Source organism: Raphanus sativus, chromosome 6 (genome assembly GCF_000801105.2).
Source record: "Raphanus sativus cultivar WK10039 chromosome 6, ASM80110v3, whole genome shotgun sequence".
Lineage (NCBI taxonomy): Eukaryota > Viridiplantae > Streptophyta > Magnoliopsida > Brassicales > Brassicaceae > Raphanus > Raphanus sativus.
Window position 1 is genome coordinate 22,942,791 of NC_079516.1, and position 72,089 is coordinate 23,014,879.

The following is a 72,089-nucleotide window of genomic DNA, read 5'->3' on the forward strand; positions in this document are numbered from 1 at the left end:
AAACGCCTATAAATTACTAAAAGGGTAAAAATCTCACATTGATAATTTTGTGATCAATGATTTTTTTTAAACAAGATACAAATAATCATAAATCATATGAATGTGAAATCTCATTAATTGATATTTATTATATATATCATTTAAATTAAATTATCTAATATATAAAAATATAAATATCTTAATTTAAAATTTTTCATTGAAAACTATTGAGATCTTAAATGATATAAGTTAAATTAAACTATATACAACATAATAATACATAAATATATTAACCCTCTTTTTATTATATAAACATTAAGCATATAATAAAAACATTGAATAATTTTACAATGTCGACTGACAATTTGAAATGGTATTGCTTTCTTTAATTTATCCCATTGTTTTTCTTAAATGGGCCTAGAACCATTTTTAATGATTAACTAAATATGACACGTACATAGAAGAATGTGTTTCGGTTTAAAAATGGTTCTAGGCCCATTTAACAATCAAACGTATAGGCTTGGGCAAAAATCCGAATAAAAAAAGGAACCAAATCTAATCTGAATAAATATTACATAACTTCAACCAAAATTGGTTAGATATCTGAACGGGTTCAAAAATTTTGTATCTAGAGAACCAGAACGGAACCCTATCCGAAACAAAATATTTCGAGCATACGAATATATTCAAACCAAATATATATTTTTAAATATATTAATTATTTTCATTTTAATCTATACAAAAATATACAAAATATATAAAATGTTTTTAAGTTGTCCAAATTACTTGGAAATATATACAAATAGTTAAAAGAATACATGTTTAAAATAGTTAACCAATACTTAAAATACCAATGCTAAAAATATTTATTGATTTTTTATCCAGATATTTAAGATATGTTAAGTTTAAGTAATTTAGCTTACATTATACATATTTATATGTTATATATAATTTTTTTAGATTTTAAGAAATATACAATATATATATATGAATTTTATTTTATTTTTACAAAATTAAATGTGATATCTGAATCCAAACCCAAACCCGTAGATCCAAACCGGATCGAACCCGCAAAAATTGAAACATAATTAAACTAAACCAAACTGAATAAATGGTACCCGAGTGTCCACCCCTAATCAAATGTAAAAAAATAGTTATTGATAACAAAATATGTACTTTTATTATATTTAAATATAACATATTTTTAAAACTCACTCCGTGAACGGGGAGGGTTATTATCTAGTAAACAAGTATAAAAACCCATTAGCTGTAAACTGTTAGGACAGTACAAAAACCTTATATTGGTAACCAGGTAAAGCAAAAGAGGGGGGGGGGGGGGAGGGTGTTTTGCAGGAGAGGCAAAAATCAGCGGCGGAGCCACATTGTATGAGAGGGGGGCATCTGCTCTGAACAACTTTTCAAAATTTCATGTAAAAAACACTGAATAAGTTCGATATACCCCCCATTGTTTTTAGAAAATGTATTCCTAATTCATTGGAAATTTTACTTGCCCCCAATAAAATGATTCTTTGCATCTGCCACTGGCTAGAACTAGATGAGGATAACATGATCGGAGTGGAAGCTTATATGACCGAGGATTCACTTGAGAGACTTAAGGGTCTCTGTACACGTCATGCCATGAAGACAAATATCTTATTTCTGACATCCCACGAAGACAGATACATAAACTGGATAACTAGGCCTAGATATTCATGTCTTTGGATCGGGTTAGAATCGATTTCTTCTGAGTTTTGTGTCTTTCAGATACTAGACATTAGGATTTAATTAAGTATTTCGAATTTTTGATGTGGGTTCAGGTAATTCGCATCTGGATAGGTTCGAAGTTCATAATTAACACTCGTAAAATATTTATAAATTTTGGATCCATAACGGATCCAAGTTGGGTTCGTATATTTAAGACCAAAAAACATAAAATACTTAAATTTCATCAAATTTTAGCTGAAATTCATCATATTTCTCTAAAATTTTTCAAAATAACCAATATAAATGATTAATAATTAAAATTTAACCTTTTTAAACTCTATGTTTGACATTTAAAATTTTATATTACTTGAAAATATTACAAAATAATAAATAATATTGCAAACAAAAATAATTACAACAAAATCATAAATTAAAATATATAAAATAGAACACAAAGAGTTAGTCTTAGATATCATGTCTTATGGTCGGTATAAATCAAGTCTATTCGGATCGGAATAATCCGGATCGATTCTTTTTGGGTCCGGTTATATCCGGGTCTTTTTGCGGTTCTGTTCTTTCGGGTAAAGGAATTGTGAATCTAACTAAGTGCATATAAATTTTCTGTTTAGTTTTGTATTGATTGCAGTTCAAGTTTTCGGGTAAAATGTCGGGCCTATGACTAACTGAGCAATGATAATAATGTTGGATATAGACATCTATACCGTGTTACAAAAAAAATATAGACATCTATACCACTAAAATATAAACACGTTGAAAATAATCTTAATCATACGTGATATATCATTAAAAAACGCAACAAAATTTATAAAATATGCATAGAATCTCATTAAGGTTATTTCCATTATTTTAAATTTGGTCACAAAATAACTAAAAGATGCTCTTATTTTATTTCTAAAGTTGCATTTCAATAACAGCTTATATCCTTTTAAATTTTTTTTTTTTACACGATAAGATACTAAGATAAATCCTAGTACGAGTCAGCGAAAGCCGAATTGCGAGTATCAATCCAATGTGGCACCCTATGTTAACATAAGAGAAAACACGCTTCCTTGTTCGAGCTTGTCTTGCCAGGAAGTCGGCTTGGGTGTTACTGGATCTTTCTTTGTAGACTAATTGCCCGTCTTGGTAGGACGTCCATAGAGTTTTAAACTCGTTGAGTTCAGCTGCAAAGGCTGGCCAATCTTCAGGTGTGTCGATCATTTTGACCAACTCCTGAGAGTCGGTAACAAAATAGTTGCAGTACCGATGATGGCGAGACAAACATTTCAAGGCCCATATCAAACTTTTAAGTTCGGTATGTAAAGGCGAGAGTTGCTTGTGACAGCCTTGGAGCCCAAGTAGGTCTATTGATCCATCTTGTAGTTGAAGGATCCATCCTACTCCCCTCGTAGTGTCCTCTTTTTTCCACGATCCATCCACCCTACATATGAATGTAGGTTTTTCTGGAGGTCCCGTAGGTATGTTCTCAAAAGTATCTTCACTTGTTTCGGTCTCTTCATTGGCCAGAAACCATGCATTGCATTCTCGTGTCGCCAAATCGATAGTGTCTCTAGGTGAGAATTCACGTCCATTAAACAACTTTTCATTTCGGGCTTTCCAGATATACCAAATAATCCAGGGGAAAGCCCTGGTTAACTCCTCTGTATTTCCACCAGCGTTGGATCTTTAGAGGAAGTAATCTATGTTGGTATAGAGGTTTTCTGAAGGGAAAACTCCTGGAGCCGAGGGAATCGTTGAAAGAGCCCAGCATTGGAGTGCTGAAGGGCATGTAAAGATCATATAGTTGATCGTTTCTTCTTCATAGCCGCATCTGGGACAACTGGGGTCGTTCTCAATGTATCTTTTGAAAAATCTTTCATTAACTGAAATAGCTCCGGAGAGACTTTGCCACAAAAAATGGCAGATTTTTTCCCAGTTTTGACTTTCCATATTTTTTCCTTCAGTGAATTGAGTGAGGGTAGCTGGTTTCTGAATTCAGTTTCCTCATCTGGTTTTGATTTTGCAAGCATATAGCTTGACTTGACTGATATCCTTTTAAATTTGAATTTTTATGGAATTGATATTAAATATTAATATGAATAAGTATAAATATAAATATATTTTTATTTAGATAATATATATATATATATATATATCATTGTTAATTAAAGTACTACATCAAATAATAAATTTATCAAGTGTAAAACAGATTAAAAGAACTGATTAATTAGAGAAACATGTTTGAAATAAACTAAGTTAGATTCCATTTCTCAAAAACACATACAATAAAAAATATTTTAATATTTAGATTTACCGTTTACTGATTATTATTTAAGTTTATTATTTAGGGACAAATTAAGTTTATAAACTTATATAAATATTTTAAAATATTAATAAATGATTTAGAAAGGTTAGTTTTGTCTTTTTCATAAAGATATTTATGAAAATATATCATTTAAAATTGGTATCAAATTTGAAGTAAAGTAATTCCTCCTGATTAAGTTATTTATATTATAATAATAATACAAAATAAAAGTTATTTAATACGAAATAGGATCAATTTATTTCAACTACATCATAAAAATTAATTATCACAATTCTTTCAGAAAACTTCCTTTGTCATTCCTTATCGCTCTTTCTTTTTGCAAACGTCCACATATGAAACTCCATATGAATTTCTATTTGTGCAAACAACCATATATAAGTTTAGAATCTATTGCGTGAAACAACAATACATAAATTTAAGAGTGTAGATGAAAGGAATAGAAAGATTTGTACCGTTGGAAACTATGAGAAGGGGGTCCTCCTGGACCATGAGAAGGATTTGGACCACCACATTTGATTTTACAACATTCAAAACAGTTACCATCGTGATCTTCACAAGGTACAGAACAACTGCGGAAACAACGCATCCAATTAGTTGCTTTGTTTGATTCTACGGTGACCACCATAACAGTCACCACCATCATTATCACTACTAACACCGCACTCAATTTTGCCATTTTAGAAACTAAAAAAAAAACTTTGGCCTATTTTTTTCTCTCGTATTTTTATCTTATGATTGTTATTAAAATTTTCAAGAGATCATCCTCTATTTATGTATTAAAATTCTGTATGCATCATTCTAAGTTTGACTAGATTTTGTCAAAATGGTGTTTGGTCCACAACATTATATGATTTTTCTTTATTCATTTCCTTCTATGTCAATCTTTGATTTGCTTTTACAGTATTAAATCTTTAACAAATAAAATGATTTAAATCCTTTAATCAATATATATATATATATATATATCTATTTATTTCCTTGGTTTTATGAAACACCATATCAAAATATTAGTTGATGTCCACCAGAGATTACAAATATTTGATATTCTTTTACAGCATAAAATTTTAGTGTTAATATATTTTAAAACCTTTGGTGACTTATAACAAATGTATAAACAGATATTAGAAATATTTGTTTTATCAGTATTTTAATTTAATTTTGAAATAAGCAGATATTACTTTTTCAAGCAAAGGGTTGTAGCTTAGTCACACTTGGCTCTATCACTCCATTTTCATCCTTTTTCTTAAGAAGGTTCTATGCAACCCAATATCCGGATTTGACCGTATATTGGCCATTCTTTGTGTAACTCCAGCAGAATGTGTCTCGTCGATATGTCGTACTTATAGCCAAGCTCCTTATGAGAGCTATATCATCAGGATTGACATATTGTTCCAGCAGGCCATCATCCCATGTTTTAGATTCCTGGTTAATAAGATCACTAACCCTCATATTTGGATTCATAATTGGTGCTACAGGTGTAGCTGGCCTAGCGGGTGTCATTGGGATCCATGGATCCTCCCACACTTTAACTTCATACCATACCCAGAATGTATCTTCTGTCTTATCTCCAGTAACAAAAGCTCCTTTGCCACAGAAATGCTACTCCACACATAGGAAGGACTGCTTACAGTATTTACTCGCAAAGGCGAGCACATTCTGTAGTATCTTCCTTTCAGAACTCTGGCCACCAGCGAATCAGGGTATTGTACTAGTCTCCATAATTGTTTTGCCAGTAATGCCAGATTAAACTCGTGTATCATGCGAAATCCAATTCTACCATTTTCTCTTGGTAAACAGACTTTTTCCCATTTCGACCAATGTATTCCTCTTTTAGGAGGATTTGAGCTCCACCATAATTGGGCAATAGCGCTAGCAAGATTTTCACAAATCTCCAACGGGAGAAGGAAAGTAGACATCACATATGTCGGAAGAGCAAGTAAAATGGATTTAATCAGCACCTCTTTTCTCCCTTTCGAAAGCCATCTTCCTGTCCAACCATTCACTCGACGCATCAGCTTGTCTTTAAGGAAAGCAAAAAGTTTGCACTTAGAGCCGCTAATATCTTCTGGGATACCCAAGTAAGTCTCCATCCCTCCTTCGTTTTGTATCCCAAGTGCATCTTTAATTTCCTGCCCGGTGGTTGCATTGATCCTCTTACCAAAGAGTAAAGAAGATTTATCAAAGTGGATGCATTGGCCTGATGCTTTGCCATATTTCCTGACTACTTTCATTACTTCTTCACATTCACGGGGCTCCGCCTTACAGAAGAAAAGGCTATCATCAGCAGAGAGAAGGTGGGATACCGATGGACACGCGCGTGTGACGCGCATCTCCGTTATATATCTTTCCTTGGTTCTCTGCGTGATTGAGAAGGCTAACGAGCGCTTCCGTGTATAGAATACAAATGAAAGGAGACAAAGGATCTCCTTGGCGTAGACCTCTCCCTGGAATAATATTTCCTCTCGGTTGGCCATTCATGAGGACTCTATATTGTACTGATGTAATGCATCTCATTATCCAGGTAATCCATGTTTCCGAAAATCTCATCTTTCTCATAACAGCTTCAATAAACGACCATTCCATCATGTCGTATGCTTTACTCATATCCGTCTTGATTGCCATTCTTTTATTGCGTCCACTTGGCTTAGTCCTAAGTGCATGAAACATCTCCTGCGCAATCATTATATTGTCCGAAATCTGTCTCCCCGCAACAAAGGCTGACTGGGTTTCAGAAATTAGACCTGGTAGCACTTTTTTTAGTCTCTGGCATAAGACCTTCGAGATAATCTTGTAACTTACGTTACATAAGCTGATGGGCCGAAATTATGCCATTTCATTAAGCTTCGTTGTCTTTGGGATGAGACAAATATTTGTTTCATTCAGTCCAGCTGGCATTGTCACCTCAGTAAGAAATTTATTAACCATAAGAGTTAAGTCTTCCTTTACTATGTCCCAGAACTTCTGGTAAAATAGCGCAGCCATCCCATCTGGTCCAGGTGCTTTTTCCGGATGCATTGCAAAGAGTGCTAACTTAACCTCCCATTCAGTAATCGGAGCTGTTAAGCTTTCATTCATTGGCTCCGTGATTGTTGTAGGTACATCAGATAGTGCCTCTTCAATATCTTCTGGGTTAGAAGACTCAAAAATCTGTCTAAAATAGCTAGTAGCAATGGCTACTAGTCCTTCTTCATCTTGCACTATATTTCCATTTTCATCTAGGAGCTGCGTGATCTTGTTCCTTGCTCGTCTTTGCTTTGTTAAGGCATAGAAAAATTTTGTATTTCGATCACCTTCTCTTAGCCAAAACACTCGACTCTTCTGTTTCCAGAACATTTCTTTTGCCTTAAGAGCATCTGAAAGTTCTTTCAAAGCGGCTGCTATCTCTTCAGTTGTAGCATCATCATCTGCATACAATGCCTCCACCTTTTCTTTAAGCTCCTCAACCAGTTTTGCCGAATTAATATTATGTTCTCTCCTCCACTCACTCAAGGCTTTTCTACAACTGGCAATATGTTCCATTATGGTCGCATTGGGGGGAAGATCAGGTGATTTCCACCCCTCTAAAATGACCTGCCGCAGTTCCTCATTATCTAACCATCTTTTATCGAACTTGAATTTTCTTGATCTTCTCGCTGGTTTTGTGAGTATGTCTGCAAGAATCGGACGATGATCTGATCCCCATAATCTCATATACTTGACCATAGAGTGGGGAAATTTCTCATGCCAGTCCGCATTTCCCACTGCTCTGTCAAGACGACATCGAACAGTTACTCTTCCTGCTCTCTTTCCCACCCATGATAGCATATTTCCAGTATATGGAAAGTCTAATATTCCACAATCACTTAGCATTTGTTTGAAAGGTAGAAAAGAGCTACCAGTGCGCTGCCTGCCCCCTTCTTTTTCATTGTGGGCAGTGATTTCATTAAAATCACCTATCATAAACCAAGGTCCAGTTCTTGTTGTTGAGAAACGCGTAAGACGTTCCCAAACTTGATCTCTTCTTTCTAGTACATGATCTCCATAAAAAAACGTCATATAGACTTTTATTCCATCAATGATTGCCTCAATGTCAATCATTCTGTTATTTGAAAATAAAACATTAACTTGAAACTCATCCATAAAAAACAAAGTTAAACCTCCGCTGAGACCAAGTGGCTCAACGGTAAACAAATGATCAAATCCTAAGTCGGCCTGAATGTTTTGCAACAGCAGCCTCCTATTCTTCGTTTCAGAAAGGAACACGAGTCCTGGGCGATGCTTCTGACACATCTTCGTAAGGCGTCGAACTGTGAGGTCGCTCCCTATCCCTCGACAGTTCTAACTGATTGTCTTCATGGATGATTTGTGGAGGTGTTAGTGGACCCCTCCAAACCATCACCTTTGCGAGTTGTACTCCTCTTGTTACCACCCGTGTACTGTTTCCCCGAGTGTCCTACCTCCCTGGATGAGGTCTTATGTATTTTAGGAGAACCTCTACGGAGAAACTGAGCTTTCTTGTTCAGACTCAAAGGGATCCGAGACTTTCCTCCACTCCTATGAGACAATGCTTTCGCCTTCCCGGAATCCTTTCTCGCGATCTGGACTGATGTTGTGGCACCTTTAGTTGTGTTTTCCTCCATCTCCATTAAGTCCTCACCAAGCAAATCATCCTCATGTTCCACCATCATCATCTCATCGTCATGTATATCCCCATCATTATTAAACCTACAAAGAGTTTACATAATCATTTTTCATATAATTTATACTATTATACGGAAGGCGAAGAATGAGAGGAGACACCAGAATAGGTTTTGCACGGTGGAAATAGAACAAATAGTTTGGATCATTGACAAGACGGTGCACAACAGAATCACTTCTCTTTGATACAACTCATAAATTGGCGGGCATGTTGCAAAGTTGGTTCGAAGTTACGGCTTTATTCATAGGAGAAAAAAAATCATTCTTTACAGCCTTGTAAATCTTCTTCTTTATGCATTTTTTAATCATATGTAATTTTCTTCGTATGATCAGTAAATTTCAGATTTCATTAAAAAAAATCAATACTATTAAAACAGAAACATGACCTATTGATACAGGTGTGATCCAACTATTTTAATATAATTATTAAAATCTCTTATTAATCATTTTTTAAAAAATATATACAAACAAAAACACAAATATAACTAAAAATACAATATAAAAATTAAATTTTTTAAAAATGTAAAACAAAAAAATAAATCTTCCCTTTTAAGGATAGATTAAAATCTAGTCAATACTATTAAAGTTGAAATATGCCCTATTAATAAAAGTTGTGTCCACTTTTTAAATTTCTAACTATACATACTTAATCTAACTGCTCTTATCTAACCGTCCGCTCCTACTATAACACTTAATCTAACCGTCCACTCTTATCTAATAATATAACACTAATTGACTTTCGTGTACATATATTTTGGTTAGTGGACATATTTTTCGTTTGATTTACTACAATCGCTCTTTTTTTTAACAGCTATGATTATGAGTTTGTGTCCAACTATTATTTTATAGGTTCAGAGATGTGAGAAAAAAAAATATTCATAGATATAATTGGTTAAAGCATGGATTTTATAAAAATTATATTTTTTTTAAAAATATAAAAAATATTATATCCATCCTTTTAAGGACGGATCATAAATTTGGTTTAACCATTTGAAAAAAAAATCGATTTACGATTGCGGGTTATGAGTATTTTATTTGGGGTGGGTGCGGGTTAGTAGATTTTGGATTACGAGTACCCGCCGACCTGAAAAGTATTTAAAATAAAAAATAAAAAAATGTAAACACTTTTCTAAAACTATGGTAAATTAAAAAACAATTTAAATTTTTAAAAATATATAAATTTTATTATAAATATATTTTTATAATTTTATAATAATTAAGTAAATAATTATTTTTAAAAAATTTATAACCCGCGGATAACCGCAAAATTAAATGGGACAGTTGTCGGTACAAATTATTTGTTTGCGGGTTGTGCGGATCATATTTTTTGACCAAAAAAAAAACCTGCGGGTTGGCGGGTCGACCGACAATATACTGAATCTACTTTTAAATTGCTATTATTTAATAGAATATATTTTGATTAAGATTTATACACAAATATAATTACAAAGAAAAATACAAATATATCATAAAAACACAAATATGAGAATTAAATTAAAACAAAAGATATACATGTCCTTTAAAGAGCGGGTCAGAATCTAGTTATACTATTAAAGCACAAGCACAATTTGAACATAATATTAACTTATTATGTGATATTATATTTTAAATTTTTGGATAACTTTCAATATAATATTTTTGTATAAAATCAACATCAAACTTTTTTTTTGTTCGAGTTTTAACAGTTCAGTTTAAATGTCTATAATTTATTTTGCTTGTATTGTACTACAAAAATAGATTTTAATCAGAAGTGTGTGATTTATTCTTTTGGTATAATTTAATACAAAATATATTTAAATTTTATATGCATATTTTATTAGTGTTGATATTCTAAATCAGATAACATATGCTTTCATTAGTGAAATGTAATCACACTATTGTCGGTATAATTAGGGGTGGAACGGACCGGATATCCGGAGTATTTTAGGATATTCGGATTAGGATCCGCCGGATCCGTAAAATTGCTATGTGGATCCAGATTCAGACATATCGGATATCCTGACTAAAGTCTGAATACTCGCGGATACCCGGATCCAAACGTTTTTGTTTAAATAAAAAATTAAAATTAAATTAAAAACTAGCTAACTAAGGGTGTTCAATCCGGATATCGGTTCGGTTTCGGTTTGGTTTTTTCGGTTTCTCGGTATTTTGGTTAGTAAAATATAACTACCATTTTAAATCCATATTTACTTCGGTTTGATCGGTTTATGTACCGTCGGTTCTCGGTTTATTCGGTTTTATACCAAAAACATAATTATTTAGTTTGAGATCATATTATATGATTTTAGGAGTCATGTTGTCAACACAGTCATTTGTTAAAAAAATATTATATATTCAAATAAATATACAAAAAAATGCTTCTACCATCAAATAAAACAATCAAATCTAGAATTAAATCAAAAATCCAAATTTCAAAAGAAAAAAAAAACAGAAGCATGACACAAAAGTTTATCCATTATTCCATATTTAGTGTTCATCCAAATCATAGTCATGTTTCTTCGACTAAACATGAAATTTTTTTAGCTAATAGATAAGAAACAAATTATGAAGACTTTCCACTAATTGGTGTCCATCAAATTTATAAACTTCACTTCAATTTAGTCAATGCTAAAATAAAGCAAAAAGATTCAAAAACAGACTAAAAAAATAAGAAGCCTCGGTTGCGATGAATTGTTATTTAAATTGTAGTTCAAGTGTTTTATAAATTAGAGCTTCTTTATTACTATAAAGAAATATGGTAATAGTTATTAACAAAAAAAATGACTTATATAACAAACATATTTTCATGTGTCTTTATAAAATAGATACATATTCACATGTTTATACTTTTATCGGTTTTGTTCGGTTTAATCGGTTATAAACCAAACAATATCCAAATCATACGGTTTTTTACAAAATAATATCCATTCGGTTTATATGGTATATACCAAAACCAAACTATATTGTCTATTTCTGTTTGGTTTGGTTTGGTTCGTTGCGGTTCAGTTTTACCATATTGAACAGTCCTATAATTAACCATTTATTTAGTCTATTTAAAATTAATTTTAAAAATAAAATTAAAAATTATTGAAATTTAATAAAACTAAAATTTTGCCAAAGAGCAGGTACTTGAAACGCTTCTGCACCTGCTCTTCCCATGCTCCTTTGCAATTGAAGTATGGAGCCTCGTCCCTTGGAAAGCGCCTTTTGCCTCGAGCACATGTCTTTCTTTCAAGGAAGAACTTACAGTGTCTCAAACTCGCATTGCTCTTCCTCCGGTATGAACCACTTCTAACCTCTTCCCCTGGGTCGCTTGGTTCATCTGGATCTGCAGAAATCAGCTCATATTTGAGAAGAGATCCTCAATGCCGGACGATGTAGTACTCAAGGCGGTTAAGGCATGCAGAGAATGGGAATGTGTGCATCAGTTTCTTCCCCTTCCAGCCAAAATAAAATCACTGGAGCTTCCCCCACCGCTTCTTACGATCGTGTGCTACACAGATGCCGCCTGGAAATCCGATCTACAGTCAGCGGGACTGGCTTGGATCTTTGTGGACCACAACGGTGTTGAGATAAACAAAGGATCCATCTACCAAGAAAACGTCTCCTCTGCTCTGATGGCTGAAGCCCTTGCACTTTGTGGTGATCTCCTCCAAGCTTCTGCCCTCGAGTACACCAAAATCTAGCTTCACTCAGACTCACAAGTGCTGGTTACAGCAATCAACTTGAATTGACATCGATAGAACTCTTCGGAGTGCTAGCGGATATCGACTCGCTTATCTCTTCAGTTTTTTCTTTTGCTTCCGTCTCTTTCGTTTTTCGTCGGTTTAATGAGCCTGCTGACTCTTTGGCAAAAACCTCTCTTTGTATGAACTGTAACTTGGGCCTCTAGCCCATTTGAATTTCCTAACTTAAAATTTCAGTTGATAAAAAAAAGAGTTATTTTATGTATAAACTATATATAGTATACATATATAAATATAATTATATTTTGAATATTTTAAATATATAATAGGTTTGGTTCTTCAAACTCAGTATATTGATCATCCATTCGATTGTATGACACACTAATATGCTCGTGTGACACACCTTTCGTAAACTTAGGATACAGATCCTTCTTAGCTATCCAAACATGTCCATATCTTCTAGGTTCCACATAACAAAAGTTCATCCTCCAAGCTCGCTCAGTCTGGTTTCTCCTAGAATAACAGAAAGCAACAGTATGTCCGGTCTTACCACAAAAGAGACAGCCATTCATTCGCTTAGCAACAACTTTTCTGTCTTGTATCTTTGTAACCACAGTCTTTGCTTGAGTTTCATCCTTTCGTTCAGCTGAAACAACTGGGATTGAGCGTTTTACAAACTTGATTCCTTCATTCTTGTCAACCTCTTGTGAAGTCGTCCCTTTATAACCCAAACCCCAACTGATTTTTGGAGACTGCCCAATTGACAAGATATGATCCAGGCTTGCTGATCCAGTGTTCAACATTCTCACTTTCTTGTAGTTCTCAGCAAGTTGTCTTTCCAGAAGCTGACTCTTCTCAAGTTCTTAATTCAACAGTTGTTTCATCTGATGAAACTTTATTTCAGACTCCTGTTGAACTTGATTCTGCTTTGCAATAACTCTCTCAAGAGACTAAAGCTCGTCTTCATTATCATCCTCTCTCACCCTACACTTTGATTCACCCTTCGCATCAGTCCGTTCCATCTCTAGGGTGTTGACTTGATCTTTTAAGACAGCTTTATCCTTGATGAGCTGTAGGTTTTCGTGACTGAGTTCTGCAAATTTACCAAAGAGAACCTTATACTCGGCTAGAAAATCTGTATCTATATCACTTTCTGTATCACTGTGTGACGCATCTGAATTGGTGTGTGACACACCCGACATACGAATTTCACCCTTAGTGATGTCTTTTTCAGATCCTATATCTCCATGAAGAGACACGAAATTGAGAGCATCTTCTTTTCTCTCTGGTACTTTATCATTGCAACTTCTCTTCATCTTCATCTTTTTGGTGTTCACACAATCTGATTTTATGTGCCCATAACCATTACATCCATTACACTTGATTTCTTTTCTCTTGAATGATGGACACTCTGTTTTGACATGCCCAATACCATGACAATTAAAACACACCACTGCCTGCCATTTATGTCTTTCTTCTTCTCTAGGCAGTCTGTCGCTGGACATCTTATTCAAAAGATTCATGGTTTCTTCAAGTTTCTGAATCACCAAGTGAATAGATTCTTCAAGCTTCTTAGCTTTCTGGATGTCTTCATTAACTGTAATTTGAGAGTCTTGAGCAGGCTTTGAACACTTAGATTCCAATTCCATCTCCTCAGCCTTTAATATCCCTACTACCTCAGCAAACTTCAGTTCATCAGTGTTCATCCGTCAATGTTATCGCTGCTTTATGTGCTGCAAACTTAGTAGGCAAACATCGCAAAAACTTCTTCACCAATTTTGCATCTTCATATTTTTTACCTAAAACTTGTGCTTCATTGGCTATGGAGCTGAGCTTCGCACTGAAATCTCCGATCTTCTTATCATCCCTCATCCTTATGTCTTCAAACTGTGATGCAAGCAAGTCCAATCTTATCCTCCTAACATTCGCAGTACCCTCGAAAGCATTTTGTAGTATATCCCAAGCCTCTTTAGCTGATTCACATCCCTGAATAAGCTCAAATTGCTTTGCATCTACAGAACTGAAGATTGTATCCAGTGCTTTTGCATTAAACCTTGAAAGTTTTTTCTCTGTTGCTGTCCACTTTGTCTTCAGTTTAGGTCTCTTCAAACCATCTTCTTGCATCACAAACGGTTCTTCCCATCCAGTTTGAACAACTGTCCATATATCTTCATCAGCTCCACGTAAGTTTGCTCTCATTTTTACTTTCCAATACCCATAGTTCATATCATTCAGCAGCAACATATTTTGTGCCAAAATCGCCATATTCTCTTCTCAGGATCTCACCTTGGTTCGAAGATGTCTTCTTCGTTTAGGTGTCTTGCTCTGATACCAATTGTAAGTTCGAGATACAGCGAGAACAGACAGCACAAAATAATTCCAAGAACAATTATCTCTTTATTAAGAATCACTGAAACAATCTTTTACAAAGACTTGTCAAATCCGAATTACTCAACGCCACACACGACTTGACACGGATCAATTCTTAATCTACCCTTATGAGGAACCAACCCCTGTTGATTACCTCTACAAATCACTCACTGTCTGAAACCCCAAAACTGCTGCTATGTTTCTGTGAGAATTACAACGTCAAAAGCTCTAACCCTAATTCTAGAAAAAACCACAATATATATTAAATAAATTTTTCTATTATCTAATATAATATTTCCTATATTTTAGCATCATCAAATCTTCCAATTTGTGATCTAATCACGCTCCTTTAATGCATATTTCGTCAACCAAGTATATAGAAATATTCCATATCATCACATCTTGATGTTTCCTTTTTATTCTTCGAAGCGTGTGTCACACACCATTCTGTGTATGTAACACAAGTACACGAACCAAAACTCCACAACTGCAACAGCTTTTCAAGTTCCAAATTCTTGAGCTTACATTAGCTTGGTAGATTAAGAAGACCGACGACGGCAATGTAAATATGTGGGAAAAAGATAACAGTGAAGCTCTAATTAAGTTTAACACAAAATGCAGTGTTTCAGTTATTTATCTAACCAAACATGGAAAACACAATTCAGACCAAACTCCAAGGCCCAAGCCAATGCGACCAAACCAAACCAGAAATCACGCGGGACCCACATGCATTAAACAAAGGGTGAATTTGTGTAATAGCCAAATTAAAAAAAAAATTAAGAATATGGCTATGATGTTGACATTATTAGATCTCCTAGTTTTTTCACCATTTTCTTCCGGTTTTGTCCATTTGTGAAGCAAGTTGATGGTAAGATTATTGTTATGGCGTTTATGATATCAACGTGTTGACTATAATGTCATTTTATAAATAGAATAGAACATGCTATAAATGACATAGTTCACATTAATAAAAATTATTTAAATATATTATACTATGTATGTTTACAATTAACAAATAGCATAAACGTAACTTTTTTGACAGATAATTCAGCAATATATTACATGATTACTAACCTCTAAAAGAAAATATAAATCCTTAACCCAAATATCAACATATGCAAATAGAATAGTAACAAACGAAAGTATGTCAAAATGTAAACGTTCTATTACATAACACCAAAATAGTATAGAACACCAACTTCATCTCAACCTCTAAAATCTAGATACTAAACCTTATCTCAATTCCATCCAAACTCTTAAACCCTAAACCTTAGATCCTAACCATATCCCTTCACCTTATAAATATTAAACCCTAAATTCTAATCACTAAACCCTAGTCCAAATCTAAACCCTAATCCAAATGTAAATATTAATCTAAATGTAAATCCTAAATTCAAATATCAAAATATATTTCTAAATAATATAGAACACTAAACCCTAAATTCTAACTAGTAAACCCTAAACATAAATATAAACATTAACTCAAATATAAACTTTAGACCCAAATATAATGGAACAATAATAAATAACATATTACAAATGGTGAAACTTTGAAATGTTTATTCCTCACCTTATAAATACTAAACCCTAAATTTTAATCACTAAACCCTAATTCAAATGTAAACCCTAAACTCAAATATTAAAATATATTTTTAAATAAAGTAGAACACTTTTTATTAACATACAAATAGAATAGAACAAAATAAAATAGTATAGGAACATGTGGTGAGAATGGAAGAAAATGAGTGGTAACCGGTAATCGAAAAGAAGAAGGTCACTTAAATTTTTATTAACTGGATGATAGGGGTAATATAGTATATATTATAAGAATAATGGATGTACTTTTTTTTTTGGTTAGATGCTAAATTATGATTTATTTTGTAGCCATCTCACCTAATTTCCCTTAAACAAAATCCGACGTATATGATGATTGTAGCTGTTTATTTTCTGTAGAAAAAATAGAACAGCATTTAAAGCATTTTATTAGTTGCTTTAATAAAAAAAATAAAGCATGAACAAACAACAAATAAGGTTGCTGACGTAGTTAGGCTTTAACTTAAAAAATGAAACCATTTCCTAATTGGTTAAAATTAGTGATTAAAATAAATAAAAAATCCCCTTATTATTAATCCAGAAGTATTTTATAAATTTAACATTTAAAAAGTAAACTAATTTCGATGTTGCCATTATGCCTATGTGTCACCCTCACAATCCTCCTCAGCCATCATTTAAAATTATCCTTAATTTACTAGAGTAATTACATATAATGCAATTGATCATATTATGTTTGTTATATTCTCATTCCCAACATATTATTTGGCTCCTTCTTTATATTATTTGACACATATGCATTGCAAACATGTTATATAAAATGAGTTGTCGAGTCCAAGGACACATATGCATTTCGAGTTTTTTATTACATTTTTCCTTTGCATCTGTACGGATCATATTTTTTTGTATGCTAATTATCACTTGCTTTGCTGATTTTGCTATCATATATGTGTACATAACTTATACATTCTTTTATATATTCTTGAACTTATACATTCTTTTATATATATTTTTATTCTTACTGACATTCTTTATATATTCTTGAGCTTATACATTCTTTATATATTCTTGAACTTATACATTCTTTTATATATATTTTTTTATCCTTACTAACATTCTTTTATATATTTTTGAACTTATACATTCTTTATATATTCTTGAACTTATATATTCTTTTATATATTTTTTATCCTTACTGATATTCTCTTATATATTCTTGAACTTATACATTAATTCTTTTATATATTCTTGAACTTATACATTTTTTTATATATTCTTGAACTTATACATTCTTTGTATAATATATATATATATATATATATATATATATATGTATGCTTACTTGCAATATGAAATATGTAAAAAATGCATATATGTATACATATACTTATACATTCTTTTATATATTCTTTTAATTATACATTCTTTATATATGTGTGCTCTTTTTTTTAACATTTCGAATTTCGAAAATAGGAACCACATATTCTTGGAATATGGGAAGCATATAAAATTAGGAACCCAAATTTATAGTGATTTGGGGTGATTGATATTATTTGAGCAAAATATCTATAATTTCGAGGATAATTTTATCAATCTTGACCATGATATTTATTCATTTCCTAAATTATGAAAAGATGATCTACAATAAATATAAACTTGCTAAAATTTTGGTCAAGATATGAAATATGAAATATCTAAAAAATGCATATATGTATACATCTACTTATACATTCTTTTATATATTCTTTTAATTATACATTTTTTATATATGTGTGCTCTTTTTCAACATTTCGAATTTCGAAAATAGGAACCACATACAACATTATTGCATGTTTTGGAATATGGGAAGCATATAAAATTAGGAACCAAATTTATAGTGATTTGGGGGTGATTGATATTATTTGAGCAAAATATCTATAATTTTGAGGATAATTTTATCAATCTGACCATGATATTTATGCATTTCCTAAATTATGAAAAGATGATCTACAATAAATATAAACTTGCTAAAATTTTGGTCGTTAATAATGGAAATTGGACAAAGATATTAATTAGAATTTGTTGGATAACTGTGTTGCTCACCAAAATTATGACTGTGTATGACACGTGTATCTAAACTATTAATGCCGAAGTATAAATAGTATTTACCCCTTAGAGTTGCACAAAAATTACATAATCATGCCACTATCATCAAAACGACGTAGTTTTATTTATTTCTTTTAAACTTTTGTTGCTCTAAATTGGGCTTACGAATTGTTAATGGCCCAGATTATTAATGTTAAATTTTGAATTTTACCAAACCCAACACAGAAAATCAAAACGTGTTGTTTCAAAATCTACTGACCCCTTTGCAAACCAATCCATTCAAATACAATTACAAAATGTTCTTCGTATCAAAAAGTTTCTACACCATTATACACGTTTTGTATTACATATGCATGATATAAACAGAGTATAATATTCTTTATGACTATGTTGACCAACATTTTGTATAATAATTTTATAAATGTACAGTTTGATATTTTTATGGTTTAGATTTTGGTTCGCAATATCAAATATTTATTATTGTTTGTCAATTTGTTATATTTTTGTATGCGTATAATATGCTCCTTAAATATCGTATTATTTTAGATTTTGCATATAAAATTGTACCTAATTAGACTTTTTTCCTTCAATATATTTGCATGATAACATTTTAATTTTGAAAAATTACATAAAATTTTTAAAATCATTAAATTGAAAACTACATAAAATTTTGAAACATTGTCGTATAACTAAAAATTATATAATTATAAATAAAATAAAATAATATTTTATAAAATTTAAAATATTATTATAGTTTTATTTCTACTATTATATTATTTATTGTTATAATGATGATTTATGAGGTAAACCTATATATTCCAAAATAAAATTAAATAATACTTTAAAAATGGTAAAATATTATTATATTTCTATTTATATTGTTGTATTACTCATTTTTAAGTTAACGATAATTCACCTTAATTTATATATATATATATATATATATATATTATATCTGTGTGTATACACAAATGAACAACTAAAACAAATGAAAATTTAAAACAAATAATGCAGTTGATGCTTATAAACTATAAATTCATATTAAATACTGGTAAGTGGTAAAATATATACATTAAGAAAATTTAGACAATTAACAAATTTTTTCTGTTTCTTTCGCGGGCAAATTTTTTCTACTGGGCTTCGCATATACTTTTCCTTTCAAACTTTAACAAATCGGGCCTATTTGTGTGGATGGAGTTTCGTAAAACAATTTTCATAACAACTTTTTTTTGTACATTTCCATTAATTTTTAATTTTTTAAAATCCTGTAATTAAAAATTTAAAATATTTAAACTTACATAACTAACTTATAATAAAATTGAGTTAAAAAACCCAAAATAATATATTGATACTAATAAAATGGATATTTATATATTTTAAAATTTTATAATCAGATACTCAACAAACCGAACGAAATACACCAATATCAAAAATCAACAAATATGAAAGCCATCAAATTTATGTTTAACATTTAATCATTCCAACATACATCCGCGCGGGTGCGCGGGTCCAAAATCTAGTTTATGTTTATAATCGCATACATTCATTGCTATTTGGTATAGCTTCGGTATATAAGTAGACCATTATTTTTTCAAAGAGATGCAGTGACAACCAATTATTTTAGCACAAGACCGGAACATATACTTTAAAGTCTAAGGTGATATCCTAGTACTAAGTTAAAGTCCAAACAATCATTGCCTATATCTATGTAGATCTACCAGATAACTAAACAATATTAAATTTCAATATTAAAAATATCAAGTGAGATGTAAATATTTATGAAACGAAGCATAAGATTAAGATATATTTAAGTTTAAGTTATTTCAGTGGTTATGATTGTCATAAGGTCATATAGTGTGAATATACACATATGTTCATGCAGTGTTATTTATTGGATAATTAAGAAGGTGTCATTGCTATTGATAACCACAGATTATTTCGTATCTGGAAAACATAAAATGGAAGGAATAATATTATGCACGGGGTTAAAATAATAACAGATGATTATTGCGAGTGGATTATTTCTATTTGTTTGGTATCTAAGAATATTAGAATAATACAGCATAACCTATTTAAATTAATACTCGATAAATTAATATATACTAAAAATCTCTATAAATTAATATAATTTTATAGTCCTAAATTGAGTTTTTGGTTTAATTAGTATATCGATAAATTAATAATCTATATAAATTAATAAAAAATTATAGTTTTGGTATAATCCCAACATTATTAATTTAGAGGTTTCACTGTATAATGATGGACATGGCATGATTTAGATTATAAGGTGTTGTTAATATTGGTAACCAATAATAAATATTATATGTGGGGAAATATCAAGTGGAATACAATACATAATCTATGTTCAGGGTTTAAATCGACGATAAACTTTTTTTTAATGTTGGATAACTATGTTATTATATGAAAATATTACTAACTATTTTACAGTCGATAATTTTACATGTCTTATAAAAATTTATGTATGCCTGTATCATTTGAACCACCCTATTAAATCCACATTTGACGTATTTATTGCACCATATTGTAGATTTCTTGTTAACCTTCTCTATTAATTCGAATAATTTCATTTTTATTGGGACACAAAACCCTTTCTCTAATCAAACTACCAGACTAAAGAAGCTTCATTGATATTAAACTTTTGAAATTTAAAATTTAAAATTTCAATATCAATTGATAATTGTTGTTATTTGTTTTTAGTGTCCAAACTATTTAATGATGCATATATTTAGGAATAAATCAACAAACAATCACGGGCTTCCACCTGACATTAAGGCTTTGATTGGTATTAATAGGAGTAAAAAGATGACCGGAAAAAAAGTAAAAGCTAAACTTGGAGTAAATTTTTTATCTCCTTTAGTCAAGAGAAATACGTTACTCCATTTTTATCCTCTTTTCTCGTGAATGGGCTGAAAACACATTTATTTTGATTGGCCAAAAAACAGAGTAACTGAGCAAAATTTTCATTTTCTCTATTTTATTAACGCTAGATGTGTCATTCAATCACACTCTAAACTTTTGAAATTTAAAATTTCAGTATCAATTGATAATTGTTGTTATTTGTTTTTAGTGTCCAAAACTATTTAATGATGCATATATTTAGGAATTAAAATATTGCTTCCAAAAATATCTTGGTTTAACAAATTGATAAAATAATAAAATATTATAAAATATTAGATACTGTTAATATAGGAGTGGCATAAAGATATAATATTCAGAGCAAAGTGATGGGATGCTGTTTTAATAGCGATCATAGATAGTATTAAAAAGGTCGATTATATCCGTCTTGATAATGGAAAAACTGAAGACAGGTCACTTGAGTTACTTTCACATGAGAATTTAAGTTCAAGGAGATTCTTTAATAACAGAGATGCAATTTTAACTGTGTTGAAATGTTGATGTAACATAGATGATTTAAAAGATGGAGGATCTGTCTTTCATATGGAAAACTCAAAGACAGAGAGATAATTTCTGTCTGAAAAGTACAACAGTTATCATTTGTCAAAACTCTCTTAAAACCTTCTCTCAGATTCGCATTTGGGTACTACTTGTAGACTTCATCAAAAGTCCTCTTTGCAAGCTGACAAATTATACGAAACATCAGTTACCAGTCTAATGAAATACAGGAGGTCTTAATAGGCTAAAATAAAACACAATCTCTCCAAGCAACTGAGCCAAAATAGAGGAGAAATCAAGAGGGCTCTACTTCCTAAGTGTTTTTTTGGGGAAAAGGTAGAGTTTTGTACGTAAACTGTTGCTTCAGTGATCTTCTGGCTAACTCATCACACATCATCAATGCAAGCTGGGAGTATAAGACCAACCATTAATGATTCTTTCATTAAACTCTCTACAAAAGTTAACTCAGATGCAATAATAACCCACAAGAAAAGAAGACAGTCTTAATAATTAACGAATGTGGGTACATGTGTTTCTCTCTAAGAAGAAGATATATGAAGGTTTTGAAACACAATGCAGTATTCGAACGTTGTTCGGTTTATTTAGTCTACTTATAAAAAAAAACTGTTATTTGCAGGAAAGGCCACATCTTTGGCTTCATTTGTCTTGGTAAATTCCTCAGTTAGCCTACAGGATTAGAAAAACTAGACCAATTGAGGGTGCGATGCCATCTCTTTACAATTTCAAGCAGAAAGACAACAACAACAACAACAACAACAACAACTGATCCAGTTTTTCGCACAATGTAACCAGAAAAGGATTCTAAACTTCTTAAATTGCAAATCTAACCAAGTTCTGATACAGCAAATCTTAAAACAGCAAAGGCTAATAAAAATCCAGAGAACCAATACAGAGACAGAACACTGATCAAACAAAGAATATCAATAGATTCAGGCAGCATAAGAAGAAGGAGAGGAAGGAGAGGAAGAAGTACCGTCAGAGAGCCAGCCATAGGTATGTCCAGAGATAGAAAGCATTGAAGTCATTAGCGCAGAAGCTGTGGCAGTGTGGTATGGCAACATAGACTCAACACAGAAGCTCATCTCCACAGGATTTCTACCATCAAAAACAAAGAGATGAAAATAGACTAGTAAGATTACAGTTTTCTCATTAAAAAAAAATAAAAAAAAAAGTCCTTTCTTTTCACAACTCATCTCCAAAATGTAATGTTTTCAAGGTTCAGAAATTATTCATTCAAAAATATAACTTCCGATCCGATCAGCTATGTTGGAGACTAACCGAAGAGGTGAAAGCAGAGAGCTTCTTCTAGCGGTGGCTCTAAACATGGGCGGAACTGATTTCGCTTGAGATGCGAAACGGCCTGTGGAAGCAGCAGCGACTCCTCGAGACGAAGCGGCCCGAAGCATCGATCTGGCGACGGCGGAAGCGGCCATCGGGACAAGAATTTGAACAAGAGACTGCGACGATCGATGGCTTCCAAAGCAATAGAGGATTTTACGGGAGAACTGATAAACCCTATACGTTGTCTCACAAACTCTATAGACTCTAAGGCCCAACTACATATTTCGGCCCATTTTAATTTTCTGACACTACTTTTTCAAAGAAGCTAGTAGCAAATGCATAACCAAGACACTGGTTAACTAGAGAAATCAAACACGCTTTTTATTAGGTTTTGAACCGGCTTTTTCAATTGTCAACTGAACCGGCTTCCTTTATATATCATGTAGACTACATTGTATTTTAGTAAAATAATTTTACTATAAATACATTTTGGTACACTTGTATCAGGTGCGGACTTGCACGTACAACAGAAAACAGACTAGGAAGATATAAATTAACGTATTATACAAAGATCCAAAGATAATGAAACCGAGATACAACATTTTCTTCTATAAGAAACCAAAAAAAACCATGAATAACATAGACGAAATAACCAACACATGAAAAAGACTAGTGAGAATGCAGGCAGCTTCTCTTTATTCTCTCTCGACAACTCATCAGCTCTTCACTCTTCTCTGTAGTCTGGGTTCTCCTCTAAAATGATGAACCCTTCTAGTATCGGCGACAGAGGAATGTACCTGTTTCCCCATTTACACAGTCCCAGTATGTATTATAAGACAGACACCAAAGCTTTTCATTTCAAAACCAAAGTGTATAAGAGAAGAAGAACAACAACATACTTGTCCGTTGCTAGCTCCGCTCTCTCACCAGCAGCCAAGAGAGCAGGTGTGGAGTGTGTCTGGAATCCTGTTATCGTCTTTGGCCGACCCGCTTGTCCAACCACATCAACTGCTTGTCCTACCCTCACTGCCACTGACAGTGGCTTCAGGTCTTTGTCCACTGTCAACATCATCCTCGGCTACAAATATATATATTTTTTAACTTTGATCAAAATCAATCATATCAAAAAGATCATCAGACCTATAATTTATGAAAACACCGGTCTGAAATTGAACTCACCTGCATCGCCAAAACGAGGAAGTAGAGCACATAATGGTATTTCCCTAGTATGATTGGTTTCATGTCCAGGCATGCATGCAAGAGCGTCACTATACCAGCAAGTGCGGTTCTGCATCATTCAGGTTCACATGAGCAGGGTAAGGGATTCCCATGACAACACCTTGAACATCCAACTAGGTATAACGCGGAAATAGAGAGAGAATGGCCAACTTACGGTGATAGCAGGAATCGTTCTGAGTGGAAGGGGGTGAGTGTTAAAAGACCCTTTCCCATGTGCACCAGCCCTTGAGCAATACGCACCTGCACAGTGACTTACAACGTCAGTACAATAATTTCAACAAGAAGACGAGTTTTGTTTCACGGGAAAATTAAAAACAAAAAGTTGAGCGGTTTTAGGAACACATTACACAAAAGAGAAGACTGGCGTCCTTGTAATAATAGCTGGAGAGGTTTCGAAGCATCCCGGCTAGCCTTGCGTTATTAGTTCCAGCGCCAATCAGTCCCAATGATATAATTGCTGCCTGTAACAGTGAGAAGCAAATTAGTCCCCTCTCAAACGTTATCAAATTACTGGACACTGTAAAACAAAATGGTTACTCACCATGGCAACTTCTGAATCTGTGTCATGGCTAAGCCGGCTCAAGGTATCCATTACAGTCACCTGGGATTGTGGGAAAAAAAATAAAAAAGGTTAAAAACCAGTATTACTCTATACAACCACCAGAGATATTCTGTAAGCAGATGGAATAAAACTAAATTTACAAAAGTATTCACCTTCGGATTTGATATACAGAGGAGGCCAAGGGCCAAAGGCACAGCACGCCGAATGTTTTGTTCTCCGTATTGCAGCATCCGCTCCAACGATCGGATCTCCATATCAATGCCCAATTCTTCGGACATAGCAACCATGGCTAATCCAAGTACAGCTGGACCCTGGTGGATGTCACCTTTCTCAAGATGCTCTCCACACTGAGCAAGAAGGTCTTGGACCTGGACATATTGAGAGGTCAGTAACTAAAATAGCAAGTAATGAATTATGTCATCCAACCACCAGCACACACGATTAGATACCTTTAGGACATTGCCCGTCCCAGCATAAGCACAGGAAAGAAGTGTCATATCGCAGTACTTTCTAATCTTTTCATTGAATGTCTTTGAAACTTCAGCTGTAGCCTCCACACTTTCCTGGTAGATATTGGAACAGGTTGATGTTGTCAACGAAATGCAAATAACCATTTACGTACAAAGAGTTGAGACAAAGTACAACACATTGCCAACCTGTTTGCCCAGGTATAGAAGTCCAAGACCAAGGGGCAAGAAACGCGTGAGGGCATCCCCAAGTTCTGCCTCACTTCGATCCATCAAAGCAAATATAATAGACTGTGCTACTTCTTCATTGCAGGAACCAACATAGATCATCCCCAAAGAAAGTGAAGCAAATGCAATCACATCTAGAGGCGCTTTCGCATCATTCAGTATCGGCGACAACTTGCTTCTTATCTGTAGGAACAATGAGCATGTTAATGTTTCGTGAACACGCAAAACATTCAACTAGTAATATAAGAAAGAGAAGAAAATGTCAGTGACCTGGTCATTTTGGGAACCTGCGTATGCAATTCCAAGACCTATGATAGCACCAATTCTGACAGACGAATCCTCTTTGTCTACATAGTCTCCAAGAAGTGCCAATGCCTGAGAAATAAAGCTGAGTTAGATGAAAGAATGGCTGGGAATATTAGCACTAGTGATTTCCGTAAAATCAAACAGGAGATCAACTCACTGGATCACAATCGCTTTTAATGCCACAGTTTACAATCCCAACTCCCAACAGTGCTCCAGAGAGGATAGGATTATCATTACTATGGAAATATTTGTCAAGTTGGGCAAGTCCCGCTTCCACATCCCACAGTTGAATCATACCCTATGACAGAGAAACAACAAGATCAGGTTACAGTTTCTACTTTTATGATCTGAACAGAGTAAAGAAATTCAACAAGTAAGAGAAGGTATACCAGGCTAGCAGCTGCGCTAATCTTGCCATGTTCTTTATTTTTGAAAAGCCAATTTCCAGAAGATCCGGTTGTTGAGTCTGAAGGCACTGTCATTAGTTTGTCCTGTGATAAGAAAATATATTAAGAGGATGCGCCTGCTACTAGCTCTACTATATTACAATCTGCAACCATACCTGCCCAAAACCAGCATTTACAAATGCATTGACAAAGGTGGCAGCTAAGTTCTGTCTAGCTGAATCCACGCTTGCACCAGAGCTGGCCCTGCCGTCAAGCAAGTGAGCCTACAGAATTCAAAAAGCCAGGTCAAAAACTGAGGAAGACATAATTTGCAACTAAAAAAACGAGTAGCAAGCTTAACATCCATTAAAACTGATTTACCTTGTAGATGTCTTCAGGCGTTTTGGCCTCCATAACCTCAATATCTCTTGCAAGAGTCAGATATCCTTCACTTAACCTAGTGTTGTTAACAATATCCTGTAGGGCTTCTCGGTCATCTTCATCTGCAACCATCTCATCATCAAGTTCAAAGGTTATTCCCTGCAAGGAGGCATACCAAGAGAAAAGAAGTATAAGAAAGTTTGTCATTGGGCATCGTACTCTATATAGATGGAAATTTTAAGCAGTGATGCAGCATTTCATTGGTATCTGTCTTAAGAAGAGAATAGGAAATCATGTGGCTAAAGAATGAGATCTTCACAGGTAAACAATACCAAGTAGTTCTAAAACAAACGAGAGAAGACACTACTCACATGCCCAACGTCCTTGGGCAATAAAAAATAACATATTCAAACTCCCTCTAGATAATACTCGATAACAACTTCAAGCACTGTTCTCATTTTTTTTACTAGAGTACTGTAACAGCTGGAATATATATATTATCGAATATACACACAGCCAACTCTTAAAGCATATACGAGAACATATCCAAAATCAAAACATACTTACAACAGAGGAGTGAGATGGAAATGTTAAATGTAGTAAAATAGAGATAGTTAAGGACTTGCATGTCGAGCAATCATGTAGCAGAACTGCTTCTTCCTCAGTAGATCCGCACATGAGGTAAATACTTGTTTAACATACTGCAATACAAAAAGAAATTTATCAAAGAGAACTTTTACATTAAAAAATTCGACACATATACTTGGAAGGTCAACAGGACGATTAGAATCCCACCTGCGTGTTATCAAGAAATAATGCAATCTGCAGAGCGTTGGGGTATTCTTCAAACTTCATGTAAATCATGTAGGAAATATCTAGAACCAACATGTCATCTGGTCCAGGTAGGTACCTGAAAACTCAAATATATAAGACGTTAAAGAGACTTTTCTGAATAATATAGTTAAGAAAAGGTCACCACTTGTTACTACATGACTGACCTAAATCAAGATCAGTAAAATGAAAATATGACTGGTTTTAACCACAAATAAGAGTGGAGAAAAATAAAACTAAAAGGATTGACTATGTTGAAAGTACTTTGCTGCGCTTGTGAGATAGTTGCATGTCCTCTTGAAATTTGTTTTGTCTACATGCTCGAGTAAGAGATCCAGATCCTCAACATCCATTAGAAGGTCAACAGCTTCAGTTTCTGCATTATGCTGCAAGGAATAAAATGAAATTTATTAAGACAGAAGAAAAGAACCCAAAAGTAAAGCCTCAAGAATAGAAATTACAAATTTCCTTCCTACATATGCGAGGCAAGGGCAAAAGACACGAAAAAAAAAAAACAGGGTAAGGAATTCACCTTCATGTGAAAAGCAACAATCTGCTGCACAAGCTCCATTAAATCATCAATAGGGGCCTCCTCACTCTGAGATAATTAAACAAACAGGTCGATAATCATATATATTTATATATATATAAGCAAGCTTTCTCATTGGATAAGAAAAATTATAGTCACTACTAAAACACCAACAATCAGAAGGATAAACCCAAACACAAGTTCCGATAACCTTAGATTCCAAACACATCTTCCAATAGTCATAGGAGGAGAAAGTGAAGTGCCAAAGACAAAAGGGAAGATTGGTTTCTGACCTGACGCTTTGTATACTCTTGCGCAATCTCTCCAGCTAAATTCCTCACATATTCGTGACCCCATGATCCAATGTCACCCTCTGTTCCAATCAGCCTATAACTTAAGCTCTCCTGGAAAATATTGTAAAACAAAATGATGAGTATATGCATCAAAAATATAAAAAAAAAGGAACCCCGAGGCATATAAAGATGGAACAATTAGGGTAGGAAAACATGTTTTAGTGAGCCTATTCAATAGGTAGAGGCATACCCTTTCACCCTCCGCAGACATGGTAAGGGCCAAGACAGAGAGAATATCGGACAAGTATTTCTGAAACACACAGAAAGAAAAAAAAAGTGATCTTCAAGCCATACCAAGAAAGAAGGTGAAATGAAGATGACATACCTTGAGATCAGAATCAGGCATAGTTTGATGAAAGGCTTTAAGAGTTCCATAATGGGGACGGAGAAACTTTAGTGGTTTGGGAACTGAAGTCATAGAGCTTGTTGAAGCTCGTATTTCCTGCCTATGGGACCAAACAAAAAAAAAAGAGTTGGGGTAATTAAGAACACAAACACGAGGAAAAAAAAAAAGAAAAGACAATGAAAAACTATAACCTCATGCTTTCAAGAGCAGCCCTTTGCAAGTTGGGATTGGGATCCTGAACCCTCTCGACATAGAGCTCAAGGTTTTGCTTTAATTCCAAGTCCTCTTCCGACTACAATGTAAAGTCGATTCATTAAATACCTTTAGCTACACAAACCAAAATGAAACAAAAAAAAAAAGGATTCTACAATTTTCTAATCCCGCTAGTCGAGAGTGACTTTGCTGAAAGCTTCCACACAAAAACCTAATTCTACAACATCCTAATTCAATTAGACCGATTTAAAAACTAATAAGTGACAGCAGCAGCACATTTGAAAAGTAAATCCATTTGGTGATGTACCCAGGCAGATACCAAACAGTCGAAAGAACTAACCAGGTCGTCTTCCTTTTTGTCGTCCTTCTTCTTAGGATCCTTGGACGGGACCTTCACGGTGGCTTCATCCTTCGTAGGAGTAGGAGTAGGAGCCATCTCTCAGTTGCAAACTAGCAGCAAGCAGATCAATCTGAATCGGAATCGAGTATACTTGAGCTATCCAAAACTCTTTAATTGCAAACACACAAAACTCTGCAGAGCAAAATTGTGCTAAGGCAGGGAGGGGGAGATAACCCCTCCATCAAGATTTCTTTGATGGGTCGGTTCAGCCCATTCCTACCGTTTTTCCTTTCTTTCTCATTTTCAGCCCATAAAACTAACTTATTGTGCTCATTTTAATTCCAATTATTTCATTTATTTATGATGTTTTCATATTTATCTATACTACTATGTGGTATTATTTTGATTGTTAGATTAATGTTATGATTATTTTATTGTTAGATTAATGTTTATATTTATATGATTTTCATGAAAATTTGTTCTATTATTCTATATTATGTGTTTTATAAATCTCGTATAGCATCAATTATATCTATAGAATATATAATATCATATATTTCTCGTATGGCATCAATTATATCCGTAGAATATAATATCATATATTTATGATGAATCATATCATGTTTATATCATATCATGCATTTATATGAGTTAAAGTTAATTAATCTGATATGTCAAACTTCGAATGATTTAATTCGTTAACTAGAGCTTGATCCACATTTATATTATTTTTTAAATATCTAAATTTAATATTTGGGTTATTTTATTCAATTAATTGTATCAAAATCACGTGCATTTGTTGCTTCTTATTATATACTAGATATGGACCCGTGCGTTGCACGGATTTTATTTGATGTTTTAATTTCACAAATACAAAAAGAATAAAAATCTTTTTCACATTAGTTCTTGGATTTTTCATTATATTTTGTTAGCTTATTTTAATAATAATAATCTTTTTTCTTCCATAAATTTTTATTAGTATTTTTTTCAATAATCACAGTGTTTTAAAAAATATATTAGTTTTTTCTTTTTAACAAATACTTCAATTTTAATTATTTTCAAAATAATATTAATTGTAATTAATTAAAAATATATAACTGTGAACTTTCTATATTGTTTATTGTTTATTACAAATTAAAAATATCACAATCCATTATATTAATGTTACACAACACCAATCAATATATATAATTGATAGTCAACTAAATATCAAATATATTACTGGATAAATATATTTAATTACTTTCGCATCCATAGTTTGATTTTAACCTATTTTATATATATCATATATTAATAAAAACTTCGTGATATATAATACTTTGTAGAAAACCATTGTCGTTATGTTTTAAAAATCTAAAACTCTGTAGTTATAGTGATTTTTGATAGTGCGGTGTAATTGTAAAACTGGACTTGGCAAATATAGACAAACTTTTTTGAGTTTTAACCTAATTCTTGTTGACAATCATTAGATAGCAAACTCATAAAGGGAATTGATCTTTTCAGTTTGAAATGCCATCTTGCATATGTTGGTCTTGGAATAAATATTCATTTTCCATGTAACTTTCGATTATGATTTCTGCTTCAATAATCATGTTGCCTAGGTTTTTTATTTGATTTAAATTATTTAGTCCTTTAGTAGCATGACCTAGAATAGCATAAACAATTTTCTTAGTAGCATGGAGATGTCCATTTTCCACGTGACTTTTGGTTAGGATTTCTATTTCAATAATTAGTAATCTTGATTTTTTTATTACCTTCATTTTCTACAATAGCATAACCTTAATTTTTTTATTAGGATTTGAAGAAAAGAAAACTACTATTAAACACTCTTAAACCATTTTCTTCTGTTCAAGATTATAGAGAAGGACAATTACTATCAAATATTTTTTACAATTATATTTTCTTTAGAAATTACGAAAAAGGAAATCAGTATTAAATAAATTATTTGAATTTTTTTGTTTATTTGGGAAAATACTATTAAATAATTTTAAAATCACTTTAAAAAATTCCTCTCTTATCAAATACAATTTTTCCTTATTAAAATTATATAGTAATTTTCCTTTTTAAATTAATCTGCTGATAAACATGATATTATAAATTATTTAATTAACAAATACGTATTTTTCCTTATTTTCAGCTATTTTCCTTATTTATTTTTTTGTTGATGATGAACATGATACAGTATTATAACTTATTTAATTAAAAAGGTGTCAATATAAATAATATTAACAAAATTGTTTTTAATAATTATATAAAATAAATGATTCCATAGTACTTTCTTTTTATAATATAACCAAAACATATTTTAAAAAAATTAAAATAAATGATTCCGTAGTAATTTTCCTTTTATATTATAACCAAAATAATTATATAAAAAAGTATATGGTAATTTTTGCTTTTAGAATTTCATTTTTATTATCTAAGTATATATATTTTTAATCATTATATATTTAAACACATGTAAATTTATTTGAAGAAAAATTACTATCAAATACTCTTTTGTTTAGGATTTTAAAAATGGAAAAATTACTATTAATAATATTTATAGTTACTTTTCATTAAAACTCGTTTTTGTCATTATATTAATATATATGTTTTTAATTATGAGATAGATTAACAAATGTCATAATCTTAGATATATAATTGACATGTGTCATAATCATGTTAATGAGTAACTTTGAAAAACCAAACTTTATATAATAAAATTTAATTAACAAATATGTAGTTTTCCTTATTTTTCATCTATTTTCCTTTTTTTTTTATAATGAACATGATATTATAAATTATTTAATTAAAAATGTGTCAATATAAATAATTTGAACAAAAAAAATTATTATAATTATATAAAATAAATGATTCCATAGTACTTTTATTTTTATAATATATCCAAAACATATTTTAAAAATTAAAATAAATGATTCCATAGTAATTTTCCTTTTATATTATAACCAAAATAATTATATAAAAAAGTATATGGTAATTTTCGTTTTTAAGAATTCATTTTTATTATCTAAGTATATATATTTTTAATCATTATATATTTAAACACATGTAAATTTATTTGAAGAAAATTACTATCAAATAATCTTTTGTTTAGGATTTTAAAAATGGAAAAATTACTATTAATAAAATTTATAGTTACTTTTATTAAAATTCGTTTTTGTCATTATCTTAATATATATGTTTTTAATTATGAGATAGATTAACACATGTCATAATCTTAGATATATAATTGACATGTGTCACAATCATGTTAATTAGTAACTTTGAAAAACCAAGCTTTATATAATAAGATATGTTTTGTTGGATTTTTTTAATCTTTAAATATTTAATATTAGATATTTATAAAAATTATAAAATAAAGGAATGAATATTAAATAAAAATATTTTTGTTTTTAATATGTAGATACGAAAGTATATTATTAGAACATAAGTTTTTATGTAGTGTAATTCAAACGCATATAAATTTTAAATGAGATTTACTTAATATATAAATCTTCTTATCTATTAAAACAATATATCATTTATAAATGGGTCGATATAGTATGTCAATATCAAATGGATGATTACTAATCAGTAATTCAATTTTGTTATTCTCAAAAGTCAAAAGTATAGGAACTGTTTTTTGGGAAAAAACATATGTACGTTTCTAAATCTGAAAGTACCTAATATTTTTGGTTGGGTTTCTTATAAAACTTAAAACCCGCAAATAATTACATACACATATATAACATATACATACATACATATTGGTTTTTTATAATCTAAGAGGAAATACCTCTCAATGAAAGTGTTCTAAGGCAACCACCTATTTTAAATGCTTTAAGGTTGCTCTAAAACTTAAAACCCCGTAATTACATACATATATAACATATATATATACATATACACATATGTGTTTAGAACCAAGAGCAAGAACTCCCCCCCCCCCACCCATTGGGGTGGCTCTTAAAAGCCAAAATTACATAGCTTTTTTAAATATAGTTTAGTTGTTAGAGACTTATAGCAATTTTATTGGTTATAAACTCCCAAAATATCTATAAAAAAATTAATAAATTTTTTTTAGATATTAATTAATAAAAAATAATTATGAGATAGATTAACACATGTCATAATCTTAGATATATAATTGACATGTGTCATAATCATGTTAATGAGTAACTTTGAAGAACCAAACTTTATATAATAAAATTTAATTAACAAATATGTAGTTTTCCTTATTTTTTCAGCTATTTTCCTTCTTTTTTTTTATAATGAACATGATATTATAAATTATTTAATTAAAAATGTGTCAATATAAATAATTTAACAAAAAAAGTTATTATAATTATATAAAATAAATGATTCCATAGTACTTTTATTTTATAATATATCCAAAACATATTTTAAAAATTAAAATAAATGATTCCATAGTAATTTTCCTTTTATATTATAACCAAAATAATTATATAAAAAAGTATATGGTAATTTTCGTTTTTATTTCATTTTTATTATCTAAGTATATATATTTTTAATCATTATAGATTTAAACACATGTAAATTTATTTGAAGAAAATTACTATTAAATAATCTTTTGTTTAGGATTTTAAAAATGGAAAAATTACTATTAATAAAATTTATAGTTACTTTTATTAAAATTCGTTTTTGTCATTATCTTAATATATATGTTTTTAATTATGAGATAGATTAACACATGTCATAATCTTAGATATATAATTGACATGTGTCACAATCATGTTAATTAGTAACTTTGAAAAACCAAGCTTTATATAAAAAGATATGTTTTGTTGAATTTTTTTAATCTTTAAATATTTAATATTAGATATTTATAAAAATTATAAAATAAAGGAATGAATATTAAATAAAAATATTTTTGTTTTTAATATGTAGATACGAAAGTATATTATTAGAACATAAGTTTTTATGTAGTGTAATTCAAACGCATATAAATTTTAAATGAGATTTACTTAATATATAAATCTTCTTATCTATTAAAACAATATATCATTTATAAATGGGTCGATATAGTATGTCAATATCAAATGGATGATTACTAATCAGTAATTCAATTTTGTTATTCTCAAAAGTCAAAAGTATAGGAACTGTTTTTTGGGAAAAAAACATATGTACGTTTCTAAATCTGAAAGTACCTAATATTTTTGGTTGGATTTCTTATAAAACTTAAAACCCGCAAACAATTACATACACATATATAACATATACATACATACATATTGGTTTTTTATAATCTAAGAGGAAATACCTCTCAATGAAAGTGTTCTAAGGCAACCACCTATTTTAAATGCTTTAAGGTTGCTCTAAAACTTAAAACCCCGTAATTACATACATATATAACATATATATATACATATACACATATGTGTTTAGAACCAAGAGCAAGAACTCCCCCCCCACCCATTGGGGTGGCTCTTCAAAGCCAAAATTACATAGCTTTTTTAAATATAGTTTAGTTGTTAGAGACTTAGAGCAATTTTATTGGTTACAAACTCCCAAAATATCTATAAAAAAAAATTAGTTAATTTTTTTTTTAGATATTAATTAATAAAAAAATTAATTATGAGATAGATTAACACATGTCATAATCTTAGATATATAATTGACATGTGTCATAGTCATGTTAATGAGTAACTTTGAAGAACCAAACTTTATATAATAAAATTTAATTAACAAATATGTAGTTTTCCTTATTTTTTCAGCTATTTTCCTTCTTTTTTTTTATAATGAACATGATATTATAAATTATTTAATTAAAAATGTGTCAATATAAATAATTTTAACAAAAAAAGTTATTATAATTATATAAAATAAATGATTCCATAGTACTTTTATTTTTATAATATATCCAAAACATATTTTAAAAATTAAAATAAATGATTCCATAGTAATTTTCCTTTTATATTATAACCAAAATAATTATATAAAAAAGTATATGGTAATTTTCGTTTTTATTTCATTTTTATTATCTAAGTATATATATTTTTAATCATTATAGATTTAAACACATGTAAATTTATTTGAAGAAAATTACTATTAAATAATCTTTTGTTTAGGATTTTAAAAATGGAAAAATTACTATTAATAAAATTTATAGTTACTTTTATTAAAATTCGTTTTTGTCATTATCTTAATATATATGTTTTTAATTATGAGATAGATTAACACATGTCATAATCTTAGATATATAATTGACATGTGTCACAATCATGTTAATTAGTAACTTTGAAAAACCAAGCTTTATATAAAAAGATATGTTTTGTTGAATTTTTTTAATCTTTAAATATTTAATATTAGATATTTATAAAAAATATAAAATAAAGGAATGAATATTAAATAAAAATATTTTTGTTTTTAATATGTAGATACGAAAGTATATTATTAGAACATAAGTTTTTATGTAGTGTAATTCAAACGCATATAAATTTTAAATGAGATTTACTTAATATATAAATCTTCTTATCTATTAAAACAATATATCATTTATAAATGGGTCGATATAGTATGTCAATATCAAATGGATGATTACTAATCAGTAATTCAATTTTGTTATTCTCAAAAGTCAAAAGTATAGGAACTGTTTTTTGGGAAAAAAACATATGTACGTTTCTAAATCTGAAAGTACCTAATATTTTTGGTTGGATTTCTTATAAAACTTAAAACCCGCAAACAATTACATACACATATATAACATATACATACATACATATTGGTTTTTTATAATCTAAGAGGAAATACCTCTCAATGAAAGTGTTCTAAGGCAACCACCTATTTTAAATGCTTTAAGGTTGCTCTAAAACTTAAAACCCCGTAATTACATACATATATAACATATATATATACATATACACATATGTGTTTAGAACCAAGAGCAAGAACTCCCCCCCCCACCCATTGGGGTGGCTCTTAAAAGCCAAAATTACATAGCTTTTTTAAATATAGTTTAGTTGTTAGAGACTTAGAGCAATTTTATTGGTTACAAACTCCCAAAATATCTATAAAAAAAAATTAATAAAATTTTTATATTTTAATTTTCTTTAGAAGTTAACACCAACAAAACATTGACAGCTATTAGAGCACTTCCATTGATTTAGATCCATATATAGATATCTAAACTAGAAATTATTAGTATTTCAATAAAGTATAATTATTCAATTAAAATTTAATTTGTTAAAAACACCAGAACCAGTTACAAATCAACACATGTAGATATATGTATTTCAAAGTATGAGTGCATAAATATTATCTACTTTTTCTCACCTATTTTCTAATTTTCTTCTTTTCCTAAATTGTTGAGATACTCTAGCACAACTCTTTAATTGAACTGCTGTTAGATTCAGTATCTGAACAATGAACTTGCTCTTAGCTCTAAACAAATAGGAGAGATTAAGAGAGTTTGGTTTAACTTTTGATACAAACTCTGTATGTAAACATTATTTTATATGATTAATAAATTTTATATTTCATAAACGTATTACATATTGTATTTTTTTGTTTTATTCGACCAAAGTCTTTGTACTATATATATATATACTAGGTGTTTTGCCCGCACAAGCGGGCCTAAATATTTTATAAGTATTTATTAATATATGTATTACTAATTAAAAAAATATAGTGATACATTTTTATTTTTTATTTTCATTTGAAAATTATTACATATTAGTCATAATTTGTTAAAAACAAATATTTGTACACTATATTCATTATAGATAAGTAAATTTTAAAATTCACTCTATATTCTCTTTTCAGTTATATAAAATAAGAATTTTACTTGATTAATATTTAGTTATATATTTTATGTTTTATTAACTTTTTATTAAAAGATTTTTTCAGATAACAACATAATATATATAGAAATTATCTTTATAAAATGTATTTTTAGATTTTGGATGACTTTTACTATTATTAATTATAATCAATTATCTAGTCAAATAAAATAAATTTCTTTTTTTTAATTATTATTATATTTAGTTTAGATATTATGATTATAATTTTTACACTATTAGTTAGGTGTTTCGTCCGTGGAAGCGGACCTAAATATTTTATAATTAATTATTAATATATGTATTACTAACTAAAAGATTATAATGATAAAAAAATTCATTTGAAAATTCTTACATATTAGTTATAATTTGTTAAAAATTTCTTTGTACAATATATTCATTATATAGAAATAAATTATAAAATTCACTTAATATTCTCTTTTCAATTATATAGAACTAAGAATTTTACTTGATTAATATTAGTTATATATTCTATGTTTTTTAAATTCTTATTAAAGAATTTTTTTCTGATAACAACAAAATATATAGTAATTATCTTTTTATTTTAAAATGTATTTTTAGATTTTAGATAATTCTTAATATTATTAATTTTAATTAATTATCTAATCAGATCAATTAAATTTTATTTTTATTTTTAGCTTATTTATATATTTTATTCGTGAAATGTATAAACGATATTAACCGCACTAACTTTTAACTTGGGAGCTCCGTTGCGAAAAATCACTTTGCAAATAATAGTTTTCGTTTGAAAATTCTTACATATTAGTTATAATTTGTTAAACATTTCTTTGTTTCATTTGAAAATTCTTACATATTAGTTATAATTTGTTAAATATTTCTTTATACACTATATTCATTATATAAAAATAAATTTTAAAATTCACTCATTATTCTCTTTTCAATTATATAAAACTAAGAATTTTACTTGATTAATATTTCTTTATATATTCTATGTTTCTTAACTTTTGTTATAATATTTTTTCAGATAACAAAATAATATATATAGAAATTATCTTTTTATTTTAAAATATATTTTTAGCTTTTGGATAACTCTTACTGTTGTTAATTTTAATTAATTATCTAATCAAATAAATTGAATTTCGTTTTTTATTATGGAGCTAATTTATATATTGTATTCATTAAGGGTAGTATCGATATTAACCGCTCTAACTTTTAACGTGAGAGCTCCGTTGCGAAAAATCACTTCGCAAATAATAGTATAGATATATACTAGATGATAATCTACGCCTTGCGTGGACTGGATTTTTTTAACTATGATTTATTTAAATAATATAAACAATACTCATTTTGTTATTAATAATTTTTTTTACATTTAATTAAAGATAGATATTCAATTATCATTTGGTTTCGTTTGGTTATTTCCAGTTCGGATCTTTGTGGATTCAGTTTGGTTCAGATATTTGCGGGTTCGGCTTGGGTTTTGATAACTCTTTTAATTTTTTTAAAAAATTAAAGTTCATATATATTTTAAATTTCTAAAATCTAAAAATATAATATAATATATAACATAAATTTTTTAATAGTGCATGTCAAAATACTTAAACATAACATAAAAATTGGTTTATCTTAAATATTTGGATAGAAAACCAATATAAATTTTAAGTCTTTTTGGTATTTTGAGTATCGTTTAGCTATTAAAACATGTACTTTATTTGTATATGTTTCCAAATTTTTTTGGACAACCTAAAACATCTTATACTTTTTGTATATTCTTTTAGATATTAAATTTAAAAATAATTAATATATTTAAGTATACAAATCTGGTTCAAATATATTTGGACACCCGAAATATTTTGGTTCGAATCGGATTCGGTACTGTTCTCTAAATACCAAAATTTTTAGCCCGTTCGGATATCTAACCAATTTTGGTTAAAGATCAGTACTACTTTTCAGATTAGATTTGGTTCGGTTTTTTGGATTCAGATTTTTCTCAACCTTATATTTTTTATTGTAACAAAATTTTAAATGAAAGTGATGATAGTTCATATTTATTTTTGGATATGCAAAAAGTTTTAAACCAAAACCACATTTTATTATGTATGTGATCTGTTTAGTTAATCATTAAAAATATTTGAGGCTCATTTAAGGAAACCGATGAACTGGACTAAAAAAGGTTATTATTTCAGATTGTCAAATTCCAAATTATTGTTTTTCAGCGTTGTGACGAAAAGAAGAGAAGTTAGGGTTAGGAAGGAAAATTTATTGTGCAATTCATATTCTTGTTAGATGATTTCAATAGTTTTTAAATAAATCTTTGATGTATTGATTTCTTGTAAGATTTTTGAAAAACATTAATTAATAAGATCTTACACTTGCTAAAGTAATCAACTGTTTCTTAATTAATATATATGGGATTAGAATAATCAAAAAAATCAAAAAATACCTCTTGTTTATTTACAATATTTTATGGTAAATAAATGAAAATAATTATTTTATTTATTTTATATGGTATATAATTAAATTTTAATGATATTGAGATAGATATATAATATATTACAATATAAATATTTATTATCATATAGTTTTAAAATTTTTTATATTTTCTCTAACAAAAAAAAGTTAAACCATTAAATCCAAAATTACTTGGTGTGATACTTTTTCAATGCAAATTTAAAAATTAACATATTTATGTATTTTTATATTGTACACATTTTAATTTAAATGATATTAATATATGAATATATATTAAATGAGAATTCATATTCATACGATTTTATAATCATTTGTATCTTTTCAAAACAAAAAAAATCATTCATTGATCACAAAATTTTCAGAGTGGGATTTTTAATATTTTAGTAATTTATAGTCATTTTAAAAATTCAAAATATAAAATATAAGAAAAAATATAAATTTCTTTTTGTTATATAGTTCATGTGATTGTTTAAATAATATAAAATTAAACAAAAATGAGAGAGGATATAAAAATTGTTATCAATTCTTTATTATTCATAATCATTAATTTTCATATATATGTTAAACATATTAGGTAATTCCGTAGGTTTTACTTTAAAAAAGAAATGAGAATATTCTTTTATACACTAATAATCAATTTAATAGTTAGTTTAACAAAAAGTATAATATATATTAGGATGAACCAGCCTAATTTTCTAAGGATTCTCAGTATCATCTTGGTGATGACACGTGACTACAAAAAAATGTTCAAATGCTCTAGGATTAATATACCCTAGATTTTGATCCGTCCTTAAAAAGGGCGGGTATATTTTTGTTGGAAAATTATTTTACGTAATAAAAATTTATGATTTTGATCAATTATATATTTTAAATTTTTATGAAATTTATCTTAAATTTACTTAGATGACTTATTTTTGTTATTTTCAATATGACTAAATTTTAGGAGACTCTAAATAATTCTAACCCGTAATATGATTTTTTTAATTTAAACCGAAGTTAAACTTATTTTACACTGATTTTTTAATTTTAATAGAATATTTTATATCTTCAACACTCTTGTATTGAAAAAATTATTTGTGCGTTTCTAAATCTTTTCTATAATTTTATTAAATTTAGTTTATGTGATTTAGTTTTTATTTTAAATGAAACTATTTTTTAAGGAGTTGAGATGATTTTGTTGTTTAATCATTTGTTATTTCAACTTGATTTTATTTTGAGGTTTCATTTAATAAATGCTTTCAAATAATTAATAATGTGAAAGATTTTTTGGAAAGATATGGTGCAAACATTTAGGAAACAAAATTTTCAAAAAGGTTAAGAACTGAATTATATTAAATACTCTTTAATGTAATTGCAAAATAATGACTTTTGATTTGGTTGCAAATAATACTAGAAAAAAAGGTATAGACAATTTTTGTAATTATTAAAAATTTCAGGGGCAGATTCATAAACAGTCATCTGCTTTAATAGTGTAAACTAGATTTTGATCCGCGCTTTCAAAACGCGGATTTATTTTCTTTTATTTTTAAATTGACAAATATTTAGTAAATGTCATATTTCATATATTTGTTTTTTTATAAAATACTTAAACTTTTTATCTTTCTTTATCTTGTTTCATTTTAAATGAGTATAGGCCTGAGCACAATATCCGGACCCGAAGAACCAACCTGAAACCGACCCAAAAATCAGGGTCCTGAACCGAACAGACCCGGGGTAAATATCCGAATGAGTTCTAAATTGCTATATCCAAAGAACCGGTCCCGAATCCGACCCGAACCGAGAACTGAATGAGTACCCGAAGATTTCTAAAATGTGAATATATATCTAAAAATATATGTTATAATTATATTTATAATTATTTTAATATTTTAAATTAATATTATAATTTAACTATAGTAGTTATTTTCGGTACTTTTGAGTATTTTTGGATAAAATATGATAGCTTGGATAAAAGTTTACCCAAAAAAACTGTATAAAATGGATATTTTTGGTTACTTTTGGTTACTTTTAAGTAATTTGGATACAAAATTTTGAACCGAATCAGATACTTTGGTTACTTTGAGTGCAAATAACCGAATCCGTTTTAGATACTTTGGTTATTTGGTTATTTTTCAGGTTCTTATGCATGAGAACCGAATCCACCCGGACCCGGAAAGATCCGACTCGAACCCGACCCGAAATTTTATAAGACCCAAATGGGGTTTAATTTCAAAACCCGAAAAACCCGATACCCTAAAGAACCGATCCGTACCCGAATGAGTACCCGAACGTCCAGGTCTAATGAATATTTATGTTTAGAAAATTAGACTTTATTTTTAATGAATTAAGTTGGTATAACTCTGATAAGTTAATTTTATTATGTGGTTAATTTTTTAAATAAAAATTTTCAATGAAAAAGTTCAAACTTTTTTATAAATGCTTAAATTATATTAAAAAGGAAAAAACATAATAATTAAGTGATTAATTTTTGTTCACTACACAAAATATTAAGAGTTGTTGAAAATAAATTATTTGAATTTGGAGAAAAATATAAGAATTAGATCTGATTTTTTAATCAGCCCAAATGGCCCAAGAAAGATTTGATGTGGGCAGTGGGCTGGATCAAAAAAATAACTCAATATAAATGTGTTATTAATATTACTTGATTGCCCTTAATAAAATATGCAATGTTAGTATATTAAAAAGTATATTTAGTAAAAAAGTCAATATGCTTTTGTTTTAATAGTATAGATGGGATGTATATATATATATTTGAACCAGCGGGCTTGGGCTAGGGATAACCCTAATACGGCGAACCCGCAGTTCGCTCCCCGCTGGCCACCCGGGCTGCTTTAAATGGTAAGAATTTGTGGCTACTGCGTACCTCGTAGGATTAGTCAGTTGACTTCAGTCGCTGGATCCCCATGGTTATCAATATATATATATTTGAATTTGAACAGAGTATTCCATTTTTTGTCTTGGAGGGTTTGAAGATGATGTTGAGATCATCTTTATATTAATACTTTGATTTTTTTATAAGACTATATATGCAGTATTATGTAAACATAGAAATATATGTTTGTTGGCAAAAAGGAAAGTACAGATATATATGTTTTTACATGTTTGAGTATAAAATGAGATGCTAGTAATAGTATCCGCATGTATGTGACGAAGAGAGAGAGACTGACTATTCAAATTTTGAAGGAGACGAAAGAGAAAGATATGGTCACAATTGGAGAAAGAAAAGGTCGTTACGTTGGATTTTACGTTGCCTCCATGCACTCCCCTTCTCCTCTCTTATCTTGTGGTCCTCTCCCTCATTATTATTTTGTCATTGATCTAACATAGGTTAATGTTTTTATGGTCAATCGCAAACATGAATTAATGTTATATATAGTCAGATTATTCCCTTTATAATTGTCGAGCAGGCCAGGACATGAAGTTTCTTGTTTTCTTATGAGTTCCGTCATTACGTATCATTTGGATAACAAATTGTTCTATTTCAAAATTATTTAAAAACACACCTGGTTCTAAACCACCAGGCTGCTGACAGTCATACCTCTCTTTAGGAGGTCCATCATGGCTTCAAGATCTTATACGGCGTGAAGCAATTTTGAGCACCTAGTTACGTTTTCGGTTTTAAGTTTTCTTTTCTTATAGGAACAACTTTCATATTTATGGAATTCCAGACCAAAAAAAAAAAACCACTAGACGGCTTTTTTTTGTAACACCTAACTAGACGGCTAGAGAGGACATATATCAATATATGTCATTTATTTGCGTTATAGAGAGTAGAGTGTACATAGCACCCGATAATGTCAAAAGATCTCCTTATTAGTTACATGGGAGGATCAAGAAAGACACCGAAGTTCTCAACACTCAACAAGGGCTATAACAAAAACAACCCTTGGAAAAAAAAAGATAAAATCATCGAAAGACATGTCGTCGAATTTTTTTGGTTCGGCTTTCCTCTGGCGGTGCTTGTCTGGTTCAAGCACAGGACGCGGCTGGAGGAACCTTGGAGACACCGTGACGGTGAAGCTCCGTTATAACGCCTTCAACAGCTGGTGGATTCAATCCTAACGGAAGTGGCAGCCATGGCCTCGTCAGTACATCTCCTATGGCTGCATCTACGCTCTCGTTTGACTATATACACACAGAAACATGACTGCAAGATTAGCGAATACGAAAAGCCAATCTCGAGTACAATCAGTATCCATTATTATAAGAATCTTAATTACCGGATGTAAGTCTACCAGAGAACGAGAACCACCAAGGCCATGATCTGGTTTGTAGTTGTATACCATGTAATGAGGCGGCAGAGCCTGTGGGATTCCAGCAACAGGTGGTGTCCTAAACCTCTACATAATCAGCAAAAGAATAACGACTTAAAACATATATATATATATATATATATATATATATATATATATATATATATATATATATATATAGAGCAAAACGGCATATATAAGAAAACCTTAGATATGTTGGTTCATTACCGTAGCTACGGTCGGCAAATACTGAGTTGACGTCCCGTTATGAATCTACAACAAACAAACAAAAACTCGGTGTCAGTACTTAAGCAATTATTCGTAAATTTTTGGTAGGCTTGGAATAATAAATCGTGAGGTTTAAATTACGTTAATTCTGGCATAAACATAAATAGTCTATTTGAGTTTAAATAACAAAACATGTGATAACATTATAAGTTTTTATAGCATAAGTAACTTAAAAAGGGCAAACGAGAACACTCACTTTAGGCCAGTAGGGAGTTTTCGAGACCCAAAACGGTGGAGTAGCCATGGCAGTGGACGGTGGATGCAAGTGTTTGGGCCACACTTGGGGCATGACAGACTGGTCAGCCGTGGGATGTCCCCACACATGCAACGGTCTAAAATGATGGTGGTGGGCAGGTAGCGACGCCACAGCTGAGGGCGGAGGAGGCGGATACCCGATAGTGGGTGCCGGGGCGAGCCATCCGTTTTTATTCCGACCATTAGTATTAGCTGCGGTACTGTCTAAACCGTAGATATGGCGTTTGCGTGTCCAATTAGCCGCTTCGGCCTCACGAGCTAGCAAATGTTTCCGATGAGACCTATATTTCTGGTATACACATAATATACGAATAACACGTTAGTTAATTTTGGATGGTTATAAAATGAAATAATAGAAATGAAAGTGATAATACTTGGAGGTGGCTAGCGACGTTGTGACGAGTGAGGCAGTGGACACCCATAAGCTCCAGAATACGAGAAGGGACAGCTTTCTCCAGTCCCAACTGTTCCACTGCTTCCACAAATCTCCTGTGTAGCTCTGGTGTCCAGTCCACCTTCTTCACACACATCCCAACAATCAATATATATATATATAACCAAAAATTCTCGATTATTATAAATTCAAATAATACTTTTAAACTTAACATATATGATGATTATGATTGCTAAATGGTGTTATGAACATGATTATTTTGTTTTCAATATGATTCTTCCACTAGCTGGAAATAATATAAAGATTCACGTGACGTTCTAACATAGCTTTTAGAAACATGTCTGAAAATAATAAATAGCGTAAGATTTGGCATGATATCATAAAGCTGAATAAACAATCCATCTTTTTTTTTTAAAGTAAATCTTTTGGAGTGGTAGAATATATATATATATATATATGTATATATATATATTAGCTAGGGTTTATATAATAAGATCGTAAGTGATTAATAAAATGGTAATACCTTCACCTTTCGCTTCCCTTCGTTGTTACTGATTCCATTGTTCTTGGAAGAGCCAGATGAGATTGAGGAGTGTTTCCTTTTACGGCTACTATCACCGTCATAGTTTACCATTGTCTCCGCCACAGGAGTACTCTCGTTATGGTCTCTTTTGCTGACGACTTCTTCACCTTTTCCCGAAGTACCCATTTTGTTAGTCTTTCCTTGACTATCAGTCTTCTCGGACGACGAAGTCGTAGTAGTAATCGTCGACGAAGCGTTCATGTGATCGGATAATTCACCGGCTAAGATCTCAGGGTCCATCTCCAAGTCAGGAAGCGCATCTCCAGCGACGCTGAACAGATCATCGAAGTCGATGATGTCGAGAAGATCGCCGTGGACAGCGAACTCCGAGAAGTCCTCCTCGGGGTTGATGAATCCACACGACGTTGCAAGGAACTCTGACTCTCCATCATCTGTTGTGGAGTTCCTCGCCGGAGAGAGAGCTAACATCGATCAATCTTCACTTCTTTCAGATCCAACTTAAATGAAGCCGATAATTATAGTTTGAGAGAGAGAGAGAGAGAGAGAGAGAGAGAGAGAGAGAGAGAGAGAGAGAGAGAGAGAGAGAGAGAGAGAGAGAGAGAGAGAGAGAGAGAGAGAGAGAGAGAGAGAGAGAGAGAGAGAGAGAGAGAGAGATGTGTGTGTGTGGGTGTATGTATGCAGATGCTAGATTGTATTATAATAGAGAGGGAGACATGTTTGATAAGCTCTTTGCTCTCCCAATACTAAATATATGTTTGAGAATCAAACAATTGCAAAATAAAAAAAAGAGAAATTAAATATATATGCCCAATTTTGAATGATAAGCCAAGCATAGTATGCATATATACCATTTACTTAATAGAAAATATGCTTCTTAATAGAAAATCAAATAAAATTTTATGCATAGATACCATTTACTTAACAAAAAAAAATAGAGAAATTAAATGTATATGCCCAATTTTGAATGATAAGCCAAGCATAGTATGCATATATACCATTTACTTAACATAAAATATGTTTCTTAATAGAAAATCAAACAAAATTGTACATATATACTATTTAATAGAAAAAAAAATAGTATCTAAAAAAAAAAAAATAGCATTATAATTTTAGATTTTTGTTTTGATTTTTCTTTAATATGTGAAATGTTAGTTAAGTGACATGTGTTATTTAAGGTTGTTAAGGATATCTAAAATGTTGAGTTTTAAGAAATTTTCATCTTTCTCTTATTTTCTTTTAATTGTTTTGATTTATTTTTAATTGTAAGAACTCCATCAAAAACCTATTGTTGGAGTTGCTCTTATATATATTTGTATTTTTGTATGTATGCATATATATACAATTATTTAATAAGAAATAATTATGTTTCTATATATTTTTATTTTTGTATGTATAGATATATATACATAAACCACAAATATCAATTCTATTAAAACAAGAACATGGCCGATTGATATAGGTTTAGTCCAATTATTTTAATATAATTATTAAAATATATTACTAATCATTTAAGAAATATATTTTAGACAGATATGATTACAAAGAAAAACACAAATATGAACTCAAATACAAATATGAAAATTAAATTTCTAGAAAAATGTGAAACAGAAAATATACCTACCCTTTAAAAGACGGGTCACACACTTAAAATAATATATACATGAACGTGACAAAATGCATACAAAGCAATTTAACTTAGATATAAGAAAATGACAAATCTCTTAAAAGATCTAAAAGAAATTTCCGACAAAAATAACATCACAAAGAGAAAAATTACTAAGATAAGTTTCATTAAAGATCAAAAGACTAAAGTATATGTTACTGAATAGTATAGTTAATATAAATAAATAATTTTAAAAATTATTATTTCAAAATTTTTATGATATAGGTTTAGTCCAATTATTTTAATAAAATTATTAAAACATAGTACTAATCATTTAAGAAAAATATTTTACACAAATATGATTACAAATAAAAAACACAAATATGAACTCAAATACAAATATGAAAATTAAATTTATAAAAAAATGTGAAACAAAAACTATACCTACCCTTTAAAAGACGGGTCACACGCTTAAAATAATATATACATGAACATGACAAAAATGCATACAAAGCAATTTAACTTAGATATAATTAAATGAAAAATCTCTTAAAAGATCTAAAAGAAATTTCCGACAAAAATAACACACAAAGAGAAAAAATACTAAGATAAGTTTCATTAAAGATCAAAAGACTAAAGTATATGTTACTGAATAGTATATAGTTAATATAAATAAATATTTTAAAAATTATTATTTCAAAATTTATGATATAGGTTTAGTCCAATTATTTTAATAAAATTATTAAAACATATTACTAATCATTTAAGAAAACTATTTTACACAATATGATTACAAAGAAAAACACAAACATGAACTCAAATACAAATATGAAAATTAAATTTTTAAAATAAATGTGAAACAAAAAATATACCTACCCTTTAAAAGATGGGTCACACGCTTAAAATAATATATACATGAACGTTACAAAAAAACATACAAAGCAATTTAACTTAGATATAAGAAAATGTCAAATCTCTTAAAAGATCTAAAAGAAATTTTCGACAAAAATAACACACAAAGAGAAAAATTACTAAGATAAGTTTCATTAAAGATCAAAAGACTAAAGTATATGTTACTGAATAGTATAGTTAATATAAATAAAAATTTTGAAATAATAATTAAATTCTAAGTTCTAGACCTTAAATTCTAATCACTTAACTCATCCTCCTCCCCCCCCCCCCCCTCCAAAAAAAAACTAAAGTCTAATTCTAATGACAAAAAATTTAGATTAATTAATGTTATGTGTTTTTTTTGTTTTTAATAAAGTATATTTTTGTCACTGTTCTGAGATCTTTTTGAGATAAATACTTTAAGAAAAATTTTATGATATTTTTAAAATAAAATTACAAAGTGTTTTTCTACAGATATATTTTATAGGCTAGTATTATATTTTGTTATATTTTTTGTCAACAACAAATATGTTACGTTAATTTTCTGATTTAGAATTGTATCTAATATGGTGAAGAAAGGTGATTCTCTCTTCTTTGTTTTTTTCTTCCTTCTCTCTACAACGTCTCTTTCCTCGTGCAATGTTTCTCTCGGAGACCGTCGCATCTTTTTTGGCGGTTGCTGGAGCATTCTCCATATGTCATTCTCTTATTTCTCTGTTCCTCTTGTTATTTAAGTGCTCTTGTTCTTTCTATTTGCGGAAAGGGTTGAGCGCAGCGGAGATCTCCTCAGTTCAGATCTTGTTAATTTTCTTGCAGATTTAGCGTGTGTGGCGGGTCAGATGAGGCTTGTTCTTTTCTGTTGAGGGGTCTTCACTCGTATATGGTCATGTCTCTTCGAGATGTGGGGGCATGTGAATCGTTGAACAATCCTCATTGGTTGGTCTCTGGTGTAGTGTGGTGTGTGCCTATGCGGTGGGAGTTCTATGTGTGGGATTAGAGCTTGTGGTTTGCAGATCTCATGTCTCTCTTCTCTTCTTTGATCTTCCGGTGATCTTTGGAAAAAAAACGCGTGGAATGTCTCTCTGGGTAGATCGTCATCTCATTTAGAGTTTTTCTCCAGTGACGGCACAGAGTGGTACAGTCTCCTCCATTTACGTCAATTATGTTAGGCATGTGAAGTGTTTGGCTTATCCTCCGAGGCAGAGTAGATTCGACGGTGTAACACTCATCACCGCCGTCTCTCTCTATTGCATTATGTCATCTTCTTGGTGGTTTGGCTGCATGAAAGCAGCTTGGGTCTGTCGTTTGCGGACTGGCGACTATCAGTCTTTTTCTTAGTTTGATAAAAAAAAATTCCGGAGGTGGATATACCTAACCAGTCTTTTTACTCTATATGAATCCCGGGTTAAAAAATGTATATACTCCTGGGTTGGAGCGATCGAGGCAGCAATCTTTGGCTTTCCTCTTTGAATGACGGCATTGCTGGTTATGAACTCCACCTCGTGCTGCCGGTGAAGGGATATTGGATGAGCTTGTGAGTTCAGGTTGTGTTTCTTTACACAGGTGTTGTGTGTTTTGAGTAGATCGGCTCGAAAGATGTAGAGATTGTTGTTTCAAGATTTAAAAGCGTTTTTTTCCGGTAGCTCGTAGCAACTATAACGACCATTCCACTCATTCCTCATCTAAGGAACTACACTGCTCCATTGGAGTCCGATTCAATTTCAAGATTTAATCTTCTTTCATTTAAGTTTTTTGTTGGTTAGATGCTATGTTTAGGTTTAATTATTGTATTCTGCTACTTTGTTTTTACGTTATTTCATTAAAAAACTAACAATCTAATTTTGGTATAATAATTTAACATTTTATAAAATAAAAAAATTCTCACTTATTCAGTAAAGCTAATTGGGTTGCCTAGCTTATTCAAAAAAAAATCTCACTTATTTAAAAAACTAACAATCTAATCTTGGTAAAAAAGTTCTCACTTATTTAAAAAAAAATTCTCGTTTTGGAAGTGGGGAGAGCTAGCTGTTGCCAGATTAGATCAGAACCACAACTTTCTATTTCAATATCTAAATGACGCATTTGTCAGTTTACCGTTTTTGGTCTGTCACAACATTATTGATCCACTGGTCTGCATAACTTTCTAAAAAAACCTTTTCCATAATATATAAAGTTTTGAATTTAGCTAAATTAGAAGCATGCAGGTTGATGAACTGTGTAAATAATTTCAGTGGTTAGTATTAATTTCCTTGACGGTTAAGTTACTATATGTGTATGTTACACTTGACCTAATATTTGTAATCAGACATTATAATTTGTCAATATCTAAATATAACGTACAACTCTCATCGGTAGAATGGTTTTAAAAGCTAACTGATGATTTTTTAAAAGTGTAACAAATTCATATTTTCATTTTAAAACTGAAAATATAAAGTTCCTTTCTTTACAAGAATTAAACAAAGTTTAGCCATATCACTTGATTGTTTTTTCTTTAGTCTTGATATTTTCGTTTATTTTTATAATATGCTGGTCAACTTTGTTCTTTTCTTACCCATGGCCAGATATCATTTCGAATGCCACAATATATCCATGCATGGGGGGCTTCATAGATAGATGTGATATCTTGCATATTTGCATTGTTTTAACCATTCATTCATAAGCTTTTGCATCATATAGATTAGGATTTAGACATGTTTAGGGTGCATTTGGCATACATATGTCTCTATCAGGTATTGGAACACCACATGGAGTTCTTGGAGACATTTGTAAGCAATGTGATCAAAAGGGGGTGAAAGATGAGCATGGATGGAGGCCTTAGAGAAATCTTCTGTTGCTAATATTTTGTGGAGACACAGGAAATTGAGTTAGCTTTCTAATGGAAGTGGTTTCAAGTCATTTGGAGATGTAATGGAGAAGTTACGATCAATTTACTAGAGGCATATCAATCCTGGTCGAGAACCGCAGAGTGACCTTCCGGAGCGACCCCCTAAGGTAGCTCCCAACCAGAGCGACCAACCAGAGCGACCCACCTAAGTCGCTCGCGTTTTCATCGCCCGGAGACACAAAAATGGAGGCTGGAGCGACCTCTCAGAGCGACCTCCCAAGGTCGCTCCCAACCCCAGAGCGACCTCCTGGAGTGACCCTCTGAGGTCGCTGCGCGTTATCTGCTGCACGATTTTATTATTTTTCAAGGACCTTTTTGCAATTGTTGTGCACGTTTTTGCACTTGGAAAACCTATTGTTTAAGTATGTTGTAGCCACCATTTGGCAATCTATCTTTTATCTATTGAAGACACAAAACTCTCTCAAGAAAAGCTCTCTTTTGAGTTGATTGTTCTTGTGTTCTTGTGATTTTCTTTTCTAGTTCTCTATATGATTCATCTGAAATCCACCATGGGTTTAAGAGGAATCATGGAGATTAGTGAGTAATCACCTTTTGGATTCATGGGTTAGGGTGATTAAGGGTGATTAGGCTAGTTCTAGGATGTTTTAGGTATAGATCATACTTGTTCCTTGCATAGTAGAGTGATCTTAATGCATCATTTGAGTAGGCCACTCAAAGGGTGATCTCTAGGCATTTCTCACCCGACAGGTGTTTGATGAAATGCCTGAGTCAACTCTCCTAGGCTTTTAGTGTACTTTGCCAAAGAGATTTGTTGTTAAAGATGCTAAGATAGCTAATAGACTTGTTAGTAATGATTGCTTGCATGTTATTCAACCAAAGACATTTGATGTTTGAGACATGTTAGCAAATGAGCATTCATCTAGACATAGAGCTTGCTTAGAATTGTGTCTAGGCTTAAGGTTGATAGTTTGATTTATCATTTACATTCCTTAGTTCGAAACCTGATCACCCAAGGTCTAAATCCCTATACCCATGAGTTCTCTTTTCCAACAGCTTAAAAGTATCATTTTTATTTCTTCGCATTAGCTTTAATCATTAGTTTAGAAATCATCAAATCACTGGCTGCACTTAGATTAGGCAAATACTTGCATTCTCACTGCTTTGAGTCCCTCAGAACTGGTTCGACAAATAACTTCCACTATACTATCATTTGACTTAGGAGCCTCAAAACTCCTAACATCAAATTGGCGCCGTTGCCAAATTCTGAGTTTGATTTGAACATTGAGATTTAGTCATTTGCTTGAGACTAAGTCATTTTTATTTTTGTAAGTTACTGATTCTCTTCTTCACTCTTTGTGATTTTCAGGTGTATGAACTTGAGGAGCAAGGGTACATCAAACCTTGTTCCAAGAGCCCTAGACATCAGAGCTTTAGAGAGAGAGTGTACTAGAAAGAGAAGACAAGAAGAGCAACAGGCTCAACTGCAGCCACTGGAAGCTGCAATGGAAGAACAACAAAATCCTCAGAACCCCAATGGACCTCAACAGCGACCAGCTCGCCCCATTGGCACTTATGACCGCCCCAACATCCATGGTCCTAGACTTGGAATTCGAGCACCAGCTGTGGCTGCTAACAACTTTGAGATCAAGTCAGGACTGCTAAACTGCATAGAGAACAACAAGTATCATGGTCTGGCTGTGGAGGACCCATTTGATCACTTGGATAAGTTTGATAGCTACTGTGGTATGTCAAAGACTAATGGTGTATCAGAGGATGTCTTAAAGCTCAAGCTATTCCCTTTCTTTTTGGGGGATAAGGCACGTCAATGGGAGAAGTCTCTACCAAGTGACTCTATCACCACTTGGGAAGACTGCAAGAGGGCATTCTTGGAGAAGTTCTTCTCTACCTCAAGAACTGCTAAGTTGAGGAATGAGATCTCCAGCTTCCAACAGAAGAACTTGGAAGGATTCAGTGAAGCTTGGGAGAGATTCAATGGTTACCAAGCTCAGTGCCCACACCATGGATTCTCTAAGGAGAGCTTGCTGAGCACATTCTACAGAGGTGCTCTTCCTAAGTACAGAGCCAGACTGGATACAGCTAGCAATGGGTTCTTTTTGGGGAGAACTGAGGAAGAGGCAGAGGCTCTGGTTGACAACATGGTTAAGAGTGATGCAGTCTACAGTGGAGACCATGACAGAAGTAGCAGAGGTGATGACAATCAAACAAAGAATGAGATAAAGGCTCTTCAGGAGAAGATTGACAAACTCATTGCTGATAAGGCCACACAAGCGCAGGTGAACTTTATTGGCAACCCAAGCCAGGAGATACCTCCTCCTGTCAATGAGGTTGATGGTTTGGAAGGGCAAGAAGAATTGTGTTTCATCAACAGTAATGGTAGCTGGTACAAGAAGGAACCCAACTTTCAGTACAACAACTACCAACAGAAGCCCTATTCAAACAACCAGCAGAGTGGTTATCAGCCTCGAAACAACCAGCAGAGCAACTATCAGCCTCAGCAAAACTCCTCTTCTAGCTCCTCTGCCCCTCAACAGAGCAGCACTGATGCCTTACTGAAACAGATCTTGGAGTCTCAGACTAGAAGTGAGAAGCATGTGGGCTATGAGCTGAAGAACCTTCACTCCAAGATTGATGGGAGCTACAATGAGCTCAACAACAAATTCTCCCACCTTGCTTCTTCTGTCAAGAATTTGGAGAATCAGTTTGCTTCCATGAGCTCCCACCAGAACCGCCAGCAAGGATCTCTACCTGGAAAGTCAGATCAAAACCCCAAGGAAGCAAAAGCTGTCACACTTAGGAGTGGTAAGCAGTTGACTCATGTAACCCTCACCAAGGATGCTGAGAAACAAGGTGAGGAGGTAGCCATCAATCTAGATGATGAAGTGGTCATTGTTGATGAGAAGACAGATGCTGAGATCTTGGAGAAGATTGTGAAAGCCAAGGGTAAAGGAAAGGTTGGGGAAGAGAAGAAAACAACAAAAGATGGTGAATCTGCTGCTCCATCAAGTGAGAGCTCTCCTGCCCCCCCTCCCTATGAACCAAAGCTTCCATTCCCTGGTAGATTCAAGAAGCAGCTGCTACAGAAGTACAAGGCTTTGTTTGAGAAGCAGATGAGTGAAGCTCAGGTTACAATGCCCATCATTGATGCTTTCATGCTGATTCCTCAATACAGCAAACTCCTGAAAGATGTTGTAGCTGCTAAGAAGAAGGAGATGGAGGGCATGATGGTTCTAAGTCATGAGTGCAATGCCATAATTCAGAGGCTTGATGCTCCAGAGAAGCTAGAGGATCCAGGATGCTTCACACTACCTTGTGCTCTTGGACCTATGGTGTTTGAGAAGTGTCTCTGCGATTTAGGAGCTAGTGTCAGCTTGATGCCTTTGTCTGTGGCAAAGAAGCTTGGATTCACTCAGTACAAGAAGTGTAGACTCTCTCTGGTGTTGGCTGATCGTTCAGTGAAGTATCCTGTGGGTATCCTAGAGAACCTCCCTGTGAAGATTGGAAGGTATGAGATACCTACAGACTTTGTGGTGCTTGAGATGGGTGAGGAGGCTCAAGACCCATTGATTCTTGGAAGGCCATTCTTAGCTACTGCAGGAGCTATTGTGAATGTGAAAGAAGGGAAGATTGACCTCCATTTGGGCAAGGAGAACATCCTCCACTTTGACATCAAGGAGAAGATGAGGAACCCCACTGTATTTGGACAAGCCTTCACCATTGAAGAGATGAATCCTCCTCCTGCTGATGATCACTTTGATGAGCTACCACCTGAGGAAGATGGAGTGTCAACTCCACTCTCTGCACCTAGTCCAGCCTGATCCAAAGGAGGCAAAGTCAAGCTAGAGACTTAAAACAAGCTCACTTGGGAGGAAGTCCCATGAGTATCCTTGTATATATTGCATTAGTATTTGCATTATCATTCTATTGCATAGAACAATGGGAAAATGAAGTTGTTTGCAGGTGCGGAGCAGAAACTCGGACATCAGAGCGAGGGAGAGAAGTCGCTCCAGCTGGGATCGACTTGCCCACAGCGACCCCCAGAGGTCGCTCGTGTCCTCCGGAGCGAAACTGACCATGGAGCGAGGTGTCCGTAGCGACGTCATAAGGTCGCTCCATCTGGGAGCGACCTGCCACAGCGACCCTTCCACCTCGCTCCCGTCTCAGGTAACTGGAAACCTCCCTTCTCCCAGTTTTTCTTTGCATTTTAGAATTTCATTGGGTACCTCACTCACACAGCGACTGTGTGATTTAAGTGTGGGGGAGGTACCAAGTATTTGATCATGTTTGTTTCCATGATTTTGAGTCTCATGCATTGCATATTACATTCTTATTTGCATAGAAAAATCCAAAAAAAAAATAAAAAAATTTGAAAAACACAAAAAGAATCATTTAGTTGCATCATTTGCATTTTTAGGATTGAGTCTAGAAGCATATAGGTTGCATTCATGCATTAGGGGGATTTCAACCTTGTAAAGAGCTCATGCTAAGTACTGAATTTGTTGACCTTTGTAATCATGACAAGTAGCTTGAGCACCCTTTAGAAAGCTTGTAAACTTCGCGCCTTGAATGCTCTTCTTGAAACTCATTTGACTGTTGATACTCTCTCTTTGAAGCAAGCTTCTGTTTTAATGTCTCTTGCATATGGTCTCTTGTGTACTAAGTCATGGATATACACACTTGAGTTGTCCCATCTGTTTTACCAATCTTTTTGACAAACTCTAGTGGTACTCCACTCCCAAAACCCATACCTCATTTTTAAACCATCATTATTTGTTGAGTGAGGCCTCTTTGGAAAGCTTTACATGTGCATAATGTTGAAAGTATTGGGAACGACAATGCTTAGTCTCCATTCTTGCTAGATTAGTCACTCTATTATCTAGCTATAGGAAGGGGGTGAGTGTTGTGATTGTGATTTGGGAATATGAAAGGTTTGACTCTTTGTGCTTAAGTGATTAGTCTTTCTGGGATAAGTGGAGAAGTATCTAGCTCTTATTGTGAAAAGTCTTGGCCCCAAAAAAAAAAAAAAAAAAAGTAAAAAAAAAAAGAGAAAAAAAAAGAGAATAAAAAGGGGGCTAGCAAAGTTGTTAAGAGCTCAGATTTGTTTTAAAAATGTGAAAAATCCCTTATTGATTTCAAAAAGAAAGAGTCTGATGTGAAGAATGTTCTTGGGATCTTTTGGTGAGAGATGTGAGTTGGGTTTGACATTGAGGATTAATTAAATATCTTGTATGTTTGGGAAAGGGTAGAACAATGGAGATTGAGCATTGTATGCATGAGTTGATCCCTTTCTTAGATATATTATGTGTAATGTCAAAGCTACTTTGTTTTGAGAGTAAACCACATTCAAAGATCATTTTGAACCTCTGATTTCACTTGCATTAAAGCCTTTGTCTTACCAAACCAAATGACTTGGACCAGTTGACCATTTGTGAGATGTCTATTGAGTTTGCTTCATAAATGTTAGAGAGATGTGGATTTGTGGTTTGTAGATGCATGGTTAATGAGTGTAGAGATCAAAGGAGCTGAGATAGGCTTAGAGAAGTTAGAGATGGAAAAAAATCTTTGCTCTTGCTATTTGGTATGATTATGCAAGGTTGTTAGGTTGAGAACTAAGAAGAGTTTCTTTTGGTTGTGAGTCCACATTTTCAAACTTTTTCTCCTTGGTTCTTGAAAGTTTACTTGTGGACAAGTAAAGGACTAGTGTGGGGGAGTTGATATCTTGCATATTTGCATTGTTTTAACCATTCATTCATAAGCTTTTGCATCATATAGATTAGGATTTAGACATGTTTAGGGTGCATTTGGCATACATATGTCTCTATCAGGTATTGGAACACCACATGGAGTTCTTGGAGACATTTGTAAGCAATGTGATCAAAAGGGGGTGAAAGATGAGCATGGATGGAGGCCTTAGAGAAATCTTCTGTTGCTAATATTTTGTGGAGACACAGGAAATTGAGTAGCTTTCTAATGGAAGTGGTTTCAAGTCATTTGGAGATGTAATGGAGAAGTTACGATCAATTTACTAGAGGCATATCAATCCTGGTCGAGAACCGCAGAGTGACCTTCCGGAGCGACCCCCTAAGGTAGCTCCCAACCAGAGCGACCAACCAGAGCGACCCACCTAAGTCGCTCGCGTTTTCATCGCCCGGAGACACAAAAATGGAGGCTGGAGCGACCTCTCAGAGCGACCCCCCAAGGTCGCTCCCAACCCCAGAGCGACCTCCTGGAGTGACCCTCTGAGGTCGCTGCGCGTTATCTGCTGCACGATTTTATTATTTTTCAAGGACCTTTTTGCAATTGTTGTGCACGTTTTTGCACTTAGAAAACCTATTGTTTAAGTATGTTGTAGCCACCATTTGGCAATCTATCTTTTATCTATTGAAGACACAAAACTCTCTCAAGAAAAGCTCTCTTTTGAGTTGATTGTTCTTGTGTTCTTGTGATTTTCTTTTCTAGTTCTCTATATGATTCATCTGAAATCCACCATGGGTTTAAGAGGAATCATGGAGATTAGTGAGTAATCACCTTTTGGATTCATGGGTTAGGGTGATTAAGGGTGATTAGGCTAGTTCTAGGATGTTTTAGGTATAGATCATACTTGTTCCTTGCATAGTAGAGTGATCTTAATGCATCATTTGAGTAGGCCACTCAAAGGGTGATCTCTAGGCATTTCTCACCCGACAGGTGTTTGATGAAATGCCTGAGTCAACTCTCCTAGGCTTTTAGTGTACTTTGCCAAAGAGATTTGTTGTTAAAGATGCTAAGATAGCTAATAGACTTGTTAGTAATGATTGCTTGCATGTTATTCAACCAAAGACATTTAATGTTTGAGACATGTTAGCAAATGAGCATTCATCTAGACATAGAGCTTGCTTAGAATTGTGTCTAGGCTTAAGGTTGATAGTTTGATTTATCATTTACATTCCTTAGTTCGAAACCTGATCACCCAAGGTCTAAATCCCTATACCCATGAGTTCTCTTTTCCAACAGCTTAAAAGTATCATTTTTATTTCTTCGCATTAGCTTTAATCATTAGTTTAGAAATCATCAAATCACTGGCTGCACTTAGATTAGGCAAATACTTGCATTCTCACTGCTTTGAGTCCCTCAGAACTGGTTCGACAAATAACTTCCACTATACTATCATTTGACTTAGGAGCCTCAAAACTCCTAACATCAAGATGCAAGAAATGGAAACGTCTAGATAATTTTACCGTAGTACCCCCTTTCTGAAGTTCGCAGATGATGTTGTTGTGGAAGATGCTCTTACAAAAAGGACAGACTTGTCTCGTTTATAAGTGGAACCTAAAAGGGGTCCGCCATAGCTACAATAATTGCTGTTGCTCGTTGCCATGTCACATGTGTGAATCTAATTCATACATATCTAGACATATTTGAATCGTAAGACTAATAATTTAAACTCATATCATATCACTCAAGCCCTTACTATACACATGGATGCCTCTACCGAGTATCTAGCTACATTAAGGTCGTTCTCAAAATTTTTGTTAGTTTAAACAGTGGTTTTGTTGCTGACCATAGAATGACTTTTAAATTAGTTAATCTTCTACGTAACTGATTTTGTTTATCACAAAGAGTTGATCATAAACGCTTGCTTATACATATTGGATTGTTATGATTTAGAAAGTGGAAACAGGTAATTATTGAACCATTTTGGAATCATGTAAGACGTTATAGTCAACTAGTTCAGTTTACGGTCCTATATTCATTGGTGAGGAGGTGCTCGATGAAAGTTCAGGGACAAACGAATATAAAGAGCACACAGAGAATCCAAGAATACTCTTTCTTATATATTAGAAATCACTTAAACAATTTCATAGATCTGTTTAATCCGAATTACTCTCAGTCATACACGACTAGAGACGGACCAATTTCTAATCTCTTAACTCAGTAGATCGAGCTTCAACACCCTGAACTCGATCACCTTTGTACTTGACAAGACAAACCCTTCCTCAAGCTTTTCAATTAGCGTGCTTAACCTAGATCTGCCCTAGACAATCTAGTTAAGTAGCCCTCACCGAATATACTATATTTCCTAATATTTCGATGCAATCAAATCTTCCAAATCTTCTTTACTTGATAACCACGTTATGTAATGGACCCAATAGTCGTCTGACACGTCATAGTTTCCATAACCGACTCTCATCATTGTGTCACATATCGATCACATGTGTAACACGGTCTCTCCTTCGTCTTCATGCTCTCAGCTCTTTTCTTGAGCTTACATTCTCCCCCTTTTTATCTTAATGTGACATCCTATGCAACCTGCACACACACACATTGAAACCACCAACCAGGAGATATCTAGAAGACATTAACAAATGCATTTTTGTGACCAGATCAGCAAGCACAATATCATAGATAGAAATGCAAAGTCTTCATCATAAAAACACACCACCATTAGTTTAAGCATTCAGGATCCTTAGTCTTACTACAGCCCTCTTATTTTTAATACAAAAGCCTTAATCTCACTATCATAAGGCACATCATCACACAAAAGACTTAGAAAGATATGTTTCGGCTAAGCTCTTCGGTGTCACCCGCTTGACTGAGTTCTTCAGTATCTCCAGCCTCTTCGTCATCCTGATTCATGATCGGAGGAGGAGGTTGACGAACAACATATTCTCCCCTGCATAGATGCACATTCAAATAAAAACAAAGGGCAAGTTAGTCTAGTAAACAAAAACAGAACACAAACGAGATACTCTTACTCCTCAGACGAATGTGAATTGCTTTGAGGTCAGCAATGGTACGCTCAATGTCTTCCTCCAGAGTTGCAGATCGTGTGTCTGCTCCAGTGCCACATCCAGCTTTGATGTCTTTGACCACAAGCTTGGGAAAGCCAGTAAACTCATCGGTTGGATAGTCAATCGGAACGATCCTTTGAAAGTTGATGACTTTTTGAATCAGTGTTGGAAACATGATGCGCCGAGACTTCTTCTTCTTAGTGTTTTCAGCCATTTGCATGATCTAATCAATCCTCAGAACTAAAATGTGATAGCATCCTGATCCGAGATGAGTGCCTTTCTTCAGTGAACCTAAGAGCATAAGTGATAAACTCGTGGAGGATGACTCGCAAAAGTGAACTTGTTGACTCAAGGTTTTGATGGTGCAGTAGTAGAATATCTTAGTCAGTGCGATGTATATGCAGTGACTCTCCTCTTCTGACAGGACTTATTCAGAGATTAACAATTCCCAAGGCCTTACGAAGCCCTAGGAAGGTATTGTAGTCCAACGGTTTGGTAAAGAGATCAGCAAATTGTTTCTCGGTTGACACATGCTCTAGAATCACAATTCTCATCTCAACTAGCTCTCTCACAAAGTGATGTCGTATGTCCAGATGCTTGGTACCCGAATGCTGAACTGGATTCTTAGACAAGTCTATGGCACTCATGTTATCACAATGAACAAGCATGGGATCAGAGATGATACCATAATCAACAAGCATTTGTCGCATTCAGAGTAATTATGTGCAACAGCTTCCCAAAGCAATGTACTCAGCCTCAGCAGTCGAAAGAGAAACACAGTTTTGCTTCTTGCTGTGCCAAGCGACCATGTTGTTCCCAAGAAAGAAACAACCTCCAGAAGTGTTATGTCTGTCATCTAAGCACCCAGCCCAATCTGCATCACAAAAACCTGCAAGATTCACATTAGTTTCAAAGGTATAGTGAAGACCAAAATCCAAAGTTCCTTTTACATATTTAATGATACGCTTAACAGCCTTCATGTGTGACTCCTTCGGACATGCTTGGTAACGAGCACAAATACCCACACTCAGACAGAGATCAGGTCGGCTAGCTGTGAGATACAAGAGACTCTCGATCATTGCTCTGTAGAGTTTCTCATCAACTGGCTTGCCATCATCATCTCGGGACAACTTGGTAGTGGTACTCATGGGTGTGTTTGCAACTTTGCTAGTTTGCATTCCAAATCTTTTGATAAGATTTTTGGCATACGTGCTCTGAGATACAGTAATTCCATCTGCCAGCTGCTTGATTTGTAGTCCAAGAAAATAACTGAGCTCCCCAACCATGCTCATCTCGAACTATTTTGTCATAGTCCGAACAAAGTCATCAACCATTCCTTGTGACGTGCTCCCAAAGATGATGTCGTCCACATACACTTGGATAATGATAACATCCTTTCCATTTTCTCCTATGAACAGAGTTTTATCAACTCCTCTCCTCTGAAACCCAGCCTTGATGAGAAAGTCGGTCAGTCTTTCATACCAAGCTCGTGGAGCCTGTTTAAGTCCACAGAGAGCCTTTTTGAGTTTGTAGACATGATCAGGAAAGTGTGGATTTTCAAAACCCTTAGGTTGTGTCACATAGACTTCTTCTTGTAGAACACCATTCAGAAACGCACTCTTGACATCCATCTGATAAAGTTTGATTCTGAATCCGCAAGCCATTCCAAAGAGTAACCTGATTGATTCGAGACGTGCTACTGGAGCAAACGTTTCATCGAAATCCACCCCTTCAATCTGAGTGTAACTTTGACCAACCAGGCTTGACTTGTTCCGAATCACATTACCTTCTTCGTCTATCTTGTTCTTGTGGATCCACTTTGTTCCAATAACATTGACTCCTTCAGGTCTAGGAACCAGTGTCCACACATCTAACCGTTCAAACTGTTCTAGTTCCTGGTGCATAGAGTCAGTCCAGTATTCATCATCCAAAGCTTCCTGGAGATTCTTTGGTTCTATCTGAGAGACATAACACTCCACATTATTCATCTTGGCCATAAAGGATGCCAACTTAACCATCTCCTTGAAATTAATCTGTTTCTTTCGTGTAACCCTTTCATCGAACAGACCTCCAATGACATCGGCTGAGGAATGATTCTTATGAACTTTACCTTGATCCAGATCAACTCGTACACCATCAGATTCTTCTTCTTCTTCGGACTCCTCCTTGATCATTGCTTCCGGAGCAGAGCTACTCGGTGTAGCACAGTCAACAGTTTGTGTGACTCTTGTCTGATAAAATCCCACACTGTCATCAAAGACCACATTTACTTTATCTCCAATGAATTTGGTACGCTGGTTAAAGACACGATATGCGGAGCTGTTAGTAGAATAACCCAGAAAAGTCCCTACATCATTTTTGGCGTCGAACTTTCCCAAGTGGTCTTTATCATTCAGGATATAGCATAAGCACCCAAACACGTGCATGTGACTTAGATTGGGAGTCTTACCCTTCAATATCTCATAAGGAGTAGTCTTAGTCTTAGGCTTAACATACACCCGATTTATCACATAACATGCAGTGCTGACAGCTTCGGCCCAAAAACCATGTGGAACATTGTTTCCACACAGCATTGCTCTTACCATCTCTTGTAATGTACAATTCTTCCTTTCAATCACTCCATTCTGCTGTGGTGTTCTGGGTGCTGCATATTGATGTCGGATCCCTTGGCTCTGACAGAAGCTATCAAACTGCTCATTCTGAAACTCTCCACCATGATCACTCTTGATTTGCATAATCCCACCTTTCTGTTTCAGTTGTAACGCAAGAATCCTGAAACTCTCGATGGCATCAGACTTGTTTCGTAAGAAGTCAACCCAGGTGTATCTTGAGAAGTCATCTACCATGACAAGAATATATTTTTTTCCTGCTATGCTCTCTGGAGTGATCTGACCCATAAGATCCATGTGCACCAGCTCCAACAATTGCTTAGACCTAATCTCAGGAATTCGCTTGTGTTGTATCTTGACTTGTTTTCCTTGACAGCATGCTCCACATACGGTACCAGTCTGAGATTCTAGGTCTGGAACTCCTCTCACTACTTCTGCATTAACTAGACGAGTTAGTCCATTGATGTTCATGTGACCCAGCTTTTTATGCCATAGATCAAGCTTTGAAGTGGTTGCTGAGCAGCACATGTTTGTGGGCTTCCACATATAGCAGTTGTTTCCAGAGCGAATGCCACACAGTACGATGTTCCCTTGTGGATCCACATCACGACATTCTTTGCTATTAAAGATCACTTATAGACCTTCATCGCATAGTTGACTAACACTGATCAGGTTTGCCTTAAGACCATCAACATAGTATACATTGATGAGGCGGGGTAAATCCGGTCTATCAGTTACTCCAACTCCTCGTATCTTTCCTTGTCCTCCATCACCAAAAGTCACTTTGCCTCCTTTAATGGGTTGGAGTTTCTCAAGATGTTCATAGCTTCATGTCATGTGTTTTGAACATCCACTGTCAAAATACCAAGGAGAATCGCTTTGAGAACTCCCATCAGCACTCGTGTATGCGACATGACTAACCAAGTTGATCTTCTCTGATATACTTGTGAAATTGCACGCTAGATTCAACTCTGGTTCCTTGTGTGACTCAGGGGATTCCTTGTGTGACTCTTTGAGGACACAATCTTTATAGGTTGGATATAGATCTCTTTTGGCAATCCAGACATGTCCATACATGGTGGGTTCCATGAAGCACATATTTAACCTCCAGGTTCGCTCGTATTGGTGCCTGCGAAAGTAACAGAAACTGACATGATGACCGCGTTTCCCTCAAAAGTGACATCCATTCCCGTGACGTCTTGCTCGAGGATTAGACACAGATTTTCCAGAGTTCTGAAGAGCAGGCTGAGCTTGAAGAGGACGAGGTTCATCTACCTTTTCCTTCGTGGATGTTTCTTTTACGAACAACACTTGACGTCCTTCTTGATCAGACTTGGAGGTAGATCCCTGAAACCCGAGACCCCGGCTTATGCTAGGACATTGTCCCAAGGTGAGCAGATGATCTAAAGACATGGTACCAGTTGACAACATTTTTATCTTCTTTAGATTTTCAGCCAACTGGCTCTCCAACAGCTTGCTCTTATCCTTTTCTTGGAAGAACATCTCGCTCAACTGATTGAATTTAGCCTCAAATTCCTTATGAGAACGTTCATGCTCTGCCATTGCTCGTTTTAGTGCAAGAACTTCTTGATCAGACTCCTTTAAGATTTAAGGAGCGGTTGGTTGTGTTGTCGGTTTCTCAAGTTCAAGAATGTTTACTTGGGCTTTTAGCATTGCCCTATCCTTTATCAGCTGAAGGTTTTCATGGCTGAGCTCGGTAAACTGGTCAAACAGTGCCTTGTACTCTGTTTCCAGATCATGATTAAGCGCATCTTCTTCCTCTTTGTCTGAGATTGAACCAGTACCATCGTGAGCCACGAGTGCCATGAAGTTTAGGTGTAGTTCCCCATCGTCACTTTCACTGTCTGAGTTTGTGTCGCTGAAGCTCACAAGTGACTTATCTTTCTTCAAAGTATTGGGACATTCACTACGAGTGTGACCATAGCCTTTGCATTCGATGCATTTGAGTTCTTTCCTCTTAGCGAGTGGACATTCATTCTGAAAGTGTCCAAAGCCCTCGCATTCATGACACTGAAACTCCTTCTTCTTCTTTGATCCATCCGACCGTGAGGACTGTGAGCTACCACGATCTGATTCATTCCTCTGAAACCTACTGTTTGATCTGCTACCACCTTTTTCAACTCGCCTCATGAACTTGTTAAAGTTCTTTGCCATCAAACTCAGATTATCCTCAATCTTCGAGACTCTGTCATTATCTTTAGAGTCAGCAGTGAAGGCGATGCTCTTCTGAGTAGTTTCCTGTCGAGCAGATTTCTCGAGGTCATGAACCTTCAAAATTCCAGAGATTTGATCAAACTTCATCTCATCAGTGTCAACTGCTATGTTGAGAACTGCCTTGTAAGCCTCAAATCGAGGAGGTAAACACCTTAAAAGCTTCTTAACCAGATCTTTCTCTTCATACTTCTTTCTTAAGACTGAAGATTCATTAGCCAGCTCACTGATCTTGGATATAAACCCATCGATAGGTTCATCATCTCCCATGCGCAGATTCTCAAACCTTGAGGCTAGATGATCAATTATGGTTCGTCGTACGCTTGAGTTTCCTTCAAAGTGATTGATTAAGGTATCCCATGCTTCTTTGGCTGACTCACATCCTTGAATGATTTTGAACTGCTCCAAATCGACAGCTGAGAATATGACTGTTAATGCCTTAGAGTTGAATTTTGATGCTGATTTATCAGAATCTGTCCACTGATCCTTAGGTTTTGGACCCAAGGTTTTATCTTCCATCATCACAGTAGGTGGTGTCCACCCGTCTTCAACTGCTGTCCAGGCATCATCATCGATCCCTCTGATCACATGCCTCATCCTTGCCTTCTAGTGTCCAAAGTTTCCACCGTCAAGCATAATAGGCTTATGCAGCGTGACAAGCTCCTTCATGTTGTCCATGAAATCCGCAGGATCTTAACCTGTTAGTAGTACTTGATACCACAGAGGTTTCCCGCTCTGATACCAAATGAAAGTTCAGGGACAAACGAATATAAGGAGCACACAGAGAATCGAAGAACACTCTTTCTTGTATATTAGAAATCACTTAAACAATCTCCTAGATCTGTTTAATCCGAATTACTCTCAGTCACACACGACTAGAGACGGACCAATTTCTAATCTCTTAACTCAGTAGATCGAGCTTCAACACCCTGAACTCGATCACCTTTGTACTTGACAAGACAAACCTTTACTCAAGCTTTTCAATTAGCGTGCTTAACCTAGATCTGCCCTAGACAATCTAGTTAAGTATCCCTCACCGAATATACTATATTTCCTAATATTTCGATGCAATCAAATCTTCCAAATCTTCTTTACTTGATAACCACGTTATGTAATGGACCCAATAGCCATCTGACACGTCATAGTTTCCATAACCGACTTTCATCATTGTGTCACACATCGATCACATGTGTAACACGGTCTCTCTTTCCTCTTCATGCTCTCAGCTTTTTTCTTGAGCTTACACTCGACACATCTCCTCTCCAATCCCCGTATACGGTAGATATAAGAAATCCAAAGAAAATATTTACGGATATGAAATTTCACTGTTTTCATATATATAGGTTTCATTATGTGTATTGAAAAGAAGATAGCTTAATTCGTAGAGTCATTTAAGAGAGAACTCGAGTATTGTACGGTAATAGTATATTGAACTAACACAGCTTGGTAAGGAAATTGAGTATTGAATCTATATAGAGATCGGAGAAGAAAATCTATACATGTACATATGTTGAATTTGGTATTAGAGAATTGACAATCAGTGGATGTATAGGGCCACACCCACATGTGAACTGATAAAGACAACAATGGAAGTGATATCATGTGTGCTTGTAATTAATTATTATAAAAAAATGAAGTGCAACTTTCTTAAAGGACTGGCCTCTACTGTCATTTATTATGATGCAATCAATCATCTTCTTTGTCGCTGTAAATAGCATATCATACTATTACTATAACAAAGAAAAAGCATACCGTATTATATGTATACTTATACGAACATGATCCGGTTATATAGTTTTTTTTTTTTTTTTTGTAAACTAATCCGGTTATATAGTTGCAGATCGCAACATCCTAATATTGTTATGGAAAATGAAAAAAAAAATCTTGCAATTAATCATGAGCTAGTTTTAAATTCGAGTGCGCATTATGTATTCATCCCGAAACCAAAAACTAAATTGCATTATCATTATTGCGATCTCCGATTGTTTTTATTGATTTATATGTTCACGTTTACGTTTCAATGGCATGATGATAAAAATATAGAAATACATACCTTTTTGATTCGTTCCATTGCATGTTAGGAACAGAATGTGTTGTATCCAAAAAAAATAACGAAGATTATAAAAGTCATGCAACCGCGTGAGTAAACTTTAATAATACTTTCTTTGTATATAGTCACACGAGATTTTTGTCACTATTCTATCCAATAATTAAATATTTTGGTATTTCAGTTGTTTCTTTATGTGTTAAAATTGAAAAATCTATTTTGCTGTAGATGTGCTTGTGGTGAGCAAACTTTTGTCTTCGTGTGTTCACTACTTGGGACCATGAGCTTGAAAGCTGCTACAGTTTTCTTCAACTCATTTTGTTTTCTTTCTCCCATAAAAACATCTATTCATCTGATTAATTAACGGTAATGTACGATCGAGTTTCTCGTTTGATATACATATGTTGACAGTCCAATATTCAAAATACTTATCGCTTCATCCACTTAAAAAATGACAACTGTTTAGTTGGACACATTTGATGCGGAAATAAGACCATGTTTATTGTAAGGTTCTTGGGATTGAGTTCTTAGCGTAATATAAAAATTGTTTCTTAATTATAAGTAAAAAAAATAAAAACCGTCTTTTTAAGAGATGCCGTTAATTTTTCTTAGTTAAAAAATAAAAGACAGTTCTTATATTACTCAAAAAACTTGTGTTAAAAATCCTGCAACCTTAAGACGCCTAAACTTGTAAGATATATAGGGCCACAATAGGGCTCACAGCAAGATGTTAAAATGGAGCTCAAACGCAAGCGCTTAGCTAACGGCCCATTAAATACGATTCAATAGTAAAGTACTGACGAATGAGATAAAAGGCTGCAACTGGAGCCTGGAGGTACATATTTCCAGAAAAATGATCATGTGCAATGAGTTATGTATCATTCATGAAAAAAATCACAAAAAGTTACTACCACTTGAGTTAAATGAAAAATATATTAAAATACAACTTCTCTCTCTAAATTTTCTCCGACCTCTATCTAGAAACTCTCAAAGGTGAAATTGCGTTCGGTGGCCGGTGGTTTCACCACTGCCGGTCACCTCTCTTCTTTTGTTTTTTGTTTTCTCTGTAGAATCCTTCTATATTCATATAGACTTGGGTCACCACTTGTGTTTTCTTGTTGTTCTTCGTGGAAGCAAATCTACAATCTAATCCTTTATCTTTGGCGGCGAATTTTAATTTGCTTTCCACTGGGATTTAAAATACCTCGTGTTATCTACTTGATTTCATACCTTTTTCATCGTCCTCTGATTTCTTTTTTAAGGGAATCAGTCTCCATATAGTTTATCTAGCCGTCTATGGCGTTATTGGAGCATCTCAGTTAGAAAGGAGGAGGAGTTTAATGGCAACCTGGATCATCTATGAAGTGGTTCGGTAGAGTCGGCGTGTTTAAACGGTCCGGCAAAGAATTTTACTTCTGTTTGATTTCAGTTTCCTTGAGTTAATTAAGATGGTTAAGGCCTTTTAGCTCAAGTAGTTACGGTTGAAATGGAAGGCAACTGGTTTGGTATCGGGTTACTTTGAGTCTTCAGAGTTCAAACGCTACTGCAGGGCGTTTTGGAGAAGATCGGAAGTGGAGATAGTCACGGCGGAGAAGTTTTCCGGCGGTTAAAATTAATCTCTGCCGCATGAAGAACACTTGGTATCTCGAGGAGCTTCTCTACTGACGCGTGGAAGATGATACTGCAAGAGCCGCTTCTGATTTTTCTTTAGTCTTCATTGTAAAATACTTTTGGTCTCTTATTGTTTAGCCCAATATCAGATTGTAAAAGCTCCTATTAGATCTTATCTAATGAAACTTCAGTCGACAAAAAAAAAAGAGTTAAATGAAAAATAAATGTATTATACTATTTCCAATGGAATATCAAATATGTAGAAAGAAATACAACAAACTTAAAAACATTCAAAAACAAAAAATCTAGAGAATACAAAGAATGGAAGGAAATAAGAAAATAAAATAAAATTTTTATATCAATGAAAACTTTTATTTAGATTTTTTTTTGTTTTACTACATTTCTGCAAAAAAAAAACTATCACTCATGCTACATAAATACTTATAATGTCATTTATCTAATTTTAACCATTTTTCACTGTCATTATTTCTTTGGTTTGTATCACGTGTTTCTGAATTCATCTCATTCATGTTATTTCAAATGAGTAAATGTTTTTTTTGTTATAATGATTAATAAACATTAGATCTGGGTTCGTCGGTCAACCCGCTCCACTTGACCCGCTAATTCATGGGTCGATTCATTTCTATTCAAAACACTTACTCTGTTCAGAGTTGTATAACTTACATGACACACATATAATATAAATCTTAATAAAATATTTATATAATGATATTTTAGTTATTTTTAAAAATATTTAGTGTTGAAAGTATATAATTATAAAATATTTAAAATATTTTTTATACTATTTTTTTATAATATTTGCTGGTTGGCGAATATCCACAACTCAAATTTGGCAGATCCACATCTACTCTATATAAAATCACCATGATGTAGACTCGCTGCACGGCAGATCAAACATGACAGGTAAAACGGGATGGGATCCGCATATAAAGAATAAAACTCCTAGCTCTAATAAACATCATCCAAATATTACATTTAGATAAATTTTAAAATGTTAACTAAAATAAAATTCATCTAGAATGAACCACTCAAATCTAACAAGTATTAAAAGAGGAATATGAAACCTTGTGAGCTATGCCACATCAGATAATTAAATCAGCCAATCATAACAATTTAATTCGCCACGTTTCTCCACATTGACGTTTTTTTCATTTGGGCTTGTGTTTGAATTTCTCAATCAGCCCAATTAAAATCCATGTCTCCTTTATTATCTGAAGCCTAACGTTTTGTGTTTTTCCCCGACTCCTCCTCTTCGCCATAGCTATCAAATTCTCAGCACTCGCCGTTACAGTAATATATTATGCTCTTTAATCCTGTCTTAATGATTTTGTTACACCACTCCCCCCTCTTTAACCTTCTATATAAATCGCTCCATATCATCTTAGTTCCAATCCTAATTGAAACTTGCAGAGACAACTACATCTACCCCCATGAAATCCACCGGAAAGTTTGCCTCCTCCACCGGAAAATCTCATGTCACTGTTTTTCTCTCCAGTTGAAATTGACAGGCTTTGAGAGTGATGATTAGGACCATCTTCGAGAAGAAGGAGATGAAAATTATATTCCTCCGTGAGGGTAGACAGTACCAGTACGAGAAGCAATGTTAATGGAGAAAAAGGTTTCTGATCCAACTTCTCTAGGTATGTTGTTTACTGTTTCATTTGATTAAATTTCAATTAGATCACTTTCACATAATACTTTTGTGTTTTTTTCTAACCTATAAACCACACATGTCTCTAGAGAATGACTTACTCTTTAGAAAGGGTAAAGTGTCGAAGGCAAACAACTTACAAAGGGATCAATTTCTTTTTTTTTCGTTCTTTCACATGAGAACCTTAGGTGAAGAAGATGACATCTACCAAAGATATCAAATTTCTTGACATTAGAACTTGAGAAATTTTTATGTTCTGACTACACAACAAACATGGAATCATTCTTTCATATTTGTTCAAAATTTGATTGTTATAGTATTATTTAAATGTTTAATTTCGTCCCTTTTTCTTTACCAGGAGCATTTAGATCACATAAGATTCAATGTTATGGAAGCTTAGGAACGTTTCCGTGAGAAGATCAAGGTAATGATGTCACCTGCATAGCTGCTAAAACTAACTTTTGTCTGCTTTCTAACCAAAAAGAGTATTAGTCCTATTATATCTGTTGTCGTTTAATTTTTATGCCCAGATACAGTGGTCCTTGCAATTAGTGTATGATTTCTTCATCGTTTGGTTGATGCTGATTTGTATTGTGTTCTTTGTGTTGCAGTTTTAGCAGATGTTCCTGCGTCTCTTCATATTTGGTTTTCAGTTTCCATCTTAAATGTCTGAATCTCTGTTGATATCTGCTAATTTGTAACTGGATTTGAAATACATTATGTTGCCAGATGAAATGAGCAACTGAGTGTTTCTAAGATCTGATTCATTGATGGACTTTGTTTTTTTCCTGCAGGAGCAAAAAGTGGAATCTTTGGATGATTGGACCATTGGGGCGAGACCAGTAGTTGATGGTCCTGGAATAATGAATCGTGTTGAGCATGAGAGCTTAGAAGTTGGACCGCCGAGGATTGATGGCATAATTGCTTTATGTGTTTAATCTTCTGGACATGTTTTTGAGCCATAAACCGTTTGTGTTTGAAAGTGATGCTCCTGAAGCAAAAAAAGGCTGAGAATAAGAGCACCGCTTTAAGATGGCTCTTAGCACTGCAGCAGTCACGTTAGAGAACCAAGCTGCTGAATCCAAAGTGATACCAAAGGATGATGTCAAGTGGATACGAAGGAGGAGGTCGTGAGATATAGAAGAGGCACACATAAAAACATTGTAGCCAAGAGATGTACACACACAAAAATTCTATTGAGTCTAGCCCATCATCTACTTCAGACTTCTTCCCTAAAGCAAGATATTTTGAAGTGTTTGATGTGTTGTAATTGTGATCACAACCTACTGTTAATAATAAGGGATGCTCATTGACTTTGGCTTTGAAATAAAAAAACGTCTATGCTCATTGGCTCTGGCTTTAAACTACCAAAAATTTCTTATATATTAAACGTGCAAGATTGCAGAATCAGTAACCCGAGACAGAAAATACGGATCCTACATAGCTGTTCGAGGCCCACGATGGCTTGAACTTATTCTATCTCAAGAGGCAAGATGACTAAGCCTGCAAATCCTTGAACTCAGATGCTCCCCGTCTGAGCTACTATCATCTTCTCCTTAGTTTGAGATGATCATCTTTTTATCTGATGCCTACTGGTGTTAGTTTTCATTAGCTTTTGTTTTCTTTCGATCTTCCATTTGTTTTCTGCAGGGAAGGATCCTTGCTTTATACTCTCTGTACTTTGGTATTTTTGATTTAATGAACTACCCGGCGTTAAAAAAAACGTGCAAGATTTTCCTTCCCACCAGCCGTTGTCTATTGAAGTTTGATAAAAAATGGTGTAGTCAAGTGTATCTTCTCTCATTGCTTTCTTGAACTCCAACAATAGAGAAAATATCAAATTAAATGAAGATTTTTTTGCCCATGATCTTCAATATTTAGAGAAAGAGAACATAACTGAGAAGATAACTTCAACATATCTGTAAAAAATTAATAGAAGTATAATTTAATCATCAACAAAAAGAGGATAGAGCGAACAAGAAAATATATTAATTACTAAAACTAATATATTTTCTAATTTAACTTTTGTGCTGTAGGTTTAAATTATTTTCCTAGAGCATAAATTGGTAAATGAAAATGGTTGTGAAAAGAAAAAAGCACTGAAATCATTAGGAGCACTTATCAATCACCTTCATCTAAAATCATTGTATTTTTCTGATTATTTATGAAATTTCAGAAAAGTATTCAATCAACAATTAACTGTTTATCTTTTATCAAGGTACTTACAAAAAAAAAATTATTAGATCCAACATTTTTGAAATTGGGTGAAAAATGTTAACAAACTTTTTTCATGTATATTTCTAGAAAGAATAGTTTTCTTGGTAATAACTAAAACTTTAGCCACTAATTATACATTACAAATACAAATCAGGAAAATAGAATGAAGAAAATAGTTACAAAAACAAAAAATTTAAACGACTGGAATTTTAACATATGTTTTTACTGTAACAATATTTTATATAATATAATATGTACTTTTTAGATTCTATTAAGTTAAACTTCATTTAATAATTAATATTTGTCAAAGTTTCCAATATATACTAAATATTTAAATATAATAACATAATATC

General features: G+C 32.9%; 4 protein-coding genes and 1 non-coding gene across 12 annotated transcripts; all 5 read right to left on the reverse strand.

Annotated features, from left to right (window-relative positions):
- Positions 1–21,713: 21,713 nt before the first annotated feature.
- Positions 21,714–23,309, reverse strand: LOC108807334 (protein NUCLEAR FUSION DEFECTIVE 6, mitochondrial). Of its 5 annotated transcripts, none has more exons than XR_001942724.2 (4): positions 23,071–23,309; positions 22,766–22,887; positions 22,082–22,177; positions 21,714–21,955 (listed from the first exon to the last, which is right to left on the reverse strand). XR_001942724.2 is itself a non-coding variant. In XM_018579607.2 (4 exons), exons 1-3 carry the CDS (start codon positions 23,223–23,225, stop codon positions 22,158–22,160), a joined length of 297 nt encoding a protein of 98 aa, XP_018435109.1. In that variant the 5' UTR covers positions 23,226–23,309; the 3' UTR covers positions 21,714–21,955; positions 22,122–22,157. The 5 variants fall into 5 exon arrangements, 4 of the variants coding, with proteins under 4 accessions (XP_018435109.1, XP_018435108.1, XP_056844679.1 ...); XM_018579607.2 differs by having other exon boundaries at positions 22,122–22,177; XM_018579606.2 differs by lacking the exon at positions 22,082–22,177 and having other exon boundaries at positions 23,071–23,308.
- Positions 23,310–23,607: 298 nt separating this feature from the next.
- On the reverse strand, positions 23,608–29,501 carry LOC108813601 (26S proteasome non-ATPase regulatory subunit 2 homolog A). The gene is made up of 23 exons (XM_018586200.2): positions 29,255–29,501; positions 28,893–28,993; positions 28,681–28,801; positions 28,546–28,605; positions 28,296–28,406; positions 28,006–28,071; positions 27,738–27,859; positions 27,438–27,552; positions 27,269–27,343; positions 26,643–26,801; positions 26,438–26,545; positions 26,265–26,366; positions 26,033–26,173; positions 25,840–25,944; positions 25,531–25,752; positions 25,324–25,437; positions 25,027–25,242; positions 24,854–24,913; positions 24,660–24,773; positions 24,467–24,552; positions 24,253–24,361; positions 23,973–24,151; positions 23,608–23,870 (listed from the first exon to the last, which is right to left on the reverse strand). Exons 1-23 carry the CDS (start codon positions 29,348–29,350, stop codon positions 23,798–23,800), a joined length of 2,655 nt encoding a protein of 884 aa, XP_018441702.1. The 5' UTR covers positions 29,351–29,501; the 3' UTR covers positions 23,608–23,797.
- Positions 29,502–43,222: 13,721 nt separating this feature from the next.
- On the reverse strand, positions 43,223–45,847 carry LOC108811369 (transcription activator GLK1). 4 transcript variants are annotated; one of them, XM_056988229.1, is made up of 6 exons: positions 45,206–45,847; positions 44,657–44,797; positions 44,224–44,571; positions 43,968–44,012; positions 43,707–43,826; positions 43,223–43,611 (listed from the first exon to the last, which is right to left on the reverse strand). In XM_056988229.1, exons 1-6 carry the CDS (start codon positions 45,686–45,688, stop codon positions 43,456–43,458), a joined length of 1,293 nt encoding a protein of 430 aa, XP_056844209.1. In that variant the 5' UTR covers positions 45,689–45,847; the 3' UTR covers positions 43,223–43,455. The 4 variants fall into 4 exon arrangements, with proteins under 4 accessions (XP_056844209.1, XP_056844208.1, XP_056844207.1 ...); XM_056988228.1 differs by having other exon boundaries at positions 44,657–44,800; XM_056988227.1 differs by having other exon boundaries at positions 45,200–45,845.
- A 6,631-nt stretch (positions 45,848–52,478) lies between these two features.
- On the reverse strand, positions 52,479–52,585 carry LOC130497197 (small nucleolar RNA R71). Its single transcript, XR_008936208.1, has one exon. It is a non-coding gene; the product is annotated as a small nucleolar RNA R71 (small nucleolar RNA).
- Positions 52,586–60,067: 7,482 nt separating this feature from the next.
- On the reverse strand, positions 60,068–60,640 carry LOC108808112 (secreted RxLR effector protein 161-like). Its single transcript, XM_018580306.1, has one exon. It carries the CDS (start codon positions 60,638–60,640, stop codon positions 60,068–60,070), a length of 573 nt encoding a protein of 190 aa, XP_018435808.1.
- Positions 60,641–72,089: the final 11,449 nt, after the last annotated feature.

What these genes read in the sequence shown, in the direction of transcription:
- LOC108807334 (XM_018579607.2), bottom strand. Translation starts at nt 23,225, where the DNA reads ATGGCCGCTTCCGCCGTCGCCAGATCGATGCTTCGGGCCGCTTCGTCT. An exon ending in TCTCTGCTTTCACCTCTTCG is followed by an intron (nt 22,888 to 23,070) that starts GTTAGTCTCCAA and finishes TTTTGATGGTAG; the next exon opens with AAATCCTGTGGAGATGAGCT. An exon ending in CTATGGCTGGCTCTCTGACG is followed by an intron (nt 22,178 to 22,765) that starts GTACTTCTTCCT and finishes TTATACTCCCAG; the next exon opens with CTTGCATTGATGATGTGTGA.
- LOC108813601 (XM_018586200.2), bottom strand. Translation starts at nt 29,350, where the DNA reads ATGGCTCCTACTCCTACTCCTACGAAGGATGAAGCCACCGTGAAGGTC. An exon ending in TATCTCACAAGCGCAGCAAA is followed by an intron (nt 27,553 to 27,737) that starts GTACTTTCAACA and finishes TTGAGTTTTCAG; the next exon opens with GTACCTACCTGGACCAGATG. An exon ending in TTAAAAGCGATTGTGATCCA is followed by an intron (nt 25,945 to 26,032) that starts GTGAGTTGATCT and finishes TTTATTTCTCAG; the next exon opens with GCATTGGCACTTCTTGGAGA.
- LOC108811369 (XM_056988226.1), bottom strand. Translation starts at nt 45,688, where the DNA reads ATGTTAGCTCTCTCTCCGGCGAGGAACTCCACAACAGATGATGGAGAG. An exon ending in AAACTCCCTACTGGCCTAAA is followed by an intron (nt 44,013 to 44,223) that starts GTGAGTGTTCTC and finishes TGTTTGTTGTAG; the next exon opens with ATTCATAACGGGACGTCAAC. An exon ending in CTCTGGTAGACTTACATCCG is followed by an intron (nt 43,612 to 43,706) that starts GTAATTAAGATT and finishes GTGTGTATATAG; the next exon opens with TCAAACGAGAGCGTAGATGC.
- LOC108808112 (XM_018580306.1), bottom strand. Translation starts at nt 60,640, where the DNA reads ATGAGCATGGTTGGGGAGCTCAGTTATTTTCTTGGACTACAAATCAAG.